At 43.4% G+C, this 60,948-nt stretch overlaps 1 protein-coding gene across 3 annotated transcripts; it reads left to right on the forward strand.

Moving 5' to 3' along the window:
* Nucleotides 1-22,528: 22,528 nt before the first annotated feature.
* Nucleotides 22,529-60,258, forward strand: AFMID (arylformamidase). 3 transcript variants are annotated; one of them, XM_073682516.1, is made up of 11 exons: nucleotides 22,529-22,673; nucleotides 23,471-23,561; nucleotides 24,792-24,896; nucleotides 25,132-25,180; nucleotides 41,485-41,570; nucleotides 47,312-47,384; nucleotides 51,134-51,231; nucleotides 57,864-57,942; nucleotides 59,469-59,598; nucleotides 59,860-59,964; nucleotides 60,046-60,258. In XM_073682516.1, the coding sequence occupies exons 1-11, from the start codon at nucleotides 22,644-22,646 to the stop codon at nucleotides 60,073-60,075; spliced, it is 876 nt and encodes a 291-aa protein (XP_073538617.1). In that variant the 5' UTR covers nucleotides 22,529-22,643; the 3' UTR covers nucleotides 60,076-60,258. The 3 variants fall into 3 exon arrangements, with proteins under 3 accessions (XP_073538617.1, XP_073538619.1, XP_073538618.1); XM_073682518.1 differs by lacking the exons at nucleotides 41,485-41,570; nucleotides 47,312-47,384; XM_073682517.1 differs by lacking the exons at nucleotides 25,132-25,180; nucleotides 41,485-41,570.
* Nucleotides 60,259-60,948: the final 690 nt, after the last annotated feature.

The raw sequence follows: 60,948 nt of genomic DNA on the forward strand, positions 1-60,948 counted from the left end.
TATAATACAGGATGCAACTCCGGATCAGTACAGGATAAGTAATGTAATGTATGTACACAGTGACTGCACCAGCAGAATAGTGAGTGCAGCTCAGGAGTATAATACAGGATGTAACTCAGGATCACTACAGGATAAGTTGTGTAATGTATGTGCACAGTGACTGCACCAGCAGAATAGTGAGTGCAGCTCTGGAATATAATACAGAATGTAACTCAGGATCAGTAATGTAATGTATGTACACAGTGACTGCACCAGCAGCATAGTCAGTGCAGCTCTGGGGTATAATACAGGATATAACTCAGGATCAGTACAGGATAAGTAATGTAATGTATGTACATAGTGACTGCTCCAGCAGAATAGTGAGTGCAGCTCTGGAGTATAATACAGGATGTAACTCAGGATCAGTACAGGATCAGTAATGTAATGTATGTACACAGTGACTGCACCAGCAGAATAGTGAGTGCAGCTCTGGAATATAATACAGGATGTAACTCAGGATCAGTACAGGATCAGTAATGTAATGTATGTACACAGTGACTGCACCAGCAGAATAGTGACTGCAGCTCTGGAGTATAATACAGGATGTAACTCAGGATCAGTACAGGATAAGTAATGTAATGTATGTACACAGTGACTGCACCAGCAGAATAGTGAGTGCAGCTCTGGAGTATAATACAGGATGTAACTCAGGATCAGTACAGGATAAGTAATGTAATGTATGTACACAGTAACTCCACCAGCAGAATAGTGAGTGCTGCTCTGGAGTATAATACAGGATGTAACTCAGGATCAGTACAGGATCAATAATGTAATGTATGTACACAGTAACTGCACCAGCAGAATAGTGAGTGCAGCTCTGGGGTATAATACAGGATGTAACTGAGGATCAGTACAGGATAAGTAATGTAATGTATGTACACAGTGACTGCACCAGCAGCATAGTGAGTGCAGCTCTGGGGTATAATACAGGATGTAACTCAGGATCAGTACAGGATAAGTAATGTAATGTATGTGCACAGTGACTGCACCAGCAGAATAGTGAGTGCAGCTCTGGAGTGTAATACAGGATGTAACTCAGGATCAGTACAGGATAAGTAATGTAATGTATGTACACAGTGACTGCACCAGCAGAATAGTGAGTGCAGCTCTGGAGTATAATACAGGATGTAACTCAGGATCAGTACAGGATAAGTAATGTAATGTATGTACACAGTGACTGCACCAGCAGAATAGTGAGTGCAGCTCTGGAGTATAATACAGGATGTAACTCAGAATCAGTACAGGATAAGTAATGTAATGTATGTACACAGTGACTGCACCAGCAGAATAGTGAGTGCAGCTCTGGAGTATAATACAGGATGTAACTCAGGATCAGTACAGGATAAGTAATGTAATGTATGTAGACAGTGACTGCACCAGCAGAATAGTGAGTGCAGCTCTGGAGTATAATACAGGATGTAACTCAGGATCAGTACAGGATAAGTAATGTAATGTAGGTACACAGTGACTGCACCAGGAGAATAGTGAGTGCAGCTCTGGGGTATAATACAGGACGTAACTCAGGATCAGTACAGGATAAGTAATGTATGTGCACAGTGACTGCACCAGCAGAATAGTGAGTGCAGCTCTGGAGTATAATACAGGATGTAACTCAGAATCAGAACAGGATAAGTAATGTATGTACACAGTGACTGCACCAGCAGAATAGCGAGTGCAGCTCTGGAGTATAATGCAGGATGTAACTCAGGATCAGTACAGGATAAGTAATGTAATGTATGTACACAGTGACTGCACCAGCAGAATAGTGAGTGCAGCTCTGGGGTATAATACAGGATGTAACTCAGGATCAGTACAGGATAAGTAATGTAATGTATGTACACAGTGACTGCACCAGCAGAATAGTGAGTGCAGCTCTGGGGTATAATACAGGATGTAACTCAGGATCAGTACAGGATAAGTAATGTAATGTATGTACACAGTGACTGCACCAGCAGAATAGTGAGTGCAGCTGTGGAGTATAATACAGGATGTAACTCAGGATCAGTGCAGGATAAGTAATGTAATGTATGTACACAGTGACAGCTCCAGCAGAATAGTGAGTGCAGCTCTGGAGTATAATACAGGATGTAACTCAGGATCAGTACAGGATAAGTAATGTAATGTATGTACACAGTGACTGCACCAGCAGAATAGTGAGTGCAGCTCTGGAGTATAATACAGGATGTAACTCAGGATCAGTACAGGATAAGTAATGTAATGTATGTACACAGTGACTCCACCAGCAGAATAGTGAGTGCAGCTGTGGAGTATAATACAGGATGTAACTCAGGATCAGTACAGGATAAGTAATGTAATGTATGTACACAGTGACTGCACCAGCAGAATAGTGAGTGCAGCTCTGGAATATAATACAGGATGTAAATCAGGATCAGTACAGGATCAGTAATGTAATGTATGTACACAGTGACTGCACCAGCAGAATAGTGAGTGCAGCTCTGGAATATAATACAGGATGTAAATCAGGATCAGTATAGGATCAGTAATGTAATGTATGTACACAGTGACTCCACCAGCAGAATAGTGAGTGCAGCTCTGGAGTATAATACAGGATGTAACTCAGGATCAGTACAGGATCAGTAATGTAATGTATGCACACAGTGACTGCACCAGCAGAATAGTGAGTGCAGCTCTGGAGTATAATACAGGATGTAACTCAGGATCAGTACAGGATAAGTAATGTAATGTATATACACAGTGACTCCATCAGCAGAATAGTGAGTTCAGCTCTGGAGTATAATACAGGATGTAACTCAGGATCAGTACAGGATAAGTAATGTAATGTATATACACAGTGACTGCACCAGCAGAATAGTGAGTGCAGCTCTGGAGTATAATACAGGAGGTAACTCAGGGTCAGTACAGGATAAGTAATGTAATGTATGTACACAGTGACTGCACCAGCAGAATAGTGAGTGCAGCTCTGGAGTATAATACAGGATGTAACTCAGGATCAGTACAGGATAAGTAATGTAATGTATGTGCACAGTGACTCCACCAGCAGAATAGTGAGTGCAGCTCTGGAGTATAATACAGGATGTAACTCAGGATCAGTACAGGATAAGTAATGTAATGTATGTACACAGTGACTGCACCAGCAGCATAGTGAGTGCAGCTCTGGGGTATAATACAGGATATAACTCAGGATCAGTACAGGATAAGTAATGTAATGTATGTACATAGTGACTGCTCCAGCAGAATAGTGAGTGCAGCTCTGGGGTATAATACAGGATGTAACTCAGGATCAGTACAGGATAAGTAATGTAATGTATGTACACAGTGACTGCACCAGCAGAATAGTGAGTGCAGCTGTGGAATATAATACAGGATGTAACTCAGGATCAGTACAGGATAAGTAATGTAATGTGTGTACACAGTGACTGCACCAGCAGAATAGTGAGTGCAGCTCTGGAGTATAATACAGGATGTAACTCAGGATCAGTACAGGATTAATAATGTAATGTATGTACACAGTAACTCCACCAGCAGAATAGTGAGTGCTGCTCTGGAGTATAATACAGGATGTAACTCAGGATCAGTACAGGATCAATAATGTAATGTATGTACACAGTAACTGCACCAGCAGAATAGTGAGTGCAGCTCTGGGGTATAATACAGGATGTAACTCAGGATCAGTACAGGATAAGTAATGTAATGTATGTACACAGTGACTGCACCAGCAGCATAGTGAGTGCAGCTCTGGGGTATAATACAGGATGTAACTCAGGATCAGTACAGGATAAGTAATGTAATGTATGTGCACAGTGACTGCACCAGCAGAATAGTGAGTGCAGCTCTGGAGTATAATACAGGATGTACTCAGGATCAGTACAGGATAAGTAATGTAATGTATGTACACAGTGACTAAACCAGCAGAATAGTGAGTGCAGCTCTGGAGTATAATACAGGATGTAACTCAGGATCAGTACAGGATAAGTAATGTAATGTATGTACACAGTGACTGCACCAGCAGAATAGTGAGTGCAGCTCTGGAGTATAATACAGGATGTAACTCAGGATCAGTACAGGATAAGTAATGTAATGTATGTACACAGTGACTGCACCAGCAGAATAGTGAGTGCAGCTCTGGAGTATAATACAGGATGTAACTCAGGATCAGTACAGGATAAGTAATGTAATGTATGTACACAGTGACTGCACCAGGAGAATAGTGAGTGCAGCTGTGGGGTATAATACAGGACGTAACTCAGGATCAGTACAGGATAAGTAATGTAATGTATGTACACAGTGACTGCACCAGCAGAATAGTGAGTGCAGCTCTGGGGTATAATACAGGATGTAACTCAGGATCAGTACAGGATAAGTAATGTAATGTATGTACACAGTGACTGCACCAGCAGAATAGTGAGTGCAGCTCTGGAGTATAATACAGGATGTAACTCAGGATCAGTACAGGATTAATAATGTAATGTATGTACACAGTAACTCCACCAGAAGAATAGTGAGTGCTGCTCTGGAGTATAATACAGGATGTAACTCAGGATCAGTACAGGATCAATAATGTAATGTATGTACACAGTAACTGCACCAGCAGAATAGTGAGTGCAGCTCTGGGGTATAATACAGGATGTAACTCAGGATCAGTACAGGATAAGTAATGTAATGTATGTACACAGTGACTGCACCAGCAGCATAGTGAGTGCAGCTCTGGGGTATAATACAGGATGTAACTCAGGATCAGTACAGGATAAGTAATGTAATGTATGTGCACAGTGACTGCACCAGCAGAATAGTGAGTGCAGCTCTGGAGTATAATACAGGATGTACTCAGGATCAGTACAGGATATGTAATGTAATGTATGTACACAGTGACTAAACCAGCAGAATAGTGAGTGCAGCTCTGGAGTATAATACAGGATGTAACTCAGGATCAGTACAGGATAAGTAATGTAATGTATGTACACAGTGACTGCACCAGCAGAATAGTGAGTGCAGCTCTGGAGTATAATACAGGATGTAACTCAGGATCAGTACAGGATAAGTAATGTAATGTAAGTACACAGTGACTGCACCAGCAGAATAGTGAGTGCAGCTCTGGAGTATAATACAGGATGTAACTCAGGATCAGTACAGGATAAGTAATGTAATGTATGTACACAGTGACTGCACCAGGAGAATAGTGAGTGCAGCTCTGGGGTATAATACAGGACGTAACTCAGGATCAGTACAGGATAAGTAATGTAATGTATGTACACAGTGACTGCACCAGCAGAATAGTGAGTGCAGCTCTGGGGTATAATACAGGATGTAACTCAGGATCAGTACAGGATAAGTAATGTAATGTATGTACACAGTGACTGCACCAGCAGAATAGTGAGTGCAGCTCTGGGGTATAATACAGGATGTAACTCAGGATCAGTACAGGATAAGTAATGTAATGTATGTACACAGTGACTGCACCAGCAGAATAGTGAGTGCAGCTGTGGAGTATAATACAGGATGTAACTCAGGATCAGTGCAGGATAAGTAATGTAATGTATGTACACAGTGACAGCTCCAGCAGAATAGTGAGTGCAGCCCTGGAGTATAATACAGGATGTAACTCAGGATCAGTACAGGATAAGTAATGTAATGTATGTACACAGTGACTGCACCAGCAGAATAGTGAGTGCAGCTCTGGAGTATAATACAGGATGTAACTCAGGATCAGTACAGGATAAGTAATGTAATGTATGTACACAGTGACTCCACCAGCAGAATAGTGAGTGCAGCTGTGGAGTATAATACAGGATGTAACTCAGGATCAGTACAGGATAAATAATGTAATGTATGTACACAGTGACTGCACCAGCAGAATAGTGAGTGCAGCTCTGGAATATAATACAGGATGTAAATCAGGATCAGTATAGGATCAGTAATGTAATGTATGTACACAGTGACTCCACCAGCAGAATAGTGAGTGCAGCTCTGGAGTATAATACAGGATGTAACTCAGGATCAGTACAGGATCAGTAATGTAATGTATGTACACAGTGACTGCACCAGCAGAATAGTGAGTGCAGCTCTGGAATATAATACAGGATGTAAATCAAGATCAGTATAGGATCAGTAATGTAATGTATGTACACAGTGACTCCACCAGCAGAATAGTGAGTGCAGCTCTGGAGTATAATACAGGATGTAACTCTGGATCAGTACAGGATCAGTAATGTAATGTATGCACACAGTGACTGCACCAGCAGAATAGTGAGTGCAGCTCTGGAGTATAATACAGGATGTAACTCAGGATCAGTACAGGATAAGTAATGTAATGTATATACACAGTGACTCCACCAGCAGAACAGTGAGTTCAGCTCTGGAGTATAATACAGGATGTACTCAGGATCAGTACAGGATATGTAATGTAATGTATGTACACAGTGACTAAACCAGCAGAATAGTGAGTGCAGCTCTGGAGTATAATACAGGATGTAACTCAGGATCAGTACAGGATAAGTAATGTAATGTATGTACACAGTGACTGCACCAGCAGAATAGTGAGTGCAGCTCTGGAGTATAATACAGGATGTAACTCAGGATCAGTACAGGATAAGTAATGTAATGTAAGTACACAGTGACTGCACCAGCAGAATAGTGAGTGCAGCTCTGGAGTATAATACAGGATGTAACTCAGGATCAGTACAGGATAAGTAATGTAATGTATGTACACAGTGACTGCACCAGGAGAATAGTGAGTGCAGCTCTGGGGTATAATACAGGACGTAACTCAGGATCAGTACAGGATAAGTAATGTAATGTATGTACACAGTGACTGCACCAGCAGAATAGTGAGTGCAGCTCTGGGGTATAATACAGGATGTAACTCAGGATCAGTACAGGATAAGTAATGTAATGTATGTACACAGTGACTGCACCAGCAGAATAGTGAGTGCAGCTCTGGGGTATAATACAGGATGTAACTCAGGATCAGTACAGGATAAGTAATGTAATGTATGTACACAGTGACTGCACCAGCAGAATAGTGAGTGCAGCTGTGGAGTATAATACAGGATGTAACTCAGGATCAGTGCAGGATAAGTAATGTAATGTATGTACACAGTGACAGCTCCAGCAGAATAGTGAGTGCAGCCCTGGAGTATAATACAGGATGTAACTCAGGATCAGTACAGGATAAGTAATGTAATGTATGTACACAGTGACTGCACCAGCAGAATAGTGAGTGCAGCTCTGGAGTATAATACAGGATGTAACTCAGGATCAGTACAGGATAAGTAATGTAATGTATGTACACAGTGACTCCACCAGCAGAATAGTGAGTGCAGCTGTGGAGTATAATACAGGATGTAACTCAGGATCAGTACAGGATAAATAATGTAATGTATGTACACAGTGACTGCACCAGCAGAATAGTGAGTGCAGCTCTGGAATATAATACAGGATGTAAATCAGGATCAGTATAGGATCAGTAATGTAATGTATGTATACAGTGACTCCACCAGCAGAATAGTGAGTGCAGCTCTGGAGTATAATACAGGATGTAACTCAGGATCAGTACAGGATCAGTAATGTAATGTATGTACACAGTGACTGCACCAGCAGAATAGTGAGTGCAGCTCTGGAATATAATACAGGATGTAAATCAAGATCAGTATAGGATCAGTAATGTAATGTATGTACACAGTGACTCCACCAGCAGAATAGTGAGTGCAGCTCTGGAGTATAATACAGGATGTAACTCTGGATCAGTACAGGATCAGTAATGTAATGTATGCACACAGTGACTGCACCAGCAGAATAGTGAGTGCAGCTCTGGAGTATAATACAGGATGTAACTCAGGATCAGTACAGGATAAGTAATGTAATGTATATACACAGTGACTCCACCAGCAGAACAGTGAGTTCAGCTCTGGAGTATAATACAGGATGTAACTCAGGATCAGTACAGGATAAGTAATGTAATGTATGTACACAGTGACTGCACCAGCAGAATAGTGAGTGCAGCTCTGGAGTATAATACAGGAGGTAACTCAGGGTCAGTACAGGATAAGTAATGTAATGTATGTACACAGTGACTGCACCAGCAGAATAGTGAGTGCAGCTCTGGAGTATAATACAGGATGTAACTCAGGATCAGTACAGGATAAGTAATGTAATGTATGTACACAGTGACTCCACCAGCAGAATAGTGAGTGCAGCTCTGGAGTATAATACAGGATGTAACTCAGGATCAGTACAGGATAAGTAATGTAATGTATGTACACAGTGACTGCACCAGCAGAATAGTGAGTGCAGCTCTGGAGTATAATACAGGATGTAACTCAGGATCAGTACAGGATAAGTAATGTAATGTATGTACACAGTGACTCCACCAGCAGAATAGTGAGTGCAGCTCTGGGGTATAATACAGGATGTAACTCAGGATCAGTACAGGATAAGTAATGTAATGTATGTACACAGTGACTGCACCAGCAGAATAGTGAGTGCAGCTCTGGAGTATAATACAGGATGTAACTCAGGATCAGTACAGGATAAGTGATGTAATGTATGTACACAGTGACTGCACCAGCAGAATAGTGAGTGCAGCTCTGGAGTATAATACAGGATGTAACTCAGAATCAGTACAGGATAAGTAATGTAATGTATGTACAGAATGACTGCACCAGCAGAAAAGTGAGTGCAGCTCTGGAGGATAATACAGGATGTAACTCAGGATCAGTACAGGATAAGTAATGTAATGTATGTACACAGTGACAGCATCAGCAGAATAGTGAGTTCAGATCTGGAGTATAATACTGGATGTAACTCAGGATCAGTACAGGATAAGTAATGTAATGTATGTACACAGTGACTGCACCAGCAGAATAGTGAGTGCAGCTCTGGAGTATAATACAGGATGTAACTCAGGATCAGTACAGGATAAGTAATGTAATGTATGTACACAGTGACTGCACCAGCAGAATAGTGAGTGCAGCTCTGGGGTATAATACAGGATGTAACTCCGGATCAGTACAGGATAAGTAATGTAATGTATGTACACAGTGACTGCATCAGCAGAATAGTGAGTTCAGATCTGGAGTATAATACTGGATGTAACTCAGGATCAGTACAGGATAAGTAATGTAATGTATGTACACAGTGACTCCACCAGCAGAATAGTGAGTGCAGCTCTTGGGTATAATATAGGATGTAACTCAGGATCAGTACAAGATAAGTAATGTAATGTATGTACACAGTGACTGCACCACCAGAATAGTGAGTGCAGCTCTGGAGTATAATACAGGATGTAACTCAGGATCAGTACAGCATAAGTAATGTAAAGTATGTACACAGTGACTGCACCAGCAGAATAGTGAGTGCAGCTCTGGAGTATAATATAGGATGTAACTCAGGATCAGTACAGGATAAGTAATGTAATATATGTACACAGTGACTGCACCAGCAGAATAATGAGTGCAGCTCTGGGGTATAATACAGGATGCAAGTCAGGATAAGTAATGTAATGTATGTACACAGTTACTGCACGAGCAGAATAGTGAGTGCAGCTCTGGAGTATAATACAGGATGTAACTCAGGATCAGTACAGCATAAGTAATGTAAAGTATGTACACAGTGACTGCACCAGCAGAATAGTGAGTGCAGCTCTGGAGTATAATACAGGATGTAACTCAGGATCAGTACAGGATAAGTAATGTAATGTATGTACACAGTGACTCCACCAGCAGAATAGTGAGTGCATCTCTGGAGTATAATACAGGATGTAACTCAGGATCAGTACAGGATAAGTCATGTATGTACACGGTGACTGCACCAGCAGAATATTGAGTGCAGCTCTGGAGTATAATACAGGATGTAACTCAGGATCAGTACAGGATAAGTAATGTAATGTATGTACACAGTGACTCCACCAGCAGAATAGTGAGTGCAGCTCTGGAGTATAATATAGGATGTAACTCAGGATCAGTACAGGATAAGTAATGTAATGTATGCACACAGTAACTCCACCAGCAGAATAGTGAGTGCTGCTCTGGAGTATAATACAGGATGTAACTCAGGATCAGTACAGGATCAATAATGTAATGTATGTACACAGTAACTGCACCAGCAGAATAGTGAGTGCAGCTCTGCGGTATAATACAGGATGTAACTCAGGATCAGTACAGGATAAGTAATGTAATGTATGTACACAGTGACTGCACCAGCAGCATAGTGAGTGCAGCTCTGGGGTATAATACAGGATGTAACTCAGGATCAGTACAGGATAAGTAATGTAATGTATCTGCACAGTGACTGCACCAGCAGAATAGTGAGTGCAGCTCTGGAGTATAATACAGGATGTAAGTCAGGATCAGTACAGGATAAGTAATGTAATGTATGTACACAGTGACTGCACCAGCAGAATAGTGAGTGCAGCTCTGGAGTATAATACAGGATGTAACTCAGGATCAGTACAGGATAAGTAATGTAATGTATGTACACAGTGACTGCACCAGCAGAATAGTGAGTGCAGCTCTGGAGTATAATACAGGATGTAACTCAGGATCAGTACAGGATAAGTAATGTAATGTATGTACACACTGACTCCACCAGCAGAATAGTGAGTGCAGCTCTTGGGTATAATATAGGATGTAACTCAGGATCAGTACAAGATAAGTAATGTAATGTATGTACACAGTGACTGCACCAGCAGAATAGTGAGTGCAGCTCTGGAGTATAATACAGGATGTAACTCAGGATCAGTACAGCATAAGTAATGTAAAGTATGTACACAGTGACTGCACCAGCAGAATAGTGAGTGCAGCTCTGGAGTATAATATAGGATGTAACTCAGGATCAGTACAGGATAAGTAATGTAATATATGTACACAGTGACTGCACCAGCAGAATAATGAGTGCAGCTCTGGGGTATAATACAGGATGTAAGTCAGGATAAGTAATGTAATGTATGTACACAGTGACTTCACGAGCAGAATAGTGAGTGCAGCTCTGGAGTATAATACAGGATGTAACTCAGGATCAGTACAGGATAAGTAATGTAATGTATGTACACAGTGACTCCACCAGCAGAATAGTGAGTGCAGCTCTGGAGTATAATACAGGATGTAACTCAGGATCAGTACAGGATAAGTCATGTGTGTACACGGTGACTGCACCAGCAGAATATTGAGTGCAGCTCTGGAGTATAATACAGGATGTAACTCAGGATCAGTACAGGATAAGTAATGTAATGTATGTACACAGTGACTCCACCAGCAGAATAGTGAGTGCAGCTCTGGAGTATAATATAGGATGTAACTCAGGATCAGTACAGGATAAGTAATGTAATGTATGCACACAGTAACTCCACCAGCAGATTAGTGAGTGCTGCTCTGGAGTATAATACAGGATGTAACTCAGGATCAGTACAGCATCAATATTGTAATGTATGTACACAGTAACTGCACCAGCAGAATAGTGAGTGCAGCTCTGGGGTATAATACAGGATGTAACTCAGGATCAGTACAGGATAAGTAATGTAATGTATGTACACAGTGACTGCACCAGCAGCATAGTGAGTGCAGCTCTGGGGTATAATACAGGATGTAACTCAGGATCAGTACAGGATAAGTAATGTAATGTATGTGCACAGTGACTGCACCAGCAGAATAGTGAGTGCAGCTCTGGAGTATAATACAGGATGTAACTCAGGATCAGTACAGGATAAGTAATGTAATGTATGTACACAGTGACTGCACCAGCAGAATAGTGAGTGCAGCTCTGGAGTATAATACAGGATGTAACTCAGGATCAGTACAGGATAAGTAATGTAATGTATGTACACAGTGACTGCACCAGCAGAATAGTGAGTGCAGCTCTGGAGTATAATACAGGATGTAACTCAGGATCAGTACAGGATAAGTAATGTAATGTATGTACACAGTGACTGCACCAGCAGAATAGTGAGTGCAGCTCTGGAGTATAATACAGGATGTAACTCAGGATCAGTACAGGATAAGTAATGTAATGTATGTAGACAGTGACTGCACCAGCAGAATAGTGAGTGCAGCTCTGGAGTATAATACAGGATGTTACTCAGGATCAGTACAGGATAAGTAATGTAATGTATGTACACAGTGACTGCACCAGGAGAATAGTGAGTGCAGCTCTGGGGTATAATACAGGACGTAACTCAGGATCAGTACAGGATAAGTAATGTATGTGCACAGTGACTGCACCAGCAGAATAGTGAGTGCAGCTCTGGAGTATAATACAGGATGTAACTCAGAATCAGAACAGGATAAGTAATGTATGTACACAGTGACTGCACCAGCAGAATAGCGAGTGCAGCTCTGGAGTATAATACAGGATGTAACTCAGGATCAGTACAGGATAAGTAATGTAATGTATGTACACAGTGACTGCACCAGCAGAATAGTGAGTGCAGCTCTGGGGTATAATACAGGATGTAACTCAGGATCAGTACAGGATAAGTAATGTAATGTATGTACACAGTGACTGCACCAGCAGAATAGTGAGTGCAGCTCTGGAGTATAATACAGGATGTAACTCAGGATCAGTACAGGATAAGTAATGTAATGTATGTACACAGTGACTGCACCAGCAGAATAGTGAGTGCAGCTCTGGAGTATAATACAGGATGTAACTCAGGATCAGTGCAGGATAAGTAATGTAATGTATGTACACAGTGACTCCACCAGCAGAATAGTGAGTGCAGCTCTTGGGTATAATATAGGATGTAACTCAGGATCAGTACAAGATAAGTAATGTAATGTATGTACACAGTGACTGCACCAGCAGAATAGTGAGTGCAGCTCTGGAGTATAATACAGGATGTAACTCAGGATCAGTACAGCATAAGTAATGTAAAGTATGTACACAGTGACTGCACCAGCAGAATAGTGAGTGCAGCTCTGGAGTATAATATAGGATGTAACTCAGGATCAGTACAGGATAAGTAATGTAATATATGTACACAGTGACTGCACCAGCAGAATAATGAGTGCAGCTCTGGGGTATAATACAGGATGTAAGTCAGGATAAGTAATGTAATGTATGTACACAGTGACTTCACGAGCAGAATAGTGAGTGCAGCTCTGGAGTATAATACAGGATGTAACTCAGGATCAGTACAGGATAAGTAATGTAATGTATGTACACAGTGACTCCACCAGCAGAATAGTGAGTGCAGCTCTGGAGTATAATACAGGATGTAACTCAGGATCAGTACAGGATAAGTCATGTGTGTACACGGTGACTGCACCAGCAGAATATTGAGTGCAGCTCTGGAGTATAATACAGGATGTAACTCAGGATCAGTACAGGATAAGTAATGTAATGTATGTACACAGTGACTCCACCAGCAGAATAGTGAGTGCAGCTCTGGAGTATAATATAGGATGTAACTCAGGATCAGTACAGGATAAGTAATGTAATGTATGCACACAGTAACTCCACCAGCAGAATAGTGAGTGCTGCTCTGGAGTATAATACAGGATGTAACTCAGGATCAGTACAGCATCAATATTGTAATGTATGTACACAGTAACTGCACCAGCAGAATAGTGAGTGCAGCTCTGGGGTATAATACAGGATGTAACTCAGGATCAGTACAGGATAAGTAATGTAATATATGTACACAGTGACTCCACCAGCAGCATAGTGAGTGCAGCTCTGGGGTATAATACAGGATGTAACTCAGGATCAGTACAGGATAAGTAATGTAATGTATGTACACAGTGACTGCACCAGCAGAATAGTGAGTGCAGCTCTGGAGTATAATACAGGATGTAACTCAGGATCAGTACAGGATAAGTAATGTAATGTATGTGCACAGTGACTGCACCAGCAGAATAGTGAGTGCAGCTCTGGAGTATAATACAGGATGTAACTCAGGATCAGTACAGGATAAGTAATGTAATGTATGTACACAGTGACTGCACCAGCAGAATAGTGAGTGCAGCTCTGGAGTATAATACAGGATGTAACTCAGGATCAGTACAGGATAAGTAATGTAATGTATGTACAAAGTGACTGCACCAGGAGAATAGTGAGTGCAGCTCTGGGGTATAATACAGGACGTAACTCAGGATCAGTACAGGATAAGTAATGTATGTGCACAGTGACTGCACCAGCAGAATAGTGAGTGCAGCTCTGGAGTATAATACAGGATGTAACTCAGAATCAGAACAGGATAAGTAATGTATGTACACAGTGACTGCACCAGCAGAATAGCGAGTGCAGCTCTGGAGTATAATACAGGATGTAACTCAGGATCAGTACAGGATAAGTAATGTAATGTATGTACACAGTGACTGCACCAGCAGAATAGTGAGTGCAGCTCTGGAGTATAATACAGGATGTAACTCAGGATTAGTACAGGATAAGTAATGTAATGTATGTACACAGTGACTCCACCAGCAGAATAGTGAGTGCAGCTGTGGAGTATAATACAGGATGTAACTCAGGATCAGTACAGGATAAGTAATGTAATGTATGTACACAGTGACTGCACCAGCAGAATAGTGAGTGCAGCTCTGGAATATAATACAGGATGTAAATCAGGATCAGTATAGGATCAGTAATGTAATGTATGTACACAGTGACTCCACCAGCAGAATAGTGAGTGCAGCTCTGGAGTATAATACAGGATGTAACTCAGGATCAGTACAGGATCAGTAATGTAATGTATGTACACAGTGACTGCACCAGCAGAATAGTGAGTGCAGCTCTGGAATATAATACAGGATGTAAATCAGGATCAGTATAGGATCAGTAATGTAATGTATGTACACAGTGACTCCACCTGCAGAATAGTGAGTGCAGCTCTGGAGTATAATACAGGATGTAACTCAGGATCAGTACAGGATCAGTAATGTAATGTATGCACACAGTGACTGCACCAGCAGAATAGTGAGTGCAGCTCTGGAGTATAATACAGGATGTAACTCAGGATCAGTACAGGATAAGTAATGTAATGTATGTACACAGTGACTGCACCAGCAGAATAGTGAGTGCAGCTCTGGAGTATAATACAGGAGGTAACTCAGGGTCAGTACAGGATAAGTAATGTAATGTATGTACACAGTGACTGCACCAGCAGAATAGTGAGTGCAGCTCTGGAGTATAATACAGGATGTAACTCAGGATCAGTACAGGATAAGTAATGTAATGTATGTACACAGTGACTCCACCAGCAGAATAGTGAGTGCAGCTCTGGAGTATAATACAGGATGTAACTCAGGATCAGTACAGGATAAGTAATGTAATGTATGTACACAGTGACTGCACCAGCAGAATAGTGAGTGCAGCTGTGTAGTATAATACAGGATGTAACTCAGGATCAGTACAGGATAAGTAATGTAATGTATGTACACAGTGACTGCACCAGCAGAATAGTGAGTGCAGCTCTGGAGTATAATACAGGATGTAACTCAGGATCAGTACAGGATAAGTAATGTAATGTATGTACACAGTGACTGCACCAGCAGAATAGTGAGTGCAGCTCTGGAGTATAATACAGGATGTAACTCAGGATCAGTACAGGATCAGTAATGTAATGTATGTACACAGTGACTGCACCAGCAGAATAGTGAGTGCAGCTCTGGAGGATAATACAGGATGTAACTCAGGATCAGTACAGGATAAGTAATGTAATGTATGTACACAGTGACAGCATCAGCAGAATAGTGAGTTCAGATCTGGAGTATAATACTGGATGTAACTCAGGATCAGTACAGGATAAGTAATGTAATGTATGTACACAGTGACTGCACCAGCAGAATAGTGAGTGCAGCTCTGGAGTATAATACAGGATGTAACTCAGGATCAGTACAGGATAAGTAATGTAATGTATGTACACAGTGACTGCACCAGCAGAATAGTGAGTGCAGCTCTGGGGTATAATACAGGATGTAACTCAGGATCAGTACAGGATAAGTAATGTAATGTATGTACACAGTGACTGCATCAGCAGAATAGTGAGTTCAGATCTGGAGTATAATACTGGATGTAACTCAGGATCAGTACAGGATAAGTAATGTAATGTATGTACACAGTGACTCCACCAGCAGAATAGTGAGTGCAGCTCTTGGGTATAATATAGGATGTAACTCAGGATCAGTACAAGATAAGTAATATAATGTATGTACACAGTGACTGCACCAGCAGAATAGTGAGTGCTGCTCTGGAGTATAATACAGGATGTAACTCAGGATCAGTACAGCATAAGTAATGTAAAGTATGTACACAGTGACTGCACCAGCAGAATAGTGAGTGCAGCTCTGGAGTATAATATAGGATGTAACTCAGGATCAGTACAGGATAAGTAATGTAATATATGTACACAGTGACTGCACCAGCAGAATAGTGAGTGCAGCTCTGGGGTATAATACAGGATGTAAGTCAGGATAAGTAATGTAATGTATGTACACAGTGACTGCACGAGCAGAATAGTGAGTGCAGCTCTGGAGTATAATACAGGATGTAACTCAGGATCAGTACAGGATAAGTAATGTAATGTATGTACACAGTGACTGCACCAGCAGAATAGTGAGAGCAGCTCTGGAGTATAATACAGGATGTAACTCAGGATCAGTACAGGATAAGTAATGTAATGTATGTACACAGTGACTGCACCAGCAGAATAGTGAGTTCAACTCTGGAGTATAATACAGGATGTAACTCAGGATCAGTACAGGGTCAGTAATGTAATGTATGTACACAGTGACTGCACCAGCAGAATAGTGAGTGCAGCTCTGGAGGATAATACAGGATGTAACTCAGGATCAGTACAGGATAAGTAATGTAATGTATGTACACAGTGACAGCATCAGCAGAATAGTGAGTTCAGATCTGGAGTATAATACTGGATGTAACTCAGGATCAGTACAGGATAAGTAATGTAATGTATGTACACAGTGACTGCACCAGCAGAATAGTGAGTGCAGCTCTGGAGTATAATACAGGATGTAACTCAGGATCAGTACAGGATAAGTAATGTAATGTATGTACACAGTGACTGCACCAGCAGAATAGTGAGTGCAGCTCTGGGGTATAATACAGGATGTAACTCAGGATCAGTACAGGATAAGTAATGTAATGTATGTACACAGTGACTCCACCAGCAGAATAGTGAGTGCAGCTCTTGGGTATAATATAGGATGTAACTCAGGATCAGTACAAGATAAGTAATATAATGTATGTACACAGTGACTGCACCAGCAAAATGGTGAGTGCAGCTCTGGAGTATAATACAGGATGTAACTCAGGATCAGTACAGCATAAGTAATGTAAAGTATGTACACAGTGACTGCACCAGCAGAATAGTGAGTGCAGCTCTGGAGTATAATATAGGATGTAATTCAGGATCAGTACAGGATAAGTAATGTAATATATGTACACAGTGACTGCACCAGCAGAATAATGAGTGCAGCTCTGGGGTATAATACAGGATGTAAGTCAGGATAAGTAATGTAATGTATGTACACAGTGACTGCACGATCAGAATAGTGAGTGCAGCTCTGGAGTATAATACAGGATGTAACTCAGGATCAGTACAGGATAAGTAATGTAATGTATGTACACAGTGACTCCACCAGCAGAATAGTGAGTGCAGCTCTGGAGTATAATACAGGATGTAACTCAGGATCAGTACAGGATAAGTCATGTATGTACACGGTGACTGCACCAGCAGAATATTGAGTGCAGCTCTGGAGTATAATACAGGATGTAACTCAGGATCAGTACAGGATAAGTAATGTAATGTATGTACACAGTGACTCCACCAGCAGAATAGTGAGTGCAGCTCTGGAGTATAATATAGGATGTAACTCAGGATCAGTACAGGATAAGTAATGTAATATATGTACACAGTGACTGCACCAGCAGAATAGTGAGTGCAGCTCTGGAGTATAATACAGGATGTAACTCAGGATCAGTACAGGATAAGTAATGTAATGTATGTACACAGTGACTTCACCAGCAGAATAGTGAGTGCAGCTCTGGAGTATAATACAGGATGTAACTCAGGATCAGTACAGGATAAGTAATGTAATGTATGTATACAGTGGCTGCACCAGCAGAATAGTGAGTGCAGCTCTGGAGTATAATACAGGAGGTAACTCAGGATCAGTACAAGATAAGTAATGTAATGTATGTACACAGTGACTGCACCAGTAGAATAGTGAGTGCAGCTCTGGGGTATAATACAGGATGTAACTCAGGATCAGTACAGGATAAGTAATGTATGTACACAGTGACTGCACCAGCAGAATAGTGAGTGCAGCTCTGGGGTATAATACAGGATGTAACTCAGGATCAGTACAGGATAAGTATTGTATGTACACAGTGAGTGTACCAGCAGAATAGTGAGTGCAGCTCTGCAGTATAATACAGGATGTAACTCAGGATCAGTACAGGATAAGTAATGTAATGTATGTACACAGTGGCTGCACCAGCAGAATAGTGATTGCAGCTCTGGGGTATAATACAGGATGTAAGTCAGGATAAGTAATGTAATGTATGTACACAGTGACTGCACGAGCAGAATAGTGAGTGCAGCTCTGGAGTATAATACAGGATGTAACTCAGGATCAGTACAGGATAAGTAATGTAATGTATGTACACAGTGACTGCACCAGCAGAATAGTGAGTGCAGCTCTGGAGTATAATACAGGATGTTACTCAGGATCAGTACAGGATAAGTGATGTAATGTATGTACACAGTGACTGCACCAGCAGAATAGTGAGTGCAGCTCTGGAGTATAATACAGGATGTAACTCAGGATCAGTACAGGATAAGTAATGTAATGTATGTACACAGTGACTGCACCAGCAGAATAGTGAGTTCAACTCTGGAGTATAATACAGGATGTAACTCAGGATCAGTACAGGGTCAGTAATGTTATGTATGTACACAGTGACTGCACCAGCAGAATAGTGAGTGCAGCTCTGGAGGATAATACAGGATGTAACTCAGGATCAGTACAGGATAAGTAATGTAATGTATGTACACAGTGACAGCATCAGCAGAATAGTGAGTTCAGATCTGGAGTATAATACTGGATGTAACTCAGGATCAGTACAGGATAAGTAATGTAATGTATGTACACAGTGACTGCACCAGCAGAATAGTGAGTGCAGCTCTGGAGTATAATACAGGATGTAACTCAGGATCAGTACAGGATAAGTAATGTAATGTATGTACACAGTGACTGCACCAGCAGAATAGTGAGTGCAGCTCTGGGGTATAATACAGGATGTAACTCAGGATCAGTACAGGATAAGAAATGTAATGTATGTACACAGTGACTGCATCAGCAGAATAGTGAGTTCAGATCTGGAGTATAATACTGGATGTAACTCAGGATCAGTACAGGATAAGTAATGTAATGTATGTACACAGTGACTCCACCAGCAGAATAGTGAGTGCAGCTCTTGGGTATAATATAGGATGTAACTCAGGATCAGTACAAGATAAGTAATATAATGTATGTACACAGTGACTGCACCAGCAAAATAGTGAGTGCAGCTCTGGAGTATAATACAGGATGTAACTCAGGATCAGTACAGCATAAGTAATGTAAAGTATGTACACAGTGACTGCACCAGCAGAATAGTGAGTGCAGCTCTGGAGTATAATATAGGATGTAACTCAGGATCAGTACAGGATAAGTAATGTAATATATGTACACAGTGACTGCACCAGCAGAATAATGAGTGCAGCTCTGGGGTATAATACAGGATGTAAGTCAGGATAAGTAATGTAATGTATGTACACAGTGACTGCACGAGCAGAATAGTGAGTGCAGCTCTGGAGTATAATACAGGATGTAACTCAGGATCAGTACAGGATAAGTAATGTAATGTATGTACACAGTGACTCCACCAGCAGAATAGTGAGTGCAGCTCTGGAGTATAATACAGGATGTAACTCAGGATCAGTACAGGATAAGTCATGTATGTACACGGTGACTGCACCAGCAGAATATTGAGTGCAGCTCTGGAGTATAATACAGGATGTAACTCAGGATCAGTACAGGATAAGTAATGTAATGTATGTACACAGTGACTCCACCAGCAGAATAGTGAGTGCAGCTCTGGAGTATAATATAGGATGTAACTCAGGATCAGTACAGGATAAGTAATGTAATATATGTACACAGTGACTGCACCAGCAGAATAGTGAGTGCAGCTCTGGAGTATAATACAGGATGTAACTCAGGATCAGTACAGGATAAGTAATGTAATGTATGTACACAGTGACTTCACCAGCAGAATAGTGAGTGCAGCTCTGGAGTATAATACAGGATGTAACTCAGGATCAGTACAGGATAAGTAATGTAATGTATGTATACAGTGGCTGCACCAGCAGAATAGTGAGTGCAGCTCTGGAGTATAATACAGGAGGTAACTCAGGATCAGTACAAGATAAGTAATGTAATGTATGTACCCAGTGACTGCACCAGCAGAATAGTGAGTGCAGCTCTGGGGTATAATACAGGATGTAACTCAGGATCAGTACAGGATAAGTAATGTATGTACACAGTGACTGCACCAGCAGAATAGTGAGTGCAGCTCTGGGGTATAATACAGGATGTAACTCAGGATCAGTACAGGATAAGTATTGTATGTACACAGTGAGTGTACCAGCAGAATAGTGAGTGCAGCTCTGGAGTATAATACAGGATGTAACTCAGGATCAGTACAGGATAAGTAATGTAATGTATGTACACAGTGGCTGCACCAGCAGAATAGTGATTGCAGCTCTGGGGTATAATACAGGATGTAACTCAGGATCAGTACAGGATAAGTGATGTAATGTATGTACACAGTGACTCCACCAGCAGAATAGTGAGTGCAGCTCTGGAGTATAATACAGGAGGTAACTCAGGATCAGTACAAGATAAGTAATGTAATGTATGTACACAGTGACTGCACCAGTAGAATAGTGAGTGCAGCTCTGGGGTATAATACAGGATGTAACTCAGGATCAGTACAGGATAAGTAATGTATGTACACAGTGACTGCACCAGCAGAATAGTGAGTGCAGCTCTGGGGTATAATACAGGATGTAACTCAGGATCAGTACAGGATAAGTAATGTATGTACACAGTGAGTGTACCAGCAGAATAGTGAGTGCAGCTCTGGAGTATAATACAGGATGTAACTCAGGATCAGTACAGGATAAGTAATGTAATGTATGTACACTGTGACTGCACCAGCAGAATAGTGAGTGCAGCTCTGGGGTATAATACAGGATGTAACTCAGGATCAGTACAGGATAAGTAGTGTAATGTATGTACACAGTGACTGCACCGGCAGAATAGTGAGTACCGCTCTGGAGTATAATAAAGGATGTAACTCAGGATCAGTACAGGATAAGTAATGTAATGTATGTACACAGTGACTGCACCAGCGGAATAGTGAGTGCAGCTCTGGGGTATAATCCTAACTGTAACTCAGGATCAGTACAGGATAAGTAATGTAATGTATGTACACAGTGACTGCACCAGCAGAATAGTGAGTGCAGCTCTGCAGTATAATACAGGATGTAACTCAGGATCAGTACAGGATAAGTAATGTAATGTATGTACACAGTGACTGCACCAGCAGAATAGTGAGTGCAGCTCTGGAGTATAATACAGGATGTAACTCAGGATCAGTACAGGATAAGTAATGTAATGTATGTACACAGTGACTGCACCAGCGGAATAGTGAGTGCAGCTCTGGGGTATAATCCTAACTGTAACTCAGGATCAGTAATGTAATGTATGTACACAGTGACTGCACCAGCAGAATAGTGAGTGCAGCTCTGGAGTATAATACAGGATGTAACTCAGGATCAGTACAGGATAAGTAATGTAATGTATGTACACAGTGACTGCACCAGAAGAATAGTGAGTGCAGCTCTGGAGTATAATACAGGATGTAACTCCGGATCAGTACAGGATAAGTAATGTAATGTATGTACACAGTGACTGCACCAGCAGAATAGTGAGTGCAGCTCTGGAGTATAATACAGGATGTAACTCAGGATCAGTACAGGGTAAGTAATGTAATGTATGTACACAGTGACTCCACCAGCAGAATAGTGAGTGCAGCTCTGGAGTATAATACAGGATGTAACTCAGGATCAGTACAGGATAAGTAATGTAATGTATGTACAAAGTGACTGCAATAGAAGAATAGTGAGTGCAGCTCTGGAGCATAATACAGGATGTAACTCAGGATTAGTACAGGATAAGTAATGTATTGTATGTACACAGTGACTGCACCAGCAGAATAGTGAGTGCAGCTCTGGAGTATAATACAGGATGTAACTCAGGATCAGTACAGGATAAATAATGTAATGTATGTACACAGTGACTGCACCAGAAGAATAGTGAGTGCAGCTCTGGAGAATAATACAGAAGATATGACGTCCTCTGTAGGAGGTATAACGCCATATTGCCAATCACCTAGCTTTGCCTGGAACAGATATAAATGATCAGTACTCCATAGTCCGCAGACAGGGGGCACCTTACCATGAGTCAGGAGGGGGCAGGGTATGACCTATGGCCTATGGAGTGGAACAGTTTGGTGAAGTTACTTGTTAGAGGTCAGAGTCCTAGTTTGGGGCCTGGAGCAGCATGGAGGACTGGAGAAAGCTGGGGAAGGAGGTGAGGACAGAGGATGCCATTTGCTGACACATCATACACACTGTATATCCCAGATTGTGATCGAGATCCCCCGAGATAACCACACACAGGGCAAAGTGCACATGGCAGGCGTCACCGGGACACCAGAGAAAGAGACACCGGACTGACTGCCGGCTACCGACATAACACATCCGGTGCCACCACAACGTCAGCAGATTTACATTATCTTTCTACATTTATGCCCATGAGAAGGGTATGGGAAATGTTAAATATTAAATGAGACCCCATGGAGATTAGCAGCACAGAGTATTTAAGTTTAGGGGAGTTAGAAGTTAGTTATATATAATGGAATGTGCACGTTCTCTCAACAGCACAGAGTATTTCAGGAGGGAATTTACTCCTTTTTTTGAGAGGCCATAGACTGTGAGTTACATAGAGGCAAAGCAGTGTTTTCCTCAGCAGCACAGAGTATTTCAGGAGAAGTTTCATATATGGTGAAAGTTGCCCAGAAGCACATTTTAGGAAAGTACTACGCTATCGACGTCACTGACTGACAGTTACACGATGAAAATGTGTAGGGTCCTTTGTCAGCCGCACAGAGTATTTCAGGAGACGAATTTGGTGAATTTGTCAGGTCACAGACTGAAAAGGTTACATAGCAGGAGGAGCATGGTCTTACAGCAGCACAGAGGACTTCAGGGGAGTAGGAAAGCTGCTCCATGAATAAGAACACACACTGAGAGTTATATGGTGGAAGGTGTAGGTTCCCTCAGCAGCGCAGAGGATTTTAGCACACACAGCATATTTTATATTTTCAGGAGTTGGAGCATCAGTATTCACCAAGTCACTGGTCTCATCGCATGGACAAAGATGCCGTCATCGAGGCGCATGTGAAGGAGATGACAGAAGGTACCAGTGTGGGGCGGACGACAGTGCTGACTATAATTATATAGATACAGTACCAGTCACAAGGCTGGATACAGCTGTTCATGCAGTGGTTTTCCTTGTTTTTATTGGAATGTGCACATTGTAGATTCAGACTGGAGGCAGCAAAACCACAAAGGAAGAAAAACATGGACAAAGAGTAAAAAACACACGTGTGAAACAAACCAGAATCTGTATTACACCTCAGATTCAAAACAAGTCTCTTCTTCGTGTTTGTGGTCCTCACGTGGCTTCTTTGCAGTTATTCGACCATAAAGGCCGTTTATCGCAGTCTCCTCTGGACAGTTAAGATTTGTCTGCTACTTGATGTCTATGCATCATTTATGAGGGCTGTTATCTGAAGTGCTGTCAATTTGTCCTTTCTTAGGCTGGTAATTGATGAACTTATCCTCTGCAGCAGAGGTCATTCATTGTCTTTCTTTCCTAGGGTGTTCCTCAAAAGAGCCAGTTTCATCATAGCAACTGATGGTTTTCATGACTACATTTGAGGATACCGTTAAGGTTCTAGCAATTTTGTGGATTGATACATGCACGGCACAAGTCGGGAGCAGGTGTATGTAGGGATGAGTCCACTCCATACCCACCAGATAATGGCTGTGACACACAGCCAGGATCTGCCTCTAACAGCCGCAGGGGGAGCCGAGCATCTGTTAACTTAATAAATGTTTGCTGTCAGTCACTGACATGGGGGCGCGTCATTTTATGCGCCCATCTGCAGTTCTGCAACATCATCGCGGAGCACCGATGGGTTGTTATGACTGCCGGGGTCTGTTGAAGACCCCCGTTCCTACCTTCATGGAGCTCCTTTGAAACCCTGCTTGTGGTTGGACTTCAAAGGAAACTGTCATTTTTACACTGTATACCATATGGCACAAGTGATCAGATAATAGCAGGTTCAAGTCCCCTAAGGGGACTAAAAAAGTAAAAAAAAAAACATAAAGCCGTCATCGGAGTAAAAGGCGGGGGGGACTTTGAGGAATCTAAAGTGTAACATATTCTGGTAGGAGTCACACGTGTTTCTTTACTCCTTGTTTCCCTATGTTTTTCTTCCCTTGTGCTTTTGCTGCCTCCAGTCTGAATCTATATTGTGCACATTCCAATAAGAACAAGGAACAACTTGTGGCTGGTGCTGTCTGTATACTGGTCTGTGTCAGCTGTATCCATTACATGCCCTGACAACTCTCATCATCCCAGGTACAAATCTTTCTCGGGTTGTGGCACGGACGGCACTGGACATCCAATATGGCGACAGTGACAGCGAGAAGATGGACCTGTATCTACCAGGAGGAGAACCAGCCAGTAAGTCGTTGACATACATAGTCCCCTTCCCACCCTCGCCTTAGAGCTGATGATCCAGTACAACTAATTCATTTTCCCGCTTGCTCTGGGCTAAAGAGTCCAGGGGGCGGTCCTAGCCCTGATTGACAGCTACTTGTGTGTGCTGACGCTCAGAAGCAGGTGACTCACAGGTGGATGGTTTCTGCAGCCCATATACAGGACGCTTTTATCTGATTAGGAATTTGCTCCATTCCAGAATTCCCAGTCCTGGTGTACATCCATGGAGGATACTGGCAGTTTCTGAGGTAAACAGCTGACAGGCTGCAGAGGTACTGACTGCACACAGCCGTCATACCGCTCACTGCTGGCATCCTTCCTTCACACTCCTCACCTGAAATACTCTGTGCTGCTGGCAAGACCCTGCTCCTTCTCCACTATGTAACTATCAGTCTGTGACCTCACACAAGATCAGCACATTCCTTTCCTAAAATACTCTGTGCTGCTGGCAGACCCTATCTCTGTCCCTACGTAACTTTCATTCTGCCACCCATCACTAGATCAGCACATTTTCTAATTGTAATAATCTGTGCTGCTGTTACAGGCTGCTTTTTCCACTAATTCTTAGTCTGTGACCTCACACTTCTTCCCTGAAATCCTCTGTGCTGCTGTTACAGCCTGCTTATTCCACTATCTAATTCTTAGTCTGTGACCTCACACTTCTTCCCTGAAATCCTCTGTGCTGCTGTTACAGCCTGCTTATTCCACTAATTCTTAGTCTGTGACCTCACACTTCTCACCTGAAATCCTCTGTGCTGCTGTTACAGTCTGCTTATTCCACTATCTAATTCTTAGTCTGTGACCTCACACTTCTCGCCTGAAATCCTCTGTGCTGCTGTTACAGTCTGCTTATTCCACTAATTCTTAGTCTGTGACCTCACACTTCTCACCTGAAATCCTCTGTGCTGCTGTTACAGTCTGCTTATTCCACTATCTAATTCTTAGTCTGTGACCTCACACTTCTCGCCTGAAATCCTCTGTGCTGCTGTTACAGCCTGCTTATCCCACTATCTAACCCTTAGTCTGTGACCTCACACTTCTCGCCTGAAATCCTCTGTGCTGCTGTTACGGCCTGCTTATTCCACTAATTCTTAGTCTGTGACCTCACACTTCTCACCTGAAATCCTCTGTGCTGCTGTTACAGCCTGCTTTTTCCACTAATTCTTAGTCTGTAACCTCACACTTCTCGCCTGAAATCCTCTGTGCTGCTGTTACAGCCTGCTTATTCCACTATCTAACCCTTAGTCTGTGACCTCACACTTCTTCCCTGAAATCCTCTGTGCTGCTGTTACAGCCTGCTTTTTCCACTAATTCTTAGTCTGTAACCTCACACTTCTCGCCTGAAATCCTCTGTGCTGCTGTTACAGCCTGCTCATTCCACTATCTAACCCTTAGTCTGTGACCTCACACTTCTTCCCTGAAATCCTCTCTGCTGCTGTTACAGCCTGCTTATTCCACTATCTAACCCTTAGTCTGTGACCTCACACTTATTCCCTGAAATCCTCTGTGCTGCTGTTACAGGCTGCTTATTCCACTATCTAACCCTTAGTCTGTGACCTCACACTTCTTCCCTGAAAGCCTCTGTGCTGCTGTTACAGCCTGCTTATTCCACTATCTAATTCTTCGTCTGTGACCTCACACTTCGCGCCTGAAATCCTCTGTGCTGCTGTTACAACCTGCTCATTCCACTATCTAATTCTTAGTCTGTAACCTCACACTTCTCACCTGAAATCCTCTGTGCTGCTGTTACAGTCTGCTTATTCCACTATCTAATTCTTAGTCTGTGACCTCACACTTCTCGCCTGAAATCCTCTGTGCTGCTGTTACAGTCTGCTTATTCCACTAATTCTTAGTCTGTGACCTCACACTTCTCACCTGAAATCCTCTGTGCTGCTGTTACAGTCTGCTTATTCCACTATCTAATTCTTAGTCTGTGACCTCACACTTCTCGCCTGAAATCCTCTGTGCTGCTGTTACAGCCTGCTTATCCCACTATCTAACCCTTAGTCTGTGACCTCACACTTCTCGCCTGAAATCCTCTGTGCTGCTGTTACGGCCTGCTTATTCCACTAATTCTTAGTCTGTGACCTCACACTTCTCACCTGAAATCCTCTGTGCTGCTGTTACAGCCTGCTTTTTCCACTAATTCTTAGTCTGTAACCTCACACTTCTCGCCTGAAATCCTCTGTGCTGCTGTTACAGCCTGCTTATTCCACTATCTAACCCTTAGTCTGTGACCTCACACTTCTTCCCTGAAATCCTCTGTGCTGCTGTTACAGCCTGCTTTTTCCACTAATTCTTAGTCTGTAACCTCACACTTCTCGCCTGAAATCCTCTGTGCTGCTGTTACAGCCTGCTCATTCCACTATCTAACCCTTAGTCTGTGACCTCACACTTCTTCCCTGAAATCCTCTCTGCTGCTGTTACAGCCTGCTTATTCCACTATCTAACCCTTAGTCTGTGACCTCACACTTATTCCCTGAAATCCTCTGTGCTGCTGTTACAGGCTGCTTATTCCACTATCTAACCCTTAGTCTGTGACCTCACACTTCTTCCCTGAAAGCCTCTGTGCTGCTGTTACAGCCTGCTTATTCCACTATCTAATTCTTCGTCTGTGACCTCACACTTCGCGCCTGAAATCCTCTGTGCTGCTGTTACAACCTGCTCATTCCACTATCTAATTCTTAGTCTGTAACCTCACACTTCTCACCTGAAATCCTCTGTGCTGCTGTTACAGTCTGCTTATTCCACTATCTAACCCTTAGTCTGTGACCTCACACTTATTCCCTGAAATCCTCTGTGCTGCTGTTACAGGCTGCTTATTCCACTATCTAATTCTTCGTCTGTGACCTCACACTTCGCGCCTGAAATCCTCTGTGCTGCTGTTACAACCTGCTCATTCCACTATCTAATTCTTAGTCTGTAACCTCACACTTCTCACCTGAAATCCTCTGTGCTGCTGTTACAGTCTGCTTATTCCACTATCTAATTTTTAGTCTGTGACCTCACACTTCTCGCCTGAAATCCTCTGTGCTGCTGTTACAGCCTGCTTATTCCACTATCTAACCCTTAGTCTGTGACCTCACACTTATTCCCTGAAATCCTCTGTGCTGCTGTTACAGGCTGCTTATTCCACTATCTAACCCTTAGTCTGTGACCTCACACTTCTTCCCTGAAAGCCTCTGTGCTGCTGTTACAGCCTGCTTTTTCCACTAATTCTTAGTCTGTGACCTCACACTTCTTCCCTGAAATCCTCTGTGCTGCTGTTACAGCCTGCTTATTCCACTATCTAATTCTTCGTCTGTGACCTCGCACTTCTCGCCTGAAATCCTCTGTGCTGCTGTTACAACCTGCTCATTCCACTATCTAATTCTTAGTCTGTGACCTCACACTTCGCGCCTGAAATCCTCTGTGCTGCTGTTACAGCCCGCTTTTTCAACTAATTCTTAGTCTGTGACCTCACACTTCTTCCCTGAAATCCTCTGTGCTGCTGTTACAACCTGCTCATTCCACTATCTAACCCTTAGTCTGTGACCTCACACTTCTTCCCTGAAATCCTCTGTGCTGCTGTTACAGCCTGCTTTTTCCACTAATTCTTAGTCTGTGACCTCACACTTCGCGCCTGAAATCCTCTGTGCTGCTGTTACAGCCCGCTTTTTCCACTAATTCTTAGTCTGTGACCTCACACTTCTTCCCTGAAACCCTCTGTGCTGCTGTTACAACCTGCTCATTCCACTATCTAACCCTTAGTCTGTGACCTCACACTTCTTCCCTGAAATCCTCTGTGCTGCTGTTACAGCCTGCTTTTTCAACTAATTCTTAGTCTGTGACCTCACACTTCTTCCCTGAAATCCTCTGTGCTGCTGTTACAGCCTGCTCATTCCACTATCTAACCCTTAGTCTGTGACCTCACACGTCTTCCCTGAAATCCTCTGTGCTGCTGTTACAGGCTGCTTATTCCACTATCTAATTCTTAGTCTGTGACCTCACACTTCTCGCCTGAAATCCTCTGTGCTGCTGTTACGGCCTGCTTATTCCACTATCTAATTCTTAGTCTGTGACCTCACACTTCTTCCCTGAAATCCTCTGTGCTGCTGTTACAGCCTGCTTATTCCACTATCTAACCCTTAGTCTGTGACCTCATACTTCTCGCCTGAAATCCTCTGTGCTGCTGTTACAACCTGCTCATTCCACTATCTAATCCTTAGTCTGTGACCTCACACTTCTTCCCTGAAATCCTCTGTGCTGCTGTTACAGCCTGCTTATTCCACTATCTAATTCTTAGTCTGTGACCTCACACTTCTCGCCTGAAATCCTCTGTGCTGCTGTTACGGCCTGCTTATTCCACTATCTAATTCTTAGTCTCTGACCTCACACTTCTTCCCTGAAATCCTCTGTGCTGCTGTTACAGGCTGCTTATTCCACTAATTCTTAGTCTGTGACCTCACACTTCTCGCCTGAAATCCTCTGTGCTGCTGTTACAGTCTGCTTATTCCACTATCTAATTCTTAGTCTGTGACCTCACACTTCTCGCCTGAAATCCTCTGTGCTGCTGTTACAACCTGCTCATTCCACTATCTAATCCTTAGTCTGTGACCTCACACTTCTTCCCTGAAATCCTCTGTGCTGCTGTTGCAGCCTGCTTATTCCACTATCTAATTCTTAGTCTGTGACCTCACACTTCTTCCCTGAAATCCTCTGTGCTGCTGTTGCAGCCTGCTTATTCCACTATCTAATCCTTAGTCTGTGACCTCACACTTCTTCCCTGAAATCCTCTGTGCTGCTGTTACAGCCTGCTTATTCCACTATCTAATTCTTAGTCTGTGACCTCACACTTCTTCCCTGAAATCCTCTGTGCTGCTGTTACAGCCTGCTTATTCCACTAATTCTTAGTCTGTGACCTCACACTTCTCACCTGAAATCCTCTGTGCTGCTGTTACAGCCTGCTTATTCCACTATCTAACCCTTAGTCTGTGACCTCACACTTATTCCCTGAAATCCTCTGTGCTGCTGTTACAGCCTGCTTATTCCACTATCTAACCCTTAGTCTGTGACCTCACACTTATTCCCTGAAAGCCTCTGTGCTGCTGTTACAGCCTGCTTATTCCACTATCTAATTCTTCGTCTGTGACCTCACACTTCGCGCCTGAAATCCTCTGTGCTGCTGTTACAGCCTGCTCATTCCACTATCTAACCCTTAGTCTGTGACCTCACACTTCTTCCCTGAAATCCTCTGTGCTGCTGTTACAGCCTGCTTATTCCACTATCTAACCCTTAGTCTGTGACCTCACACTTATTCCCTGAAATCCTCTGTGCTGCTGTTACAGGCTGCTTATTCCACTATCTAACCCTTAGTCTGTGACCTCACACTTCTTCCCTGAAAGCCTCTGTGCTGCTGTTACAGCCTGCTTATTCCACTATCTAATTCTTCGTCTGTGACCTCACACTTCGCGCCTGAAATCCTCTGTGCTGCTGTTACAACCTGCTCATTCCACTATCTAATTCTTAGTCTGTAACCTCACACTTCTCACCTGAAATCCTCTGTGCTGCTGTTACAGTCTGCTTATTCCACTATCTAATTTTTAGTCTGTGACCTCACACTTCTCGCCTGAAATCCTCTGTGCTGCTGTTACAGCCTGCTTATTCCACTATCTAACCCTTAGTCTGTGACCTCACACTTATTCCCTGAAATCCTCTGTGCTGCTGTTACAGGCTGCTTATTCCACTATCTAATTCTTCGTCTGTGACCTCACACTTCGCGCCTGAAATCCTCTGTGCTGCTGTTACAACCTGCTCATTCCACTATCTAATTCTTAGTCTGTAACCTCACACTTCTCACCTGAAATCCTCTGTGCTGCTGTTACAGTCTGCTTATTCCACTATCTAATTTTTAGTCTGTGACCTCACACTTCTCGCCTGAAATCCTCTGTGCTGCTGTTACAGCCTGCTTATTCCACTATCTAACCCTTAGTCTGTGACCTCACACTTATTCCCTGAAATCCTCTGTGCTGCTGTTACAGCCTGCTTTTTCCACTAATTCTTAGTCTGTGACCTCACACTTCTTCCCTGAAATCCTCTGTGCTGCTGTTACAGCCTGCTTATTCCACTATCTAATTCTTCGTCTGTGACCTCGCACTTCTCGCCTGAAATCCTCTGTGCTGCTGTTACAACCTGCTCATTCCACTATCTAATTCTTAGTCTGTGACCTCACACTTCGCGCCTGAAATCCTCTGTGCTGCTGTTACAGCCTGCTTTTTCAACTAATTCTTAGTCTGTGACCTCACACTTCTTCCCTGAAACCCTCTGTGCTGCTGTTACAACCTGCTCATTCCACTATCTAACCCTTAGTCTGTGACCTCACACTTCTTCCCTGAAATCCTCTGTGCTGCTGTTACAGCCTGCTTTTTCCACTAATTCTTAGTCTGTGACCTCACACTTCGCGCCTGAAATCCTCTGTGCTGCTGTTACAGCCCACTTTTTCCACTAATTCTTAGTCTGTGACCTCACACTTCTTCCCTGAAACCCTCTGTGCTGCTGTTACAACCTGCTCATTCCACTATCTAACCCTTAGTCTGTGACCTCACACTTCTTCCCTGAAATCCTCTGTGCTGCTGTTACAGCCTGCTTTTTCAACTAATTCTTAGTCTGTGACCTCACACTTCTTCCCTGAAATCCTCTGTGCTGCTGTTACAGCCTGCTCATTCCACTATCTAACCCTTAGTCTGTGACCTCACACGTCTTCCCTGAAATCCTCTGTGCTGCTGTTACAGGCTGCTTATTCCACTATCTAATTCTTAGTCTGTGACCTCACACTTCTCGCCTGAAATCCTCTGTGCTGCTGTTACGGCCTGCTTATTCCACTATCTAATTCTTAGTCTGTGACCTCACACTTCTTCCCTGAAATCCTCTGTGCTGCTGTTACAGCCTGCTTATTCCACTATCTAACCCTTAGTCTGTGACCTCATACTTCTCGCCTGAAATCCTCTGTGCTGCTGTTACAACCTGCTCATTCCACTATCTAATCCTTAGTCTGTGACCTCACACTTCTTCCCTGAAATCCTCTGTGCTGCTGTTACAGCCTGCTTATTCCACTATCTAATTCTTAGTCTGTGACCTCACACTTCTCGCCTGAAATCCTCTGTGCTGCTGTTACGGCCTGCTTATTCCACTATCTAATTCTTAGTCTCTGACCTCACACTTCTTCCCTGAAATCCTCTGTGCTGCTGTTACAGGCTGCTTATTCCACTAATTCTTAGTCTGTGACCTCGCACTTCTCGCCTGAAATCCTCTGTGCTGCTGTTACAGCCTGCTTATTCCACTATCTAATTCTTAGTCTGTGACCTCACACTTCTCGCCTGAAATCCTCTGTGCTGCTGTTACAGCCTGCTTTTTCCACTAATTCTTAGTCTGTAACCTCACACTTCTCACCTGATATCCTCTGTGCTGCTGTTACAGGCTGCTTATTCCACTATCTAATTCTTAGTCTGTGACCTCACACTTCTTCCCTGAAATCCTCTGTGCTGCTGTTACAGGCTGCTTATTCCACTATCTAATTCTTAGTCTGTGACCTCACACTTATTCCCTGAAATCCTCTGTGCTGCTGTTACAGGCTGCTTATTCCACTATCTAACCCTTAGTCTGTGACCTCACACTTCTTCCCTGAAATCCTCTGTGCTGCTGTTACAGCCTGCTTTTTCCACTATCTAACCCTTAGTCTGTGACCTCACATTTCTTCCCTGAAATCCTCTGTGCTGCTGTTACAGCCTGCTTATTCCACTAATTCTTAGTCTGTGACCTCACACTTCGCGCCTGAAATCCTCTGTGCTGCTGTTACAGTCTGCTTATTCCACTATCTAATTCTTAGTCTGTGACCTCACACTTCTCGCCTGAAATCCTCTGTGCTGCTGTTACAGCCTGCTTATTCCACTATCTAACCCTTAGTCTGTGACCTCACACTTCTTCCCTGAAATCCTCTGTGCTGCTGTTACAGCCTGCTTATTCCACTATCTAACCCTTAGTCTGTGACCTCACACTTATTCCCTGAAAGCCTCTGTGCTGCTGTTACAGCCTGCTTATTCCACTATCTAATTCTTCGTCTGTGACCTCACACTTCGCGCCTGAAATCCTCTGTGCTGCTGTTACAGCCTGCTCATTCCACTATCTAACCCTTAGTCTGTGACCTCACACTTCTTCCCTGAAATCCTCTCTGCTGCTGTTACAGCCTGCTTATTCCACTATCTAACCCTTAGTCTGTGACCTCACACTTATTCCCTGAAATCCTCTGTGCTGCTGTTACAGGCTGCTTATTCCACTATCTAACCCTTAGTCTGTGACCTCACACTTCTTCCCTGAAAGCCTCTGTGCTGCTGTTACAGCCTGCTTATTCCACTATCTAATTCTTCGTCTGTGACCTCACACTTCGCGCCTGAAATCCTCTGTGCTGCTGTTACAACCTGCTCATTCCACTATCTAATTCTTAGTCTGTAACCTCACACTTCTCGCCTGAAATCCTCTGTGCTGCTGTTACAACCTGCTCATTCCACTATCTAATTCTTAGTCTGTAACCTCACACTTCTCACCTGAAATCCTCTGTGCTGCTGTTACAGTCTGCTTATTCCACTATCTAATTTTTAGTCTGTGACCTCACACTTCGCGCCTGAAATCCTCTGTGCTGCTGTTACAACCTGCTCATTCCACTATCTAATTCTTAGTCTGTAACCTCACACTTCTCACCTGAAATCCTCTGTGCTGCTGTTACAGTCTGCTTATTCCACTATCTAATTTTTAGTCTGTGACCTCACACTTCTCGCCTGAAATCCTCTGTGCTGCTGTTACAGCCTGCTTATTCCACTATCTAACCCTTAGTCTGTGACCTCACACTTATTCCCTGAAATCCTCTGTGCTGCTGTTACAGGCTGCTTATTCCACTATCTAATTCTTAGTCTGTAACCTCACACTTCTCACCTGAAATCCTCTGTGCTGCTGTTACAGTCTGCTTATTCCACTATCTAATTTTTAGTCTGTGACCTCACACTTCTCGCCTGAAATCCTCTGTGCTGCTGTTACAGCCTGCTTATTCCACTATCTAACCCTTAGTCTGTGACCTCACACTTATTCCCTGAAATCCTCTGTGCTGCTGTTACAGCCTGCTTTTTCCACTAATTCTTAGTCTGTGACCTCACACTTCTTCCCTGAAATCCTCTGTGCTGCTGTTACAGCCTGCTTATTCCACTATCTAATTCTTCGTCTGTGACCTCGCACTTCTCGCCTGAAATCCTCTGTGCTGCTGTTACAACCTGCTCATTCCACTATCTAATTCTTAGTCTGTGACCTCACACTTCGCGCCTGAAATCCTCTGTGCTGCTGTTACAGCCTGCTTTTTCAACTAATTCTTAGTCTGTGACCTCACACTTCTTCCCTGAAACCCTCTGTGCTGCTGTTACAACCTGCTCATTCCACTATCTAACCCTTAGTCTGTGACCTCACACTTCTTCCCTGAAATCCTCTGTGCTGCTGTTACAGCCTGCTTTTTCCACTAATTCTTAGTCTGTGACCTCACACTTCGCGCCTGAAATCCTCTGTGCTGCTGTTACAGCCCGCTTTTTCCACTAATTCTTAGTCTGTGACCTCACACTTCTTCCCTGAAACCCTCTGTGCTGCTGTTACAACCTGCTCATTCCACTATCTAACCCTTAGTCTGTGACCTCACACTTCTTCCCTGAAATCCTCTGTGCTGCTGTTACAGCCTGCTTTTTCAACTAATTCTTAGTCTGTGACCTCACACTTCTTCCCTGAAATCCTCTGTGCTGCTGTTACAGCCTGCTCATTCCACTATCTAACCCTTAGTCTGTGACCTCACACGTCTTCCCTGAAATCCTCTGTGCTGCTGTTACAGGCTGCTTATTCCACTATCTAATTCTTAGTCTGTGACCTCACACTTCTCGCCTGAAATCCTCTGTGCTGCTGTTACGGCCTGCTTATTCCACTATCTAATTCTTAGTCTGTGACCTCACACTTCTTCCCTGAAATCCTCTGTGCTGCTGTTACAGCCTGCTTATTCCACTATCTAACCCTTAGTCTGTGACCTCATACTTCTCGCCTGAAATCCTCTGTGCTGCTGTTACAACCTGCTCATTCCACTATCTAATCCTTAGTCTGTGACCTCACACTTCTTCCCTGAAATCCTCTGTGCTGCTGTTACAGCCTGCTTATTCCACTATCTAATTCTTAGTCTGTGACCTCACACTTCTCGCCTGAAATCCTCTGTGCTGCTGTTACGGCCTGCTTATTCCACTATCTAATTCTTAGTCTCTGACCTCACACTTCTTCCCTGAAATCCTCTGTGCTGCTGTTACAGGCTGCTTATTCCACTAATTCTTAGTCTGTGACCTCGCACTTCTCGCCTGAAATCCTCTGTGCTGCTGTTACAGCCTGCTTATTCCACTATCTAATTCTTAGTCTGTGACCTCACACTTCTCGCCTGAAATCCTCTGTGCTGCTGTTACAGCCTGCTTTTTCCACTAATTCTTAGTCTGTAACCTCACACTTCTCACCTGAAATCCTCTGTGCTGCTGTTACAGGCTGCTTATTCCACTATCTAATTCTTAGTCTGTGACCTCACACTTCTTCCCTGAAATCCTCTGTGCTGCTGTTACAGGCTGCTTATTCCACTATCTAATTCTTAGTCTGTGACCTCACACTTATTCCCTGAAATCCTCTGTGCTGCTGTTACAGGCTGCTTATTCCACTATCTAACCCTTAGTCTGTGACCTCACACTTCTTCCCTGAAATCCTCTGTGCTGCTGTTACAGCCTGCTTTTTCCACTATCTAACCCTTAGTCTGTGACCTCACATTTCTTCCCTGAAATCCTCTGTGCTGCTGTTACAGCCTGCTTATTCCACTAATTCTTAGTCTGTGACCTCACACTTCGCGCCTGAAATCCTCTGTGCTGCTGTTACAGTCTGCTTATTCCACTATCTAATTCTTAGTCTGTGACCTCACACTTCTCGCCTGAAATCCTCTGTGCTGCTGTTACAGCCTGCTTTTTCCACTAATTCTTAGTCTGTGACCTCACACTTCTTCCCTGAAACCCTCTGTGCTGCTGTTACAACCTGCTCATTCCACTATCTAATCCTTAGTCTGTGACCTCACACTTCTTCCCTGAAATCCTCTGTGCTGCTGTTACAGCCTGCTTTTTCCACTATCTAACCCTTAGTCTGTGACCTCACACTTCTTCCCTGAAATCCTCTGTGCTGCTGTTACGGCCTGCTCATTCCACTATCTAATTCTTAGTCTGTGACCTCACACGTCTTCCCTGAAATCCTCTGTGCTGCTGTTACAGGCTGCTCATTCCACTATCTAATTCTTAGTCTGTGACCTCACACTTCTTCCCTGAAATCCTCTGTGCTGCTGTTACAGGCTGCTTATTCCACTATCTAACCCTTAGTCTGTGACCTCATACTTCTCGCCTGAAATCCTCTGTGCTGCTGTTACAACCTGCTCATTCCACTATCTAATCCTTAGTCTGTGACCTCACACTTCTTCCCTGAAATCCTCTGTGCTGCTGTTGCAGCCTGCTTATTCCACTATCTAATTCTTAGTCTGTGACCTCACACTTCTTCCCTGAAATCCTCTGTGCTGCTGTTGCAGCCTGCTTATTCCACTATCTAATTCTTAGTCTGTGACCTCACACTTCTTCCCTGAAATCCTCTGTGCTGCTGTTACAGCCTGCTTTTTCCACTATCTAACCCTTAGTCTGTGACCTCACACTTCTTCCCTGAAATCCTCTGTGCTGCTGTTACGGCCTGCTCATTCCACTATCTAATTCTTAGTCTGTGACCTCACACTTCTTCCCTGAAATCCTCTGTGCTGCTGTTACAGGCTGCTTATTCCACTATCTAATTCTTAGTCTGTGACCTCACACTTCTTCCCTGAAATCCTCTGTGCTGCTGTTACAGCCTGCTTTTTCCACTATCTAACCCTTAGTCTGTGACCTCACACTTCTTCCCTGAAATCCTCTGTGCTGCTGTTACGGCCTGCTCATTCCACTATCTAATTCTTAGTCTGTGACCTCACACTTCTTCCCTGAAATCCTCTGTGCTGCTGTTACAGGCTGCTTATTCCACTATCTAACCCTTAGTCTGTGACCTCATACTTCTCGCCTGAAATCCTCTGTGCTGCTGTTACAACCTGCTCATTCCACTATCTAATCCTTAGTCTGTGACCTCACACTTCTTCCCTGAAATCCTCTGTGCTGCTGTTACAGGCTGCTTATTCCACTATCTAACCCTTAGTCTGTGACCTCATACTTCTCGCCTGAAATCCTCTGTGCTGCTGTTACAACCTGCTCATTCCACTATCTAACCCTTAGTCTGTGACCTCACACTTCTTCCCTGAAATCCTCTGTGCTGCTGTTGCAGCCTGCTCATTCCACTATCTAATCCTTAGTCTGTGACCTTACATTTCTTCCCTGAAAGCCTCTGTGCTGCTGTTACAGCCTGCTTTTTCCACTAATTTACATAGTTACATAGTTACATAGTTTATAAGGCCGAAAAAAGACAAGCGTCCATCCAGTTCAGCCTATTTCTTGTGCACTGCAGCTATTCCGCAGCGTTGATCCAGGGGAAGGCAAAAAAAAAACATGCGGTATAGGCCAATTTACAGCACAAGGAAAAATTCACTTCCCGACACCAATCTGGCAGTCAGATTAAATCCCTGGATTAATTAACTAAGCATAAGATGTAATTTTATTGTTCTCAAGAAAGGCGTCCAGGCCTCTCTTGAACTCATTAAGTGAGTTGGACATCACCACTTCCTCTCCCAGAGAGTTCCAGAGTCTCACGGCTCTGACCGTAAAGAATCCCCTTCTATGCTGGTGCAGGAACCTCCTTTCCTCCAGACGCATAGTGTGCCCCCTTGTCTTTGTCACCATCCTTGGTATAAACAGGTCATGGGAGAGATCTCTGTACTGCCCCCTGATGTATTTATACATGTTTATGAGGTCTCCCCTAAGCCTTCTCTTTTCCAACGTAAATAGGCCTAATTTTGCCAACCTCTCTGGGTATTCTAGTCCCTCCATTCCCTTTATTACCTTAGTCGCCCTCCTTTGTACCCTCTCTAGCTCCAATATGTCTTTCCTGAGCACCGGAGCCCAGAACTGTGCACAATATTCTAAGTGCGGCCTTACCAGCGCTTTATACAGAGGAAGAACAATGTTCTCATCATATGCCCCTATTCCTCTTCTGATGCATGCCATGACTCTATTTGCCTTCGCAGCTGCTGCCTGACACTGGGCACTCCAATTTAATTTGCTATTAACCAAGACACTCAGGTCCTTCTCCATGTCAGATTTCCCCAACGGTTTCCCATTTAATATGTATGGGTGACTGCTGTTTTTCTTTCCCATGTGCATGACCTTACATTTATCGGCATTGAACCCCATTTGCCATTTTTTGGCTCAACTCCCCAATTTATCTAAATCCTCCTGTAGCTGTGCCCTATCCTCATCTGTATTAACTACTTTACAAAGTTTAGTATCATCTGCAAATATTGCTATTTTACTATGCAACCCTTCCACTAGATCATTAATAAATATATTAAATAATATAGGGCCCAAGACAGACCCTTGAGGTACCCCGCTAGTAACCCTGACACACCCTGAGCTTACTCCATTGATAACCACCCTCTGCTTTCTATCACTCAGCCAGCTATTTACCCACTTGCACACATTATCCCCCAGACCAAGCATTCTCATTTTATATACCAACCTTTTGTGTGGCACGGTATCAAACGCTTTGGAGAAGTCAAGGTATACAATATCCACTGACTCTCCCCGGTCCAGCTGTGAGCTCACCTCCTCATAGAAGGCGATCAGGTTTGTTTGGCAGGAGCGATCCCTCATGAATCCATGTTGATATGGAGTTAGACAGTTATTATCATTAAGATATTCTACAATAGCATCTCTAAGAAATCCTTCAAACAATTTACCCACAACAGACGTTAAGCTTACTGGTCTATAGTTCCCAGGGTCACTTTTAAACCCCTTTTTGAATATTGGTACCACATTTGCTTGGCGCCAGTCAAGTGGGGCAGTCCCTGTCCATAAAGAGTGCTTGAATATAAGATACAGCGGTCTGTCTATCACATTACTTAATTCTTTTAGTACCCGGGGGTGTATGCCATCTGGGCCTGGTGACTTGTCTATTTTGATATTATTTAGGCGTTTCTGAACTTCCCCCTGGGTTAGGTGGGTGATATTTAGCGGAGGGTTTACTTTATCACTCTGCATTTCCTCCGATAAATTGTTTTCTTTTGTGAAAACAGTGGAGAAGAAGCTATTGAGTAGGTTTGCTTTACCCTCATCGCCCTCTATGATTTTACCCAGGTTATTTTTCAATGGGCCAACGCCATCAGTTTTAATCCTTTTACTGTTTATATAGTTAAAGAACAGTTTGGGATTCGTTTTACTTTCCTTGGCAATTAGTCTCTCTGTCTCCTCTTTTGCTATTCTTATTTGTTTCTTACAGATTTTGTTTTTTCCCTATAAGATATTAGCGCTTCCTCGCTGCCTTCTTGTTTAAGTTTACCGAAAGCCCTTTTTTTGTTTTTCATTGCCCTCTTGACTTCCTTATTTAGCCACATTGGCTTCCTCCTATTCCTAGCCCTTTTATTCCCATAAGGTATGTACCTTCTACAGTGACTATGTAGGACTAATTCTTAGTCTGTGACCTCACACTTCTTCCCTGAAACCCTCTGTGCTGCTGTTACAGCCTGCTTATTCCACTATCTAATTCTTAGTCTGTGACCTCACACTTCTCGCCTGAAATCCTCTGTGCTGCTGTTACAGCCTGCTTTTTCCACTAATTCTTAGTCTGTGACCTCACACTTCTCGCCTGAAATCCTCTGTGCTGCTGTTACAGCCTGCTTATTCCACTATCTAATTCTTAGTCTGTGACCTCACACTTCTCGCCTGAAATCCTCTGTGCTGCTGTTACAGCCTGCTTTTTCCACTAATTCTTAGTCTGTGACCTCACACTTCTCGCCTGAAATCCTCTGTGCTGCTGTTACAGCCTGCTTATTCCACTCTATAATTCTCAGTCTGTGACCTCACACTTCTCGCCTGAAATCCTCTGTGCTGCTGTTACAGCCTGCTTATTCCACTCTATAATTCTCAGTTTGTGACCTCACACTTCTCGCCTGAAATCCTCTGTGCTGCTGTTACAGCCTGCTTATTCCACTCTATAATTCTCAGTCTGTGACCTCACACTTCTTCCCTGAAACCTTCTGTGCTGCTGTTACAGGCTGCTCATTCCACTATCTAACCCTTAGTCTGTGACCTCACATTTCTTCCCTGAAATCCTCTGTGCTGCTGTTACAGCCTGCTTATTCCACTATCTAATCCTTAGTCTGTGACCTCACATTTCTTCCCTGAAATCCTCTGTGCTGCTGTTACAGCCTGCTCATTCCACTATCTAATCCTTAGTCTGTGACCTCACACTTCTTCCCTGAAATCCTCTGTGCTGCTGTTACAGCCTGCTCATTCCACTATCTAATCCTTAGTCTGTGACCTCACACTTCTTCCCTGAAATCCTCTGTGCTGCTGTTACAGCCTGCTCATTCCACTATCTAACCCTTAGTCTGTGACCTCACATTTCTTCCCTGAAATCCTCTGTGCTGCTGTTACAGCCTGCTTTTTCCACTATCTAATTCTATCTAGATCAGCATGCTTCTTCCCTGAAATACTCGAGGCTGCTGGACGAACTTTGTTCTTCCACTATGTAACGCTCAAGCTGTGACCTCGACAAAATGAGTATACTCCCTTTCTGAAATAATCTGTGCTACCAGGGCGCCTGCTCTTTACACTATGTCACTCTTAGTCTGGGACCATCCACAAGATCAGTATTACCTGCTCCTGAAATCCTCTGTGCTGCTGGCAGACCCTGCTCCTTCCACTTATGCATTACTCATTCTGTGATCCATCACTCGATCATCACACCTCTTTCCTGTAATCCTCTGTGCTGCTGTGGGAAACTATCCCTATTACTATGTAGCTCTCAGTCTGTGCCTTCTTCCCCCACAAAAATGACTATGCTCTTCTGAAATACTATGTTCTGCTCACAGCCCATTTCCTTCCCCTATGTGCCTCTCAGTGATTCTCACATCATGTCACCGTCACATGCAGCCCCGTAATCACTAACGTCGCTGCCTCCCGTAATCGCCATTCTCAAGATCTCTTATTGCTGTCAGTGATTGGGAATAAGCCTCAAAACCATTCCTGACTGCATATTTCTCTTGGTTAAAAATTTGCTACAATTTTAGATCCTCTGGTTGGTTATACCTGCACTGGCACATTGTAACAAATACAAACTCTTTGGCCAGGCAGCTGAGGCTCCTCATTACCCCAATATATCCTATATCCATGAGACGCCAGGGGTGGAATATCACAGGTGACACACAGGCTGATATTCCTGCCCGGTCCCATAATATTCAGGATGGACAGGTAGGGGGCGCTAATGAGTAATACTACTGCTCCATATGACCTTTTCCTTTCAGCAAAGAGGAGTCCGGATTCATGGCCGCTCCTCTTGTCTCACATGGGATCGCTGTGATGGTGATGGATTATGACATTGCTCCAAAAGGTGCCCAGATAAGTGTCATATAGTGGCTACATAAATCCAACAAGCCGTGCCGAGATAGTGCTCAGATAAATAGTGTAATGCTGGACATAGAAAAACAGTGCAAAAAAACTACCGTAATGTGTCACATAGTGCCCAGATTATTATTATTTATTATTATAGCGCCATTTATTCCATGGCACTTTACATGTGAAGAAGGGGTATACATACAAGAACAATTACAATAATCTTGAACACAACGTGACAGCGACTGGTACAGGAGGAGCGAGGACCCTGCCCACGAGGGCTCGGTCTACAAGGGATGGGTGAGGGAGGATACAGTAGGTGAGGGTAGGGCTTGTCGTGCAGCGGTTTGGTGGAGCGGTGGTTACTGCAGGTTGTACGCTTGTCGGAAGAGGTGGGTCTTCAGGTTCCTTTTGAAGGTTTCCACGGTCGACGAGAGTCTGATGTGTTGGGGTAGAGAGTTCCAGAGTAGGGGGGAAGCACTGGAGAAATCTTGTATGCGATTGTGGGAAGAGGAGATAAGAGGGGAGTAGAGGAGGAGATCTTGTGAGGATCAGAGGTTGCGTGCAGGTATGTAACGGGAGACTAGGTCGGAGATATATGGAGGAGACAGGTTGTGAATGGCTTTGTATGTCATGGTTAGGGTTTTGAACTGGAGTCTCTAAGCAATGGGGAGCCAGTGAAGAGATTGACAGAGAGGAGAGGCTGGGGAATAGCGGGGGGACAGGTTGATTAGTCAAGCAGCAGAGTTTAGGATAGATTGGAGGGGTGCGAGAGTGTTAGAAGGGAGGCCACAGAGCAGGAGGTTGCAGTAGTCAAGGCGGGAGATCATGAGGGCATGCACTAGTGTTTTTGCAGATTTGTGGTTGAGGAATGTGCGGATCCGGGAGATATTTTTGAGTTGGAGTCGTCAGGAAGTGGAAAGGGCTTGGATATGTGGTTTGAAGGAGAGATCAGAGTCCAGGGTTACCCCAAGGCAGTGAGCTTGAGGGACTGGGGAGAGTGGACAGCCATTGACGTTGATAGATAGGTCAGTTGGGGCGTGAATGAGATGGCGGAAAGATGATGAATTCTGTTTTGTCCATGTTAAGTTTTAGAAATCTAGCAGAGAAGAAGGATGAAATAGCAGACAGACATTGTGGGATTTTGGTTAGTAAGGAGTTGATATCGGGTCCAGAGAGGTAGATCTGTGTGTCATCAGCATAGAGGTGATAATGAAAGCCATGAGACTCTATGAGCTGTCCCAGGCCGAAGGTGTAGATGGAGAAGAGCAGGGGTCCTAGAACTGAACCTTGGGGGACACCGACAGATAGGGGGCGAGATGAGGAGGTGGTGTGTGAGTGGGAGACACTGAATGTCCTCTGTCAGGTATGAGGAGATCCAGGATAGGGCCAAGTCTGTGATGCCGAGAGATGAGAGATTTTGTAGTAAGAGGTAATGGTCCACTGTGTCAAAGGCAGATGATAGGTTCAGAAGGAGGAGGACAGAGTAGTGTCGCTTGGATTTGGCGGTCAGTAGGTCGTTGGTGACTTTAGTCAGTGCAGTTTCAGTAGAATGGTGCGGTCGGAAACCAGATTGTAGGCGGTCGAAGAGGGAGCAGGAGGAGAGGTGGGAGCACAGTTCAAAGTGTACATGTTGTTCCAGTAGTTTTGAGGCATAGGGGAGAAGTGATATGGGGCGATAGCTAGACACGGAGGATGGGTCAAGGGAGGGCTTTTTGAGGATGGGTGTGATTGAGGCATGTTTGAAGCATGAGGGGAAGACACCAGTTGTTAGTGACAGGTTGAAGAGGTGGGCTAGGGGTGGGATGAAGATAGTGGTAAGGTTTGGGATGAGGTGGGACGGGATTGGGTCAAGTTTACAAGTGGTGAGGTGTGAGTTGGAGAGTAAAGAGAAAAGTTGATCTTCCGTAATGGTGGAGAAGGTGGTTTTGGAGGAGGAGGGTTGAGTAGGTGTGGGGAGGGGCTGTGGGGGCTTTAGGCAAAAGCTTTGTCTGATGGTGTCAATCTTCTGCTTGAAGAATGAGGCAAACTCTTCGGCTGAAATAAGAGGAGAGGGAGGAGGCACTGGGGGACGGAGGAGAGAATTGAAGGTGTTGAATAGTTGTTTGGGGTTGTGAGACAGGGAGGATATGAGAGATGAGAAGTATGTTTGTTTTGCTGCAGTGAGTGTGGACTTGAAGGTAGTGAGGGACTGTTTGAATGTGATGAAGTGCTCATTGGAGTGGGACCTTTTCCATCTACGCTCAGCAACCCTGGAGGCCCGTCGCAGTCCTTTAGTTAGGCTAGTGTGCCAGGGTTGTCTGTTGATTGTGCGAGATTTGGTATGTGTGAGGGGGGGCTACTGAATCGAGAGCTGCAGCTGTTGTGGTGTTCTGTAAAGTGGCAGCAACATCTGCATCATGTAAGGAACTAATGTCTGTAAGAGGGAGAAGGGATTCAGAGAGTGGGTGTAGGTCAACGTGTTTGAGATTTCTGCGAGGGTGTGCAAGTTTGTGGAGTGGGGATTGTTGCCCTGGAGAGGAGAGAGTAGAGAATGTAAGTAGGTTGTGGTCAGAGAGAGGGAGAGGTGAGTTAGAGAAGTTATATAGGGAACAGAGGCGGGTGAAGATGAGGTCCAGTGTGTGGCCGTCTTTGTGGGTGGGTGTGGAAGACCACTGAGTAAGACCGAAGGAGGAAGTGAGGGATAGAAGCTTAGAGGCAGCTGAGAGGGAAGTGTCAATGGGGATGTTAAAGTCACCCATGAGGATAGTGGGGATGTCAACGGAGAGGAAATGAAGTTGCCAAGTGGTGAAGTGGTCAAAGAAAGTGGTGGTTGATCCTGGGGGGGCGGTAAATGACAGCCAGTTAGAGGTTGGAGGGGGAGTAGATGCGCTCGCAGTGCACTTCAAAAGAGGGGAGAGTAATTGAGGGCGGCAGTGGGATATGGGTGAAGGAGCAGTTATCTGAGAGGAGGAAACCTATTTCTCCACCGTGCTTGCTGGTGGGGCGGGGGGTATGGGAGAGGTGGAATCTGCCGTACGAAAGTGCAGCAGGAGAGGCCGTGTCAGAGAGGGTGAGCCAGGTTTCAGTGATGCCGAGGAAGGAAAGCTTGTTAGTGATAAAGAGGTTGTGAATGTAGGAAAGTTTGTTGCAGACAGAGCGAGCGTTCCATAGAGCTCCTGTTAGGGGGATTGGGGAAGCGGGGGCTGGGCGGATGGGTATAAGGTTAGAAGGGTTACGAGAGTTTGGGATAGATCGTGGGTAGGAGGTGGAAGTGATTGTAGGGATGTGGTGAGGAGGGCCGGGATGTGGAGAGATGTTGCCGGCTGTGAGGGGGAGCCGAGAAAGCGTTATTAGGTGGGAGCAGGAGAGCGCATGAGGTGGCTGTCTGTGTTTGGAGACACAAGATTGTATGTTGAGGAATAGCTCTGAGGAGGAGGTGAGATGGACGGGGAGAATGGAGGGAGAGATGAAGAGTTCATTACTAGGTGTAGGGATTAGGGGTGGTTGTAAAAAGTGTAGGATTAAGGCGGTGAGAGCGAAAACGAAGACAAACATTGTTTACTGTGACTTAAAATCCAGTTACCTTCAGTTCACTTCAGGTTCAATTCAGGATTAATTCAAATTTCTCACACTTAAGCAATGGACACTTAAGGTGATGGACACAGACTAAAGTCTAACAGACTCCTGGCCCACAATATATTTGTAACAAAATGCATGATAAATAGTGTAATGTTGTACATAGAAACACTGCGCAAAAAATGACCATAATGTGTCACATAGTGCCCAGATAAATAATGTAATGCTGTACATAGAAAAACAGTGCAAAAAAAACTACCGTAATGTGTCACATAGTGCCCAGACGCTGTCATATACTGCCCAGATAAATTGAGTATATTGTGCTGAGATAGTACCAAACAGTGCCCAGATAAAAAGTGCTTTACAGTACTCAGAAAATAGTGCATAAACCACACACAAAATGTCAGAATGCCCAGATAGTGTCATACACTATATGCCTGGATAAATGGAGCATACTGTGTTGAGATGGTGCACTCAGCCCAGATCCTGTCACAGAGTGCCCAGCTAAATAGTGGATTAGAGCACATACATAAACAGCCAATAAACGACCAAAAATCTCAACGTGTCTAGATATTGTCATATACTACCCAGAAAATGGGGCATACTGTGCTGAGAAAATGCCACACAGTGCCCAGATAAATACTGCATTACAGTACGTAGAAAACAGTACATAGACTACCCATAATCTCAATTTGCCCAGATAATGTCATATACTGTCCAGATAAATGGAGCATACTGTGTCAAGATATTGGCACTTCCAGATAAATAGTGCATTACAGTGCCCAAGAAAAAGTGCATAAAGCACACAAATGTCACTGAGCACTCAGACATTACAATACAATACCCAGATAAACAGTGCATTAAGAGCACATAGAAAAACAGGACAGAAATTACCCGTAATCTTAGATTGCCCAGATGGTGTCATATACTGCCCAGATAAATAAGACATAATGTGCCCAGATAGTGTCATACAATGCCCAGATAAATAGTGCATTGCAATACCCAGAAAAAATTAGTGTAAGAATTATCCTTAAAATGCCAGAGTGCCCTGATAATGTCATATAGTGCCAAGATAAAGACTGCATAGAAAATCAGCACATAACTACACATAATCTCAACTTGCCCAGTTAATGCCATATACTGCTCAGATAAATGAAGCATACTGTGCCAAGATAGTGTCACAAAGTGCCCAGATAAATAGTGCATAAACCCATAAACTACACAAATGTCACTGAGTGACCAGACACTGACACACATTGGCGAGATACATAAAAAAGCATATAAACTACCCATAATATCAAAGTGCCCAGATAGTGCCATATACAGCCCAGATAAATGGGGCATACTGTACCCAGATAGTGACACACAGTACCCAGAAAAAAAATATATAAAAACTACCCATAAAATATCAGAGAGCCAGATAGTGCCAAAGAGTGCCCAGATAAATACTTCATTATCACACAAAAATAGTATAAAAACTACCTATAATCTCACTGTGACCAGATAATGTCATATAATTCCCATATAAATGAAGCTTACTGTGCCCAGATAAATAGTGCATTACAGTACCCAGAAAAAATAATAATAATTAAAAAACCTACCAATAAAATGTTAGAGTGCCCATATAGTGTAATATACCGCCCAGATAAATTAGGCATACCTTGCCAAGATAGTGCCACACAGCCCTCAGATAATTTCTATACAGAAAAAAAGATGTAAAAAGCCAAAAAAATGACAGGATGCCCATATAACGAGTGTATTACAATACATAAAAAACAGTGCCCGGATAATGTCATACAGTGCCCAGATAATGTCACAGTGCCCACATAATGTCATACAGTGCCCAGATATCACACAGTGCTCAGATAATTTGAGCATTCTGTGAAAGGATAATGTCACGCAGTGCCCAGATAATGTCACGCAGTGCCCAGATAATGTCACGCAGTGCCCAGATAATAATATTATACAGTGTCCAGATAATTTGAGCATTCTGTGCCAAGATAGTGCCACACAGCCGCAGGATAAATCGTGCTTTACATTTTTGTCACAGTACCCAGATGATGTCTGACTGACTTCCTGAGGAGTACGAGGAGGGCTTCTGTTTAGTCACAAGAGTCAACCAGAGTAAGCAGAGCTGCAGTGTAAAGCATGGGTAGTAACGTTACTTGTTGATCATTGCAGGTGACATGGATCTCATTGTGGCACAGGTCAGACGCAGCGTTGCCTCCATTTTTCGGCTTTACCCGCACAATACGTAAGTCTATGTTAGGAGACTATACCTGATGTGGCGTCACTATTACAGATGTTACATAGATCGGCCTCTAGTTTAACTAGTTACCTGTTTAACACCTAAACAAAAAAATAAGTAAACAGGGCCTAATTAATAAGCAACAACCAGGAGAAAAAAGACCCCTAAAAAGTAACTTTTAATAATTTAATCTAAAAAGGACTCAACAATCCACACACGAACAACAATGACACTCATAGTAATGGAACACCAGAATCAGGTAATGCACCGACAGGGAAGGAATACAGACTAATCCTGTCCCTATTTTATCCCTAATTCCTCTCCCTTCCTGACAGCGGAGTTTGGCACCCTAATTTGTGCTTCGTGGCGCCCCCGCTCAACGTCGGTGCCCCTTATGTCCCTACACGGACCCTTATCCTAATATTAAAAAAACACTATGGTGAGAAAGGGTAGAAAAAGTGAACGTATAAGTTTAGAAGCCGATAATTATATTAAATAATGAATTATTAAAAAGACCAAATCTGTCCAATGGGGCATATAACAGCGCTTGGAGACTTGGAAGCAAGATTTATCTCAGCATGGCTGGATAAGTCAATTCATAGATAAATATACTGCAGTAATTAGTATCATAATCCAGCATACGATTATCAGAAACAATCTTGCTTATTTTAGCTATATACCAAATAGATCTTCGGCGCTGATTCCACACAGATAGGCATCACATATACAGCACCGTGTTGAATCAACACTTTTCATGAGAGCAAAAGGATAGAGAAAAAGGGCTGTTTCCAGTTCTGTGGAACGTACAGTGCGCACATGGAACGCACGCGACCGGAAGTGACGATTCACTGATGCCGTAGACCGGAAGTGAGGATACTGGAACGCATCTAGAATCACCGGAACGCACAGATGAAAAGCAGACCAGACACCCACACACAGCTGACATCTAGTAGTAGCTGCCATGGTGACAAGAAGACGCCAATACCCGCACAACAAGCCATAAATTGCAACAAACTGCCCTATACATCCGTGCATTATACGCAGGGGTGGATTAAGAGTAGCCAGGGCCCCGGGCAGTTTAAAAGGCGCGGGCCCCCCCAGGTACTCAATGGATCATGTGACATGTCACGTGATCCATTTTTGATAAAAATCATGTGATAGTTTATTTGAGTAACAGGTGCTCTGGTGCATATCTGAGAAAAAGACAGAAACAGTGGCGCACATAACGCACTGCGCAAATTTTTCCCTTACGTACAGAACTATATACAACATAGCACTATATAAAATAGAGCAGGAGTGGGAGATTAATTTTCCCAAGGGGCCACATGAGAGACTGTGACTGTTGTGGAGGCCGAACCAATAGGTTCAAATTAATTCTGCTCAATATTAATATTAGCATATTAATTGTATATTTTTTTTTTACATTAATTGCATTACTTAATATTGAGCACAGTTAAGTATACCGTCCCTCTATATACAGTATGATGCCGCACGTAGCTCCCTAGATACAGTATGATGTCGCACGTAGCTCCCTAGATACAGTATGAGGCCACACGCAGTTCCCTATATACAGTATGAGGCTGCACGTAGCTCCCTATATACAGTATGATGCCTCACGTAGCTCCCTATATACAGTATGATGCCGCACACAGTTCCCTATATACAGTATGAGGCTGCTCGCAGCTCTCTATATACAGTATGAGGCCGCTCGCAGCTCTCTATATACAGTATGAGGCTACACACATGCAGTCACACACGGTCATGCACATGCAGTCATGTATACACATGCAGACTTGCACCCATAAGGGTCGCAGATATATGCACACACACATATACAGGCATAAACACATTTGAAGAGCGCAGGAGACTTGAACCCCAGCCCAGCCCGCCCCTGCCTACCGGAATATGTGACCTGGTCTCTAATCTGAGCTGCTATTAACCTGCGATTTCTGAGGCTGGTGACTCGGATAAACTTATCCTCAGAAGCAGAGATGACTCTTGGTCTTCCTTTCCTGGGGCGGTCCTCATGTGAGCCAGTTTCTTTGTAGCGCTTGATGGTTTTCGCAACTGCACTTGGGGACACTTTCAAAGTTTTCCCAATTTTTTGGACTGACTGACCTTCATTTCTTAAAGTAATGATGGCCACTTGTTTTTCTTTACTTAGCTGCTTTTTTCTTGCCATAATACAAATTCTAACAGTCTATTCAGTAGGACTATCAGCTGTGTATCCACCAGACTTCTGCACAACACAACTGATGGTCCCAACCTCATTTACAAGGCAAGAAATCCCACATATTAAACCTGACAGGGCACACCTGTGAAGTGAAAACCATTTCCGGTGACTACCTCTTGAAGCTCATCAAGAGAATGCCAAGAGTGTGCAAAGCAGTCATCAAAGCAAAAGGTGGCTACTTTGAAGAACCTAGAATATAAGACATATTTTCAGTTGTTTCACACTTTTTTTGTTAAGTATATAATTCCACATGTGTTAATTCATAGTTTTGATGTCCTCTGATCGGCCCAGTTAAGTGCGGCTGTGCGGTACTCACAGGAGATCCGGGGCTCAGGTGAAGAAGGCCCCAGATTTTTGACTACAGGGACACCACTTGTGCCACTGATGGTGGCGGACAAAAGATTATAGTGAGGGCAATCTTGGCATGGGTTCCCCCGGGGCCCCGGGCGGTAGCCCAGATTGCCTTCATGATAATCTGCCTATGATTATACGCAACTGACAAATGGCACCATTTCAAAGCCAGCTCAAATAGTGTATTCACATTTCTCCCCAAAAGGGGAAGCTATAGGTAATAAGCATCAGGGGGGATGCAGACATTTCCCTTTATTAGAATGTAAGTGTTATCCACATTTTTAATCTCATTTGCCCTTCAAAAAATTCAAAGTTGTTAGAGTAGGGATATGTAGGATAGTCCCCAAAATATAAATATAGAGGTAACCATAATGGGTATATATAAGTGATGGCCCACAGGCCAATATCACATTTAATTTTGTTCTATTTAGCCTTTAATATCACATTCTGGATTCAGATGAAGCTCGAAAAGCTCAACTGCTCAGTAAGACCCCCAGGGCCATTGACTCCATCCAAAAGATCCAACAGGCTTCCAGTTGGAGTATTTTTTATTCCAATCTCCCTTTCTAATGAATTGTTCCACAACCTCGAGGACCCTGAATGAAATGCATCCATCATCGCCCCCATGTTTAGAGGTTACATGTCTGGCGAGTGGTGTATCTCTGCTATGTATCACGTCTCCAAGGTGCTCGCCAATCCGAACACGCAACTCGCATTTAGTTTTTCCAATATAGTCCATTGGACACACGCATTAATTAAATAATATCTGTGGGGTTTCTTTCCATCTATATATATGGGGTGTGGATGTTGATTCCCATATGCGCATCATTGACTGGCTATCTGGGGAGAGAGATTGACGTCCTCCTCAGGTCCCCTGATGAACCCTGGTGGAAACTAGGGGGAAATGCGTCAGGACTAGGGACTACTAATGATAAGTGTCATTTTCCATTTATTTGGGACTATTAATGATAATGTGCCGTTTTTCTATCTGTCTGTGCAAAAATTCCCCAAAAAAAGCCCAGATGTAATGCTGCTCTTAGATGTATAGCTGTACATTACTGAGCTCGAGCTTGGGAGACCTTCCTTCTTCATATATCACAGCTCCAGCCTCTGTCCTCTGCTTCTCTTTTCCTATTATATGGTATATTCCTGTCTGACATTTTCTTTGCAGTGGGATCTATCTGTGTGGCCATTCCGCTGGAGCTCAACTTGTAGCCATGACTCTCTGCACTGACTGGACTGAGTACAAGGTGACACCAGATATTAAAGGTCAGCAATAATATAAGATACAGTCATGGCCTTGAATTTTTTCCAGAAAATGATGTATTTTTCTCAGAAAATTATTGCAATTACACATGTTTTATTATACACATGTTTACTTCATTTTTGAGGATTGGAAGGAACAAAAGAAAAAAAAAACTGAGAAAAAAGGCAAATTGGACATAATTTCACACAAAACCCCTAAAATGGACCGGACGAAATTGTTGGCACCTTTCCAAAACTGCGGGTAAACAACTTTGTTTCAAGCATGTGATGCTCGTTCACACTCACCTGTGGGTAATATAAAAATCACACCTGAAACCAGATAAAAAGGGGAGAAATTGACTCAATCTTTGAATCATGTGTCTGTGTGTGCCATACTAAACATGGAGAACAGAAAGAGAACTATATAAGGACTTGAGAACCAAAATTGTGGAAAAATATCAACAATCTCAAGGTTACAAGTCCATCTCCAGAAATCTTAATTTTTCTTTGTCCTCAATGCGCAACATAAGAGGTTTACAACCCATGGCACTGTAGCTGATCTCCCTGGACGTGAACAGCAGAGGATAATTGGTGAAAGGTTGCAATGCAAGATAGTCCGAATAGTGGATAAGTAGCCCCAATTAAGTTCCAAAGAAATTCAAGCTGTCCTGCAGGCTCAGGGGACATCAGTGTCAGCGCGAACTATCCATCGACATTTGAATGAAATTAAACACTATGGAAGGAGACCCAGGAGGACCCCACTGCTGACAAAGAGATATAAAAAAGCTAGACTGCATATTGCCAAAATGTATGTAAGTAAGCCAAAATTTCTCTGGGAAAGTGTCTTGTGGACAGATGAGACCAAGATAGAGCTTTTTGGTAAAGCACATCATTCTACTGTTTACCGAAAACGGAATGAGGCCTACAAAGAAAAGAACACAGTACCTACAGTCAAATATGGTGGAGGTTCAAATATGTTTTGGGGTTGTTTTGCTGCCTCTGGCACTGGGTGCCTTGACTGTGTGCAAGGCTTTATGAAATCTGAAGATTACCAAAGGATTTGGGGTTGCAATGTAGTGCCCAGTGTCAGAAAGCTGGGTTTATGTCCTAGATCATGGGTCTCCCAGCAGGACAATGACCCCAAACATAGTTCAAGAAGCCCCCAGAAATGGATGGAAACAAAGCGCTGGAGAGTTCTGAAGTGGCAGCTATGAGTCTGGTCTAAATCCCATAGAACACCTGTGGAGAGATCTTAACATTGCTGTTTGGAAAAGGCCTTCAAATATGAGAGACGTGGAGCAGTTTGCAAGAGAAGAGTGGTCCAGAATTCCAGCTGAGAGGTGTCAGAAGCTTATTGATGGTTATAGGAAGCGATTGATTGCAGTTATTTACTCCAAAGGGTGTGAAACCAAATATTAAGCTGAGGGTGCCAACAATTTTGTCTGGCCCATTTTTGGTGTTTGGTATGAAATTATGTAAAATTTGCCTCTTTTTCTCTGTTTTTTTGTGTTGTTCCAATACACACAAAGGAAATAAACATGTGTATAACAAAACGTGTGTAAGGCTGCGTGCACACGATGCGTTTTTCATGCTTTTATGCTGCGGAATTTCCGAAGCGGAAACGCATCAAAAACGCATGGTAATCCGCACCCCATGGTCCCCAATGGCATTCCGCAATGTTAATGCACATGCTGTGGATTTTTCCGCAGCGTTTCTGCAGCGCAAATAAATCCGCAGCATTTTCATTCATTTTGCGGAAGCGCAGCGGAAGCGCCGCCATTGACTTGCATTGAGACGCATAGAATCCGTGTCTGTACATTTGTACAAGCGGATTTTATGCGTCTCTATATGCGGATGGTACCCAGGTCTGGAGGAGAGGAGACTCTCATCCAGACCTGGGTACCATTGTACCTGTAAAAAAAAGAATAAAATAATAAATAAAGTTTATATTCACCTGTCCGGCGGCCCCTGCAGCGCTTCTCCTTCCAGGACCTGAGATGACGTCGCGGTCATGTGACCGCAGGCTGTCTCGCGAGATGCCGGCAACCCGGAAGAAGCCAGGACGAGCGCGACAGCACACGCGGCGGCATCAGGGGTGAGTATAGCTTTATTTTTTTATTTTTACGGTCACACTATATAAATCCATGCCGGTTGCATGGATTTATACAGTGTGACCTAGTTGTCAAGCACTTTCCAAGTGATGCTATCGCCTGGAAAGCGCTTGTCAATCTGCATGCGGAAACACATGCATTAACGCATGTGGATACGCATGTGAATCCGCATGTATTCTGCAGGAAAAACGCATGCACAATCTGCATGCGTTTTTTCTGCCAGGGAGATGCAGAAATGCTGCAGACATTTTCTGCTTTGTTTCTGCATTGTGGGCACATAGCCTAATTGCAATAATTTTCTGGGAGAAATACGTCATTTTTTGGAACAATTTCAAGGGTGCCAACACTTTCGGCTATGACTGTATATGTCCACCATGAACCAGACTACATCTAGAAATAATCTACCCTATATACAGTGCAAACAAATTTCATAAATATCTTATATCACATATTATACCTCAGAGCTGCACTCACTACTCTGCTGGTGCAGTCACTGTGTACATACATTACTTATCCTGTACTGATCCTGAGTTACATCCTGTATTATACCCCAGAGCTGCACTCACTATTCTGCTGGTGCAGTCACTGTGTACATACATTACTTATCCTGTACTGATCCTGAGTTACATCCTGTATTATACTCCAGAGCTGCACTCACTATTCTGCTGGTGGAGTCACTGTGTACATACATTGCATTTCTTATCCTGTGCTGATCCTGAGTTACATCCTGTACTATACCCCAGAGCTGCACTCTCTATTCTGCGCTTGTGCAGTCACTGTGTACATATATTACATTACTTATCCTGTACTGGTCCTGAGTTACATCCTGTATTATACCCCAGAGCAACACTCACTATTCTGCTGGTGCAGTCACTGTGTACATACATTACATTACTTATCCTGTACTGATCCTGAGTTACATCCTGTATAAGGCTGAGTTCACACGATGCGTTTTTAATGCGTTTCCGCGGCGTTTTTGCAGCTGCAAAAACGCAGCGGAAACTCATTAAAAACGCATGGTAGAAGGGCAGCAATGTTCCCCAATGGAAATCTGCATGTGCTGTGCCCATGATGCGGATTTTTCCACAGCGTAAACGCTGCGCTCAAAAATCCGCAGCATGTCAATTAATTTTGCGTAAACGCGGCGTTTTCGCCGCCATTGACTTGCATTAGAACGCGCCAATTCCGCAAGACTGCATCTGTACTTGCGTTATTGGCGCGTTCTAATGTGCGGATGGTACCCGGGTGTGGAGGAGAGGAGAGTCTCATCCACACCCAGGTACCCTTAAAAAATCTGTAAAAAAAGAATAAAATAAAAAATAAATGTATACTTACCTTCTGTCGGCCCGCGCACCGCTCCTGCTTGGTTCCCGGCACTTTGCAGTGAGTTGAAGGACCTGCGCTGACGTCAGAGTCATGTGACGGGTCACGTGACGCTGACGTCGGCAGGTCTTTCAATTCAAAGTTGCCGGCGAGGGAGACCGAGTGTAAAGCAGGACACCGGGGGCCATCGGAGGGTAAAATATACATTTATTTTTTATTTTTACCATTCTCTCGGGTCACACTATATAAATCCATGCTGTTTGCATGGATTTATATAGTGTGACCTAGTTGTCAAGCACTTTCCAAGTGATGCTAAAATCGCCTGGAAAGCTCTTGTCAATGCGGAAACGCATGAGAATCCGCATGTATTCCGCAGGAAAAACGCATGTACAATCCGCATGCGTTTTTTCTGCCAGGGAGATGCAGAAATGATGCAGAAATTTTCTGCTTCATTTCTGCATCGTGTGCACATACCCTTATACTCCAGAGCTGCACTCCCTATTCTGCTGGTGCAGTCACTGTGTACATACATTGCATTACTTATCCTGTACTGATCCTGAGTTACATCCTGTATTATACTCCAGAGCTGCACTCACTATTCTGCTGGTGTAGTCACTGTGTACATTGCATTACTCATCCTGTACTGATCCTGAGTTATATCCTGTATTATACTCCAGAGCTGCACTCCCTATTCTGCTGGTGCAGTCACTGTGTACATACATTACCTTACTTATCCTGTACTGATCCTGAGTTACATCCTGTATTATACTCCACAGCTGCACTCACTATTCTGCTGGTGGAGTCGCTGTGTACATACATTGCATTACTTATCCTGTACTGATCCTGAGTTACATCCTGTATTATACTCCAGAGCTGCACTCACTATTCTGCTGGTGCAGTCACTGTACATACATTACATTACTGATCCTGAGTTACATCCTGTATTATACTCCAGAGCTGCACTCCCTATTCTGCTGGTGCAGTCACTGTGTACATACATTACCTTACTTATCCTGTACTGATCCTGAGTTACATCCTGTATTATACTCCAGAGCTGCACTCACTATTCTGCTAGTGGAGTCACTGTGTACATACATTACTTATCCTGTACTGCTCCTGAGTTACATCCTGTATTATACTCCAGAGCTGAACTCACTATTCTGCTGGTGCAGTCACTGTGTACATACATTGCATTACTTATCCTGTACTGATCCTGAGTTACATCCTGTATTATTCTCCAGAGCTGCACTCACTATTCTGCTGGTGCAGTCACTGTGTACATACATTACATTACTTATCCTGCACTGATCCTGAGTTCCATCCTGTATTATACCCCAGAGCTGCACTCACTATTCTGCTGGTGCAGTCACTGTGTACATACATTACATTACTTATCCTATACTGATCCTGAGTTACATCCTGTATTATACCCCAGAGCTGCACTCACTATTCTGCTGGTGCAGTCACTGTGTACATACATTACATTACTTATCCTGTACTGATCCTGAGTTACATCCTGTATTATACTCCAGAGCTGCACTCACTATTCTGCTGGTGCAGTCACTGTGTACATACATTACATTACTTATCCTGTACTGATCCTGAGTTACATCCTGTATTATACTCCAGAGCTGCACTCACTATTCTGCTGGTGCAGTCACTGTGTACATACATTACATTACTTATCCTGTACTGATCCTGAGTTACATCCTGTATTATACCCCAGAGCTGCACTCACTATTCTGCTGGTGCAGTCACTGTGTACATACATTACATTACTTATCCTGTACTGATCCTGAGTTACATCCTGTATTATACTCCAGAGCTGCACTCACTATTCTGCTGGTGCAGTCACTGTGTACATACATTACATTACTTATCCTGTACTGATCCTGAGTTACATCCTGTATTATATCCAGAGCTGCACTCACTATTCTGCTGGTGCAGTCACTGTGTACATACATTACATTACTTATCCTGCACTGATCCTGAGTTCCATCCTGTATTATACTCCAGAGCTGCACTCACTATTCTGCTGGTGCAGTCACTGTGTACATATATTACATTACTTATCCTGTACTGATCCTGAGTTACCTCCTGTATTATACCCCAGAGCTGCACTCACTATTCTGCTGGTGCAGTCACTGTGTACATACATTACATTACTTATCCTGTACTGATCCTGAGTTACATCCTGTATTATACTCCAGAGCTGCACTCACTATTCTGCTGGTGCAGTCACTGTGTACATACATTACATTACTTATCCTGTACTGATCCTGAGTTACATCCTGTATTATACTCCAGAGCTGTACTCACTATTCTGCTGGTGCAGTCACTGTGTACATACATTACATTACTTATCCTGTACTGATCCTGAGTTACATCCTGTATTATACCCCAGAGCTGCACTCACTATTCTGCTGGTGCAGTCACTGTGTACATACATTACATTACTTATCCTGTACTGATCCTGAGTTACATCCTGTATTATACTCCAGAGCTGCACTCACTATTCTGCTGGTGCAGTCACTGTGTACATACATTACATTACTTATCCTGTACTGATCCTGAGTTACATCCTGTATTATATCCAGAGCTGCACTCACTATTCTGCTGGTGCAGTCACTGTGTACATACATTACATTACTTATCCTGCACTGATCCTGAGTTCCATCCTGTATTATACTCCAGAGCTGCACTCACTATTCTGCTGGTGCAGTCACTGTGTACATATATTACATTACTTATCCTGTACTGATCCTGAGTTACCTCCTGTATTATACTCCAGAGCTGCACTCACTATTCTGCTGGTGTAGTCACTGTGTACATACATTACATTACTTATCCTGTACTGATCCTGAGTTACATCCTGTATTATACTCCAGAGCTGCACTCACTATTCTGCTGGTGCAGTCACTGTGTACATACATTACATTACTTATCCTGTACTGATCCTGAGTTACATCCTGTATTATACTCCAGAGCTGCACTCACTATTCTGCTGGTGCAGTCACTGTGTACATACATTACATTACTTATCCTGTACTGATCCTGAGTTACATCCTGTATTATACTCCAGAGCTGCACTCACTATTCTGCTGGTGCAGTCACTGTGTACATACACTGTGTATATATAAAGTATAGATTGGTGGACGTTCTCTGTACGGGGTCTGATGCTCGTCCCGGCTGTGACTATCTTGCTTCCCCTTCTATTACCAGGCGCGTTGCTGGTGAGTGGCGTATACGACCTGCTTCCTATCATAGACACCTATGTGAATGATGCTCTGAAGATGTCGCTGTGAGTCTCTGCTTCTCCATAAGATCTCTGCTTGCTGTCAGTGTATGGATTTTATTTTATTATTCTTTATCTTACAATGTGATACAATTATTTCCATCCTGATACATTGTAACAAACCATCAGAGTTCCTGTACTCTGCTCCTAGACCGCCGCGTCCCCGCGGGATGAGCCGGACGTCCTATGTGACCCGGAGTCTGGTCACTGGACTAGCAGCAGCGGTTCACTGACGGCTTCCTGTTACTGTCCATATTTAGAGCACCGGTATCGAACGGCAGCAACAGGAATACACCGCCATATCTCTGCTGTTAAAGTGCCACATGCAGATAAATGCAGTCTATTGCTCCCTGTTATCAGCCCTTTCAAAGGGGGAGAGGCTTATTGTTGAGAGTAGAAAGGGCTGAAAAATCCCTGTCACTTAATGTCACCCATGGCCAGCCTAATGGCTCAGCTTGGGCTCTGGGGAGGTGATGAGAGGTGACTCCGATTTCTTCTGTTTAACCATTTAAGTGCCGCTGTCATTCTCCGCAACATTTAAATACAGCAATCGCAACGCGCAACTGTTCCTGCAATGCAACCACAGAGTGACAATGGCTTCCCACGGAAGACAGGGGCCTATTGAAGACCCACACTATGAAGCTGATGCTACAGACTAAGCTTTCTTCAGGTTCAAGTCCCCTAAGGGGACTTAAAGGTAAAAATAAATAAATAAAAAAAAGTTAAAAGCATTAAAAAAAAAGTTTTAATCTATTAAAGATTCAACCTGTTTTCTTAGTACAAACATAAATAAAAAAAGTTTATATATTTGGCATCACCACCTCCATAAAAGTCCAATCTGTCGAAACATACAATTATTTAATCTGTACATTAAATAGAAAAAAAAAATGTAATTTTTCACCTCCCCCCAAAAAATGCAATAAAAACATTTTATGTACCCTAAAATGGTACCATCAACGAAAAAATGTAAAATACGTTACTGGCCTCAAAAAATTACAATTTTTTTTTTTTTTTTTTTTTTTTTTTTTTTAAAAATCGACTTTTTTTAAACCATTAAAATATACACAAGACCTTAATACAAGTTTGGTGTCGCCATAATGGTACTGACTTGGAGAATATTGATACCTGGTTATTTTTCCTGCACAATCAACAATGTAAAAAATAAAAATAAAAAAAACTATGTTGGAAATGTATTTTTTTTTTTCACCATTTTACAACACTTGGAATTTTTTTTCCCGTTTTCCGGCACGATATGGTAAAATAAATGGTGTCATTCAAAGCTACAACTCCTCCAGCCAAAAAAAAACAAGAAAGAAAAACTCTCATACGGTTATGTAGACAGAAAAATAACAAAATCATGACTCTGGGAAAAGGAGAAAAAATGTATGAAAAAAAAAAAAAGGAAGTGAAGGGGTTAATAGAAATGAGCTGCAAATCTGGACATATCCCATGGACCGGTGCAGTGCCATTTCTGCTAGCCAGACGCTATTGCAACGTGACAGAAAGCGATTGTCTGATGCTTGTTTTCACAGGGAGGTGGCGCTAAAGAACAGCCCCATGCAATATGTCAGACAGATGAATGCTGGGAGGTGTCGCGTGGCCATTGCGGTGGCGGAGCACGACTCTCCGGAGTTCCACAGGCAGTCACAGCAATATTTCCAGGTGAGGATGGTTACGAAATTGGAGCCCTGAAATTACCAGTATCAATGAATGGCGAAAAAAATGGTGCTGCATTAGGTATGGCAGTATTCACTTAGGCGGAGCTGCAGTACCGGGCATCGCCTGTGGACAATGGTGGCGCTGTTCTTTTGCATTAGGGCCCATAGGATTCTACTGTAGACTCCAGCTGTAGTTCATTGCCTTGTATCGTCGCTTTCTGTTAATCTTGGGAAGCGGACTTAACCATTTCCTCTCCCCTATCAGAGCCTAAAGGAATCAGGCCTTGGCGTCTCCTATGTTCTTGTGGACGGGACCGATCACTTTGATGTCATAGAGAAGCTATCCCAAGAAGACTACGTCCTCACCCAAGTGAGTCCGCCGCATTGATGTAGCAGAGCTGACTTTGTTTCGTGCAGCGTATTCACAGCCGTGCTCCCTTTTTCTTTACAGCTCATCCTGAAGATGATCCTGGAACAATGATGAGACTTTTCACTTGGGGCCCCAATGCAGGAACAGAACCAGGGGCCCAACATTATCACATGGCTTACCTGGATCCACTCATGATCACCGCCTCATGTGTAGTAGTCATGTGGTCCTGTGAGGCTCTCAGACACGGGCACCCCTACAGCTACGACACTGCTAAAATAAAACGCTCACCACTAACTATAATTGTCAATTGTGAATTTCAAGATTTGAGAAAGCTGGGTGACCACCTTGTAGGAGTCGTAACCCAGCTGTCCCACAGTCAGATACAGTATAATGACATACCGCCGAGCAGAGCTGCTTCTTCTCGGAGCGATGCACTGGCGCAGTGATTCCAACGAGTTTTGTGAGTAAAGCAGCCAGTGATGGATCGGTCATCTTGGCTACTGCCACCAGGTTCCTGTACAGATTGCAGCGGTTGACATGAGTTTGTTTGGCTGTTGCGCTCTGCATAGGCGGCAACCAACATGGCAGAAGCTAAGCAGCTAATGAATCCTGTGCACTGCACTATGTTCTCCCCACAGCTCTCTAATAAAAAAGCTGTCCCAAATGTATAAAAAAAAGTGTCCGTAAACAAAAAATAAATACTAATATAATACACTTTTACTTTTTTCAACTCTAACTAGGGCTCAGGTTACAGCTTAGGTTAGGGCTCAGGTTAGACCTAGAGTTCACGCTCAGAGCAGGGCTTTGGTTAGGGCTCAGGTTCAAGTTAGGGCTAGAAGTAAGGCCCTAGTTACTGTTCAGGATAGGGTTAGAGTTATAGAGTTAGGTCTCAGAGCAGGGCTTGGGTTATAGCTCAGGTTAGAGCTAGAGTTCACGCTCAGAGCAGGGCTTGGGTTAGGGCTCAGGTTAGAGCTAGAGTTCGCG

This window comes from Phyllobates terribilis, unplaced genomic scaffold (assembly GCF_046119375.1).
Source record: "Phyllobates terribilis strain yellow unplaced genomic scaffold, ASM4611937v1 Scaffold_5__5_contigs__length_657084704, whole genome shotgun sequence".
NCBI classification, from domain to species: Eukaryota; Metazoa; Chordata; class Amphibia; order Anura; family Dendrobatidae; genus Phyllobates; species Phyllobates terribilis.

Bases quoted from the DNA above. Each gene is read 5' to 3' on its own strand.
- AFMID (XM_073682516.1), top strand. From the start codon at position 22,644: ATGGAGGACTGGAGAAAGCTGGGGAAGGAG. The intron at 47,385-51,133 runs GTAAGTCTATGT...TTTTCTTTGCAG, and splicing joins CGGCTTTACCCGCACAATAC to TGGGATCTATCTGTGTGGCC. The intron at 59,965-60,045 runs GTGAGTCCGCCG...TTTTCTTTACAG, and splicing joins AAGACTACGTCCTCACCCAA to CTCATCCTGAAGATGATCCT.